The sequence below is a fragment of the Tinamus guttatus genome, unplaced genomic scaffold (assembly GCF_059628265.1).
Source record: "Tinamus guttatus ecotype Peru unplaced genomic scaffold, ASM5962826v1 Tinamus_guttatus_pri_ptg000269l, whole genome shotgun sequence".
Taxonomy (NCBI): domain Eukaryota; kingdom Metazoa; phylum Chordata; class Aves; order Tinamiformes; family Tinamidae; genus Tinamus; species Tinamus guttatus.
The window spans coordinates 164,888-236,976 of record NW_028288803.1 but is presented as its reverse complement, the minus strand read 5'-3'; the positions used below and the strand labels follow the sequence as shown (position 1 = coordinate 236,976).

The following is a 72,089-nucleotide window of genomic DNA, read 5'->3' as shown; positions in this document are numbered from 1 at the left end:
AATTCTTTCTTTAATGGAGATCAATCTGTACAGATCAATGACTTAGATTTATCTGGTATCTGGATGCACCTGGATGTAAACTGTAGGCTGTGAGTGCTTGTCAGTGAATTCCCGCTCTATCCTGTAGCCTGTGCTGTCCGGCTCTTCTAATCCTCCCAGTGATCTGTCCTGTCTTGGAATAAGATCTCCCTCCATCCTGGATTAAAATTAATGGGACATGCTGTTGAACAGGAAGCTATCAATTGTAGAGACAGTCATGTGCATGCTGATCACACATCCATGCTTTTATTTTTATTAATTGAACCACTGCCTGTTTCCTGCCAAAAGCTCCAAAGATATGCTATGCTAATCATTTTATCTCATAAACAATGATCCTGTATGTGCCATGGGCTTCTCTGAAATTTGCTTTAGCTTCCAAGTCCATTTGCCAGATTTACTGGTCTGGCAAAAGCGAATGTATTTGTGCACGGCATGAAAATGGATTTGAGAGGAAGCCATATCCATCTTTTAGAGAAAACAGGGAAAAAGACATCCCGAAAGGGCTGGGTACAGAAAGTACAGATTATGACCCTCATATATGATAGGGTAGTAACTTCTATATTTTATTTCTTCTCTTTATACCTTCCACCAACTTTTCAGGATAAGGATAAAGTATACTACACCATTTAAACTCTGTGAGCAAGATACAGATTATGTGGTGAGCTACCAAAAGGTAGCTCTGAGATTCCTAGGTTTTCTTACTACATTGGCAAAAGCTAGTTTTGTACTAAAAGTGAAGTAAAAGTAGTTTGTACACTTTGACAAGTGAGGGACTATGCAAGCTGAGGTATCAGGATATTAGCCATCAGGAATTGCTATATTGTATGGGAAAATGCAGTTTGTGCATGTGCTCACGTACGTATGTACACAAATAAAATCTCTTCTGTATGCATCCTGTGTGCTGATTGCTGAGAGCAACTCAAACAATCAAGCACAAACTTCTGTTTTAAATGGACAGATAAGGGATACAGCTGGTTTTTGAAGCTAGGATATTCGACTCATTGTCTGCTTTTCCTGGGGATCATAAACCTTCTCTTTCTTGGTTTCTATCATGCATGGGACTAGCAGTTGCTGTTTCTGTGTTACAACAGTAATGAACCAGAGTCTTGCTGTTTGTTTAGGACAGACTCAAAGTAGAGCAGCCACCTTATCTACCAGACCTCTTTGGCATCAGGGATATGTGGTGTCCAGCTGGTGAAACAGCAGCTACTCAGATCTCTCCTGTAATTAACACAACCAAACAAAAACACATCTGTGCACAAGGAAGTTTTAGTTCCTGAATCAAACATTTTCTAGAAGGATAGAGTACATGTAGTGATTTTAAAAACTGTGCAAAAAGCACAGTGCAAGTCGAGTGATCAGCAGCATCAGATGAGTGTGTGGCTACCTTGGGGGAATTCCCACCCCCTAATGTCATGGGGCATGAAGGCACCAAACAATTTCCCACAACTGCTCATTTTTCTGGCTTGCAGCAATTTAGGCAGAGCTGTCCAAAACTGCTGCAATTTCAGTTGATTTGGATATTTGTCCACTGAACACTGTATGTCAATGACAACTTCAGTATAAGTCTTTCATATTCTGCAATTAATCTAAATCCCTTTCATAGCTTGGCCCTAAAGTCTGTTTTCTATAATGAAGATTATACTGCAAAACATACCAGTGCCTAGGTTGTGTTTTACTTGTTGGGCCATTTTTGCATTCAGAGACTGAGCTTTTTCTATCTCTGGGGAATTCAGCGCTGTTTGAGTAAGCAGCTGGTACTAGATACTGCTACTGGAAATCAACAGTGAGCCACAGGAAGCTATTTTAAGGAAATATGTACCAGTAGATTAAGCTCCTTTAATCCTCCTCACCTCTGTGATTTTTCCCTCAGAGCAACTGTGTTTCAGAGGAATTTTAATACCCTTTCATGAAGGCCAGAGAAGGCATCAAGGGTAGAAGCTTGTCCAAATTTAGAAGTCACCACAGTTTGTGTTTACATACTACTTAAATCTAAATAAAATCTCAACTGTGGCCAAATAGACAAGGATTTCTTGGATTCCTCAAAAATGCTTTGAAATGTAAGATCAAGATCTTTATCCAGTATTGCTAATTAGCATTCTCCCAGAAAAGAAAGGAAAAGAAAAGGGGAGAGGGAGAGGGAGAGGGAGAGGGAGAGGGAGAGGGAGAGGGAGAGGGAGAGGGAGAGGGAGAGGGATGGGAGGGGAGGACTATGAGGGCAAATTGCTTTTGCTTTTAATGGCAAGCAGGGCATGCAGCCTCACCAGCTTTTCTGAGATATGCCTGAGCCTGGGTGTCAAGCAACTTCTGATGTATCTTAATTGCATCTTTGGCCACAGATGTGCTGCGATATTGCAAAAGATGTCAACTTGTATGACTGCTCCAGACTCCTGTTATTTAAACAGTAGAGAAGGAAGGAAAAAAAAAGTTGGAAGGAGAGAAAGTAACAAGGCTGAGATGTAAAGATTTGATAACGAATTTAAATGCTGTGATGAGACAAAGATGTGGTAGGCATTTAAATCTAATGTTTTCTGAGGTTGACTGTTGTTTGTAAGGGTGTCTCTCAAAAAATCAAATGATAAAGGCCAGTAGATCTAGGTAGCAGTTGTTGCAGTCTGGCCTTTTGCACCATTCTTTTTGCATCTCCGTGACATTGTGGATCCCCTAAAAGGTGTAATGATTGTTGGGTTTTATCCACAAGTTAGGAATAATTTCTGGTACAGCAGTTTTGGCCCACAGATCTGTTTTCCCACATTCTTCCTGCTTAGTATGTATGATCTAGTAACATAGTTCCTCTATGTATTTGCTTGGCTTAAATCAGTGTTTCTGAGAGTAAACTTTGCTAATTCTAATACACATTTTTATTTGTCCTGCTGAGCTGGAATTTGGGCAACTAGAAATTCAGATCTTTGCATAACAGTGCTGAAAGATACAGTATAGCCTGTGCTTGGAAAACCTGTTCAGCCTGAGGAGGGTCCTTTTCTCCTTTCTCCCCAACAAAAAGAGGAATTTTAAGTCACCCTGGCTTTCTGTCCTCAATTTGTAATTCTGTTGCTAAGTGGCAACAAAAGAAGATTATCGGATCATAGATTAGCAGAAACCTCTCTTCGGTTCTCTTGTGTAATTATGCATTTCATTTATTTATTTGAGAACAGCTTTTTACTTGCTCCAGTTCTACTCCTCCTTTACCCTCCATAAATCTGTTATCCTTGGAGACTCCTTAGTGCCCTAAACAATGGACCCTCCTGCTGCCCTTGCTTCACATGGATAGCAAGACTCCGCGCCCGGCTGCAGCTCTGCCTAGCAAAGGGACGTGGCAGCTCTGTGCTCTTAGGGGATCTTGGGAATTAAAATACTGCTTAGCTTCGGGCCTTCTGGATGGTTTATTTCAGGAGAAAGCAGAAATAATAGAATAAAATAGTTTACATGATAGTTCAGACTTCTCAGAGGATTCCCATGTACTTCCTCCATCATTTCTATTTCTCATTTCCCAGCTCATGCAGCTGCACCCTATCAAGCAACAGAAGTGGACAAGCAGTTTCAGAGAGTGGAGGAAAACCCAGGTGCCCAAGATGAAATTGCCTACAGCGAATATTGAGAGAGAACCTGTAAAATGGACATGAAAAAAAAAAAAAAAAAAAAAAAAAAAAGGAAACAGCACAACCAGCAGATATCGGGGCTGAGAACAGAAAGGGTGCCTGTGAAGGAGATTTAGTTGTCAGGTGTGAGGGGTGGAGGGTCACGCACAGAGTGTGCCTTCACAGATGCACAAAGAATTAAGGCTATCTGTTGTAGGAGAGCATTCAGAATTTACTAAAATTCTAAATTTTCATAAATTTTCATAGTTTTTCATAAATTGGTTTTGACTATTTTAGGTAAAAATGTTGCACTGAGGAAAACCATGATAGGAAGGGAGACAAATAAAGTGCAGAGCTGTGCTGAGACCCACCCTTGAGAATTAGCGTATTTGAATGTGAGCATTCAATAGGATACAGTAAGGGGAGGAGGAGACTGACTTGGATAATTTGAAAGTAAAAGATGGAATTTGTATGGAGGAATATTAGGAAAAAAATGGAAAAGCAACCACAGGGAAGGGCAAAAATGCCCGGCATGGGCACCCTGGTTACGAATAACACAGAAAAAGCAGAGTTGCTCAATGCCTGCTTTGCTTCAGTGTTTACCAAGGGCAGCCCTTTAGAGTCCCAGGCCGCAGGGACAAGAGAAGAAGCCTGGAGAGAGGAAGACTTGCCCTGGGTAGAGGAAGATTGGGTCAGAGAGCACCTAAGGAAACTCGATACCCACAAATCCATGGGCCCTGATGGGATGCAGCCCAGAGTGCTGCAGGAGCTGGCGGATGTCATAGCTAAGCCGCTCTCCATCATCTTTGAAAGATCCTGGAGAACAGGGGAGGTGCCAGAGGACTGGAGGAAAGCCAGTGTCACGCCAGTCTTCAAAAAAGGCAAGAAGGAGGAGGCAGGCAACTACAGGCCAGTCAGCCTCACCTCTGTCCCCGGAAAAGTGATGGAACGGCTCATACTGGCCGCTGTCTCTGGGCACATGGAGGACAAGAAGGTGCTCAAGAGTAGTCAGCATGGATTCACCAAGGGGAAATCTTGCTTGACTAACCTGATACCCTTCTATGATGGAATGACAAGCTGGATAGATGAGGGGGGAGCGGTGGATGTCGTCTATCTTGACTTCACCAAGGCTTTTGACACCGTCCCTCACAACATCCTCCTGGGCAAGCTCCAGAAGTGTGGGATAGATGAGTGGACAGTGAGGTGGATTAGGAACTGGCTGGATGGCAGAGCTCAGAGGGTGGTGATCAGCAGTGCAGAGTCTAGTTGGAGGCCTGTAGCTAGCAGGGTCCCCCAGGGGTCAGTCCTTCCTCCAGTCCTGTTCCATTTATTCATCAATGACCTGGATGAAGGCACAGAGTGCTCCCTCAGCAAGTTTGCTGATGATACCAAACTGAGAGGAGTAGCTGATACCCCAGAGGGCTGCGCTACCATCCAGAGGGACCTGGACAGACTGGACAACTGGGCGGTGAAAAACCTTGTGAAATTCAACAAGGTCAAGTGCACGGTCCTGCACCTGGGGAGGTATAATCCCAGACACCAGTACAGGATGGGGACTGACCTTCTGGAGAGCAGCCCTGCAGAGAAGGGCCTGGGCATCATGGTAGACGACAAGTTGACCATGAAGGAGCAGTGTGCCCTCATGGCCAAGAAGGCCAATGGGATCCTGGGGTGCATTAAGAAGAGCATCTCCAGCAGGTCGAGGGAGGTGATCCTGCCCCTCTACTCAGCACTGGTGAGGCCACATCTGGAGTATTGTGTCCAGTTCTGGGCTCCACAGTATAGGAGGGATGTGGAGCTGCTGGAGAGAGTCCAGCGCAGGGCCACAAGGATGATTAGGGGCCTGGAACATCTGCCCTGTGAGGAGAGGCTGAGGGAGCTGGGCCTGTTCATCCTGGAGAAGAGAAGGCTGAGAGGGGATCTAATCAGTGTCTATAAGTACCTCACGGGAGGCAGTGAGGAAGATGGTGCTGCCCTCTTTACAGTGGTGGCCACCAAGAGAACTAGAGGTAATGGCCACAAACTGAAGCACCAAAAGTTCCACAGGAACTTAAGGAAAAATTTCTTAGCAGTGAGGGTGACAGAGCACTGGAACAGGCTGCCCAGAGAGGTTGTGGAGTCTCCTTCTCTGGAGATCTTCAAAACCTGCCTTGACGCAGTCCTGTGCCACGTGCTCTAGGTGACCCTTCATGTGCAGGGGGGTTGGTCTAGATGATTTCTAGAGGTACTTTCCAACCTCAAGCATTCTATGATTCTATGAAAAATGAAACTGTTAAAATCAGTGTGGAAAGAGAATGGTAAATAAAATGGTAAGCTTTCCATGTTTTATGGACCTACTACTTCAAGGAGCACTTACGAAAGGAAGCATCAGCCTGCTTGAATAAATGTTAGAATAAATAAATAGACTCAGTCTTTTCTTCTGAGCATTTCATTATTTTCTTGTCACCCCACTTTGCCTTAGTTCTGCATGTAATTTCCTTTGGAAGCAACTCTGTGATAATTTCAAACAAGACTCTGTATTAACTAACATTGGTTTCTGCTAATCAGCCACCACCATTTGTCAGAGTAGCTGGTGGCGAGTGGAGAGGGATGAAAAATGGCAATCCCTCTTCCTACAACATGCTGATTCAGCTAATCAAACATACGTTTTGCTATTCCTACCCCAGAACAAACTTATTCACAGGCATGTTATATCTCTGTCAGACCCAATGTAGAGATTTGGGTTCAATTTCTCTTCTTCCTTAGCTGAGAGAGGTGTTTGCTGCCCTAGGTTTTTTCTTGTCTTGGTGGAGCTCCTGAGTGACAGCAAGTAGATCACTTTCCTTCCTGCCTTTGGATCTTCAGCTTCCAGACCCAGTTTTGGGAGCGATTTCGGTTTGAACAGGTGGAACTCACTTCAGCCTGGCAGTGTCTAGGGATTGCTTCAAAAGCGCAAGGTCTGGGACCACTTGCAACATGGAGGTGCTGGAAAGAGGAGAAGACAGCAGGGTGAGGGGCCAGTGTGTGTCCAGTGGTCATACAGAACAGGTCCTAATTTCCTTACCTGTACCATGGCCTGCTTTTGAAAAAAGCAAAGGAAAAAAAAAAAAGATTTTGTAAAAAAGGGTCAGGGTTGGGTTTGCAAACCCAGGGTCAGGAAGGGCATTTCTGATAAACCTATTTTGGAGGAAAACAAAAACAAAAACAAACAAACAAACCTTCAGAAAGGTTCAAAGAATAAAGAACTTCCCCCCCTCCTCTGGTAAGTATATCATCCTACTGTCTTTGTGGCTAGTCATCTGCAAGCTATATTCTATCTTTGGCCATAAGTCAAAATCTAAATTCCTAAAGCTAAAGGACCATTACAGCCTGTCAGAAACTGCAGTTATGACAGAGTGACTAATTTGACCCTAAGCTCATAATTACGTACATTACCCCATATGTTTGCTGTGATTAAACAAAGACAAGCAATTCTGATTAGACTGAGAGTCACCCTTCATCCCAGTCTGAGCTCAGCTCAGAAAGAACAGGAATTGCTAGGCCCTCTCTTGGTGCCCTTGCCTAGATACTGAGGGAAACAGCGAGTAGCCATGAAGCAAACATAGTAATACACTTTCAGGCTAATGCTTTCAGGCTAGTTAATCTGTCATGAATCTTCCAGTATTAATAGAATGGAAAGAAAAGCCTGTGAAAGAGAAGCATCAAGAAAAATAACTTACGTGAAAAACCTACTAAATAAAGGAGAGAGAAAGGAGTGAAAAATGTACTGCATTGCATGATACATAACAAGACTGTCAGAATGTCATTAGCCATTCGAGCCGCATTTCTATTAATCAGATTGGCTTTTGTTTTTCATTATATTGATTCTAAAAACTTTTGTAAGAAGCATGCCATAAGTGCTTCTAAGGGAATTGTCCATTGAGAACAGCAAAGCATTGGTATGTTGCCAGGAACATCTTATTTCAGAGATTAATGATAATACTGGGAAATCAGTATTATTTGGAAGGGATTTATTATCAACATGAAATGAAACACTCTAGGAAAGATATGCCACTTAGCAACCCTAGACCGAGTTCTCTATTCCTGCATTCTTTACTGAGAACAGCTTTCTTTTCTTTTTTAAAACAACTTCTTAATGACAACAAAGATTTCTGTTTTAACTGAGCTTAAAATCTTTCTTGATACAGCTACCATGAAAAAGTTTGCCTACTCATCTTTGTTGTTCATCTCTTCATATTGTTGATTGCAAACACATTTTTGGTGGCTTCTCTGCTGTTGATCCCTTGCAGGTACTTTTGTAACAAAGTGTTTTCTGATGTCACCATGTGTCCTGGACTACTACAGGTTTGGCTGATCCCCAGCGGGACTTTCTAATGTCGCCAAATATTTTTGAGTGCATAATGGGATAGCGACGTGCGGGCGCCACCTGGTGATGTTAGTGAGCTACTTACCTCCCGTTCCGACTGGGTTTTGACTGCATGAAATGACTTTTCTGCACATTTTCATCTCTGTTGATGTGGATCAGGGCTGGCAAATCTGAAGGGCCATTCGTGCCAAGATGTGGCTCTGAAGGGCTGGCTGGCTCTGGCCAAACACACATCCCCAACTAGACCTCAAAACATGGCAGTGGGCCAGAGGAAGGTAAGTAATTGTCCCTTTTCACCTTGCTCTGAAATACCTAATAAAGGGGGTCTTAGTGCCTTTGAGGCCAGCAACATACAGGAAACAACAACATAAATACTCTCTATAATACTCTGTACTGTAATTTTACTGGAGTGAACATGGAGCCTGGCTTTCATCACAGCAGACCCCAGAGAACTACTGAGAGGAGTTGCTCATTTTTTCCCCCATACAGATGGATTTGCATAGTGAAAATACATTTTAAAGTATCAAAATGGGTTTCAGTTTCTTGCTTTGCCAAACAGAAAGAAAGATTTTTTTTGTTTTGTTTCAAGAAATGCATTAATTTGGTGACTTTTGTGGCTATAGCAAAATAGCTGGTCATCTGTTGGTAACAAATATAATAATCCAATTCAATTTTCAATACCACCAGGGAAAATGCATGCCGTTCTTCTATTATTGTGACTCAAAAGCTTATCTCTTGTGTCAGGGTGAGCCAGGCATACAACAGCAACAACAAAACGCTTTTCCAATCCCATCAATAGCCTGTATTTTTTTTCTAATGCTCCACAAAGATCAAATTGACAAACTCTAATTTATGAAGTCTTGAAAACAGACAGAAAAAGAAGATTTAGCAATGTACGACAGCAAGAGTTTATGGTGATGGTTGCCTTTTACCTCTAATCAAGTTGTTAGGGTAATTTTCCTAAGACAGAAGAGCCATGTTCAGTTTCATTCCTACCTTCTCTTTCTAAAAAGAGATTGGCCTAAAAGCTTCAAGGATGCTGTAAGCTAGGCAGAATGCAGGGAGACGAAGTGGCCCCTCTCTGGTTTACCAGAAACATTCAAATAAATTAAAAATCAGTATCGATCTGTAATTCAGCTCTCCCACCTCTTGCTTATAGGAACCACGAGGCAGGTGAAAAATAGCCTCCTTTAATTGTCTTTCTTACTCTATTGGCAGGACTGGTCTCGGGCCAGATTCAAAAGGTGTGTGAGAAGTTTTCTGCACGTCTTTTGTTGTTGCAAAAGTCAGGCTTACAGGAGCTGTTACATGTTGGGTGCCTCACCGATGATAAATGGCAAAACAGAGTGTCCTTGCACACAGAGCAAATCTCTCCCTGCCAGTATTAGCTGTGTTTGTCAGATGTGAGTTACATCAGGTGCAATGTATCATCTGGGAGACGTGATTTGGCTCTGTCTAAAAGCTAACGCCCTAAGCACATAATTCCTTCTACTTGGAAGCTCTGCTTTAAGTTTTCTTTTCAAGAAAGAATGAAAAAAAAAAAGAGAGAGAGAGAGAAAGAAAAAAAAAAGGCTTACTTTTGAGAGGCAATAAAGAGAGTTTTTCAGGATTGGGAAAAAAAAAAAAAGTGAAGTTAGTAAGGCAACAGTTTGGCCTGTGTGGGCATCAGGAGAGGGTCATGATGGCAACCAGGAAGGCTGGAAACAAGTTCGGCTGCAGTCACAGCAGGTGTTGCAGGCCCCTGGGGCCCCTGGTTAGAGTTACAGCAGGTATTGCAGATCCCAGCTCCCACCACCTTCCCTTCAGGGCATCGCTTCGCCTTAGAAGCCTCGTTTTGCCCAGAGCCGTGTCAGCGCCACCGAACTACTTCCAGCAGCTGTCCTGCCTTGAAGGTCCCCCCGCCAGGCTGTGCCATGTAGCTACTCCCAGGTACCTCCTCAGATAAGGGAAGTTGTTTCCTTCACGGGGCCAAACTGAGGGCCTGACAGCTGGTATGGGCACTATCCTCCAAAACTCCTATACTCCACAAGGGTTTAAACTTCAGCCACACTCCAAAGATCTCAGATAATCATTAGCCAAAGAATCAATCTGTTTCATTGCTTAATCACCAGGAGGTGATATCTCATCTCTAGGTTTTATTTGCTAGAGATAACACTTCTAAAAGAAAGAACCTGATGAAACATTTGAATCGTAGGTTAGAAGCCAGACTGGAGAAGAAGTGGGAGAGATTATAAAATCCTCCCGAGCATGCTGCAGAACAACTGTTTGCCATGCTTTTCAGTTGTTGTTTTTTGTTTATTTCTCTTTTTATATATATATATATCATTCACAGCACTTTCTGGAGACATTCCCACAGTTCATCTAAGGGTAGTTTCTGTTGTATGTGTCAAGGAAGTGTTTTCCAAAGGAACTCTAAGATGTGTGATGTCACTCTTCACAAGTATTTCAGTAACCAAAAGAAAACCACAGAATAACTAAAGGAAATGTCTGCAGCATGCAAACCTCTCTCTCCATTGGTTTTCCCCCAGCATTTGGCAAGACAAAAACTCTTATTATTGTTAAATAAAAATTCAGATTTCAACTGTGCACCCTATCCTTATGACCCTTTCCTTAAAGCCTTTCAGTGGCTTCTTTAAAGAGGAGTTTTAAAAATGAGGATAAACTCCCCACATGCCACCTCCACGCAGTGCTGGAATAGGTATCCAGCCCTGCCTCAAAACTACACTTGCAGTCTCATCTACTGTAGTATTGGATGTACCTTGGATGCGGTGGTGTTTTATGCCTGTTTTGGGAGCAGCTTTAGCACCTATATTTCTGCATACATTGTAACTCCAACTGTCCCCCTCCCAAGGTGGAGGCTGCCAATTAAGATTTTCACTTGCCAGCCTGCTGAGCAGTACGACACGCCAGGGAAGAGTGAGCTGTCTGAAGAGCATTTGAGCCAATGCAGACACCAGTCTCAAAGGTGATGCCACCTGCTGAAACTGGGAGTTTGCCTTTGAATCCACTGCCTGTTCCCTGGTGCTTCGAGTAGTGTAAGAGATGGTAGCATCTACCACCAGCTGATCACCAACAACAATGTCCAGGTGTTTTTTGGCACAGGGATACTCCTGGGATGATTGGAGCACCAGGCATGTAGTATTTGGCAGGCAGGTCCCTATCCCTGCTTTTTTTTTCTTTCTTTTCTATTCAATGTTTGCTCTTTCTGGAGAGAACCTCCTTGTTTCTTCTCATCCAGTAGCTTCCTTAACCTGCTATCCCAGTGACTCAGGTTCCTGCTGTTTAGTTTCTGCTGCAGACTGAGCCTCTACTGGATTATGTCAATAGTCCTTCCAGGCCAGTGCCCCACCTTGAGCATGAAACCCATGAAGGAGGTTCTTCCCATGAAGACTTCCTCAGTTACCAGCTATATCTAGCAGAGGGATTTCCTGAACTGGCCATAGTTTCTGTAATATTCAGTAACCTTCAATGGCTTTCTTTTTTCCATGTGCTTGCCCAGTGGTCCTGTAAAGTCAAGTAAACTTTAATATCCACAGTAGTTCTTATTACAAGCCATGCGCTTCAGCTTTAGTTACAGGTGTGGACTGCCACAGAGTGTACATTTAGCACCCGAGTGTGGGAGAGCAGTGGCTTCTCAAGGCAGTCTCCCCAAAATTGTGATTCCTCCACCATACTTGTAACGCCCTGTTTTGTTAACAAACAGGCTTGGCCTCCTCCCCAGGCCCCAGCTGGCCTCAACACAGGCAGAGCAAACACGGCCTGCAAGCTGAGAGCATTTGAGTGCCCTACTACGCAGCACGCATGCCAAATCCTTGGTGCAAGCGAGGTATTTTGCTCAACAAAAGGCTCAGGTCTCTCTCTGAGCTTGCCCTGGATGCTGCTAGGGGCAACAGCGACTCTGCCATGCCAGGTAGAGCTCCTGCCTTAAGGTCAAATGGTCCAAATTTCCCAGCCTTCAAGATGAGCTCAAAAACTGCACTCAAACAGCACCCTGAGCTCTTAAACAGTACAGGCTCTTATCTCTACACACAGAAATCTGATATTGATTTTTTCCCCCGTTAACTTTTCAGAAAAGGCATTTCACTTGGAGGAGCGTATTTGAAAGTCTGAGACAGTGGCAGGCATAGGACAGGTTTTATTGTCAAGAAAGCTGGAAAAATAAATTTTTGTGACTGCACTCTGAATGCACTGAAAGCACAAAAGCCACAGGAAGGAAGGGTCAGGGAGCAAACCAGCCAGAAGCTGTAGCTCATCCATCACAGTAAAAACAGATAGGGATGGACAGATTTTTTGGATTCTTGGAGGCCATAAACACTTACCACCAGTGTCAGGTTCCTGGGAAAGAGCAGCTGATTTATATTAACTCTTTCTGAACTGATTTATTGCTGATAAGGCCCGGGGTTTAATTTGAGAGAGGGGTAGATGATCAAATGCTCAGAAAATATCCGAGGTTGGAAGAAACTGTCGAGTCTAGCCTCACTCTGACTACACCTTGAAGTATTACACCGTACTATACTTTTTCATAGTCTCCACTTGCTTTCCACCGCCCTTGTGCTAAAGGAGGGCAGCAACCTTGCTGCAGCATGTTGATTCTTACTTGTGACGCCTGACAGCCTCAGTGAGGAGGAACAGGATATATAAATCACCAGCCATTTGGATACAGGCCCTGTCACTGTGGTATTTCAGCACAAAGGTAACCATGTTCTGTTATTTTTAGATTAGACAACTTTAGACCACAGCAATCCCAAGGAACAGGGTTATCTATGGTTGAATGCTAACCATATGTTTGCATAACTGTAAACATTCATTTATAAAAATGGCTCTAGTGGAAGCAATGTGTTAATCAGATGAATGTACTGCTAGCACCAGCACATGCTGATACCATTTGAAACATAAGTATAACATTTAGTATATATAACATAAATATATTTATACTAACATTTATATATATGTTCTCTTTTCCCCCTCAGAAGGCAGCAGATGGACAACTGATGCCCCTAGGCACTGTACTCATGCTGATGTCAGAAAAGACTCTTTGATTTCATTTTACAAAATGAAATCAAGACATGTGGATGAAGTGGTGGACAGTAGTGCTTAGAAAAAAAATAATAAAGCAAAAAAAAAAAAGGACACTTCACTATTTGATATTCATTTATAACCAGTCTTGCTATACTAATAACTGTGTTGATTACTGGCTAGCTCCAATAAAAGCTGTAAATAAAACATGCAGAGTTTTGACTTTTTTCAGAATCTCAAAGTTAGCAGGACACCAACATTTATTACTCTGCCTTTAATATTAAAGTCCTTTAGAGTGTTTTATTTGCAGCAATTAGGTGTAGGATTTCCAAGGATTTTGAATTAGGATTTGTTTTAACCTTGAATAAGTAAGTCATGACAAAAATTGTTGTAGATTTTTTTTTTTATTTAAGATTGCATAAAAATTCAGAACTAATCAATTAAAAAGTTTGAAATATATTCAGGTCACGCCCTCTAACTGCAGGAAAAAAAAGTGTTCACCACTTAAAACTGCATGATTCTTAAAAGTAAATACACACACTTTAAAACCAGAGTATAAGAGATAAATAACTAACAGGACCAAACAAGTGAGCAGTTCTCTTCCACTTAAAGAAACAGCCTGTGCTTACATTCACCTTGCTGAACATACCCATACCCTTCTTATGTTTACGAATAAACTTTTATCTTCTTCTCCCTCAAATAAAATACACTGAAAGCATTTCTAGTCACAGGCAAAGCATATCAATGAAAAGCATAATGCTGCAGCTGCCTGAAGTCAGACAGCTGTAAACTCCTGCAGGTGCATGGGCTTTGACTAACTTACTGATATTACAGGTAACATTTACTGTGCTAAAACAATCTAAAATATTTTTTTTTCTACTCTGGCAAACCATGAGGAGCGTATTACAGTGGTTTACATTTTCTTTTTTTAATATAAAAAAAGCTCATCTTAAATGTTTAAAACTGCATACAAATAAATATTTACATGTGCATATATACATAGTACCAAATATTACAAAATTCTTTTCACCTTTGACCACATAAGTTTCAAGAGCAAAAGTGTTTCAGAATTATAGTACGATTCCTATTGTCAGAGCTACCAGAGACTACCATTACATAGTACTACAAAGGCCACAGGAACTGAAAAACATGTTAGGCTGCACTGTCATTTCTGTGCTTGAGAGTTCACAGATGCAATAAAAAAAATCACTTAATTGCACTTGTAAACCACACTAAACTGATGTCATAAACTTTGCTAACAGAAGCCACTAAACTTCTGACTCTGAAGTTGAAATAAGTTTTGGCTGTTTCTCATACATTATTAAATGATTAATTAGAAGTCAGTGAAAAACTATAACAGAAATGCTTATTTTTCCATGAATTGTCTGTCTAGATCCAGGCCAAGTAATTTTTATGTTGAGAGGTACTGAACATTTTCAGTTCTTTCCGTTTTTACTCTTCACTCAACTCATGTGCCAGCATGCAACTGATGACTCAGAAGGCAAAACTGCTTATAACCTGAAGTTGCAACATCCCTCCAGAAGACGATCACACTGTCACCCTGAAGACACAATGACTGAGGACTGACCTTCTCAGGAAGGAGGGATTTCACTGTGAATTAGATGAAGCTTAGTGCTCTGGAGCTACAGCTTTGGGAAAGCTGCCCTGGCCCAGAAGTGGAAAAAATGGTAATCACAGGATGAATCTCTCCCCGTCTTTGGGGGAGGTCTTATCAGACAAAATGACAGTTCAGAAACTTAACATAAACTTTGTGCCCTACCATCCATTGCAAGATTTCCGATTTTTTTTCTGCTTTTCTATGATTGTGTAGCTGTAGTTATGTGTCAGTATACTGTCTGAATAAAAACAATTACAAACCTAGCAAACAAGGAAAAAAAAAAATTACGTTCACCTTTCCACTTTGAAAGCACAGCTGCAAGTGCTACATAACAACATCAGATTTCCTTTTTTAGCCTCTTGGTCATAACCGTTATCTATAGGACCTACCACCAGATAGTCCATGAAATTTTTAAGCTCCAAAAAGAAGTAGAGAGCTCAAGAAAGAGCCCGAAAGCAACATGTGCACTGAAATAAAGGAAACACAGATGTCTGGGAGAGACCCCAATTATGAGCGAGTATACTGTACAGTGCTGTATTTTGTGACTCGTGAAGACTTGCTCAGGGTGGACCCAGATGGGAGAACCCCCTCTGAGGCCAGACTTGGCTGACTGAGCAGGGAGTCTGTGATTAATACGTGCTCCTGCTTGCCAGGTCCAGCATCTGCTGCCAGCTCACTTCTGCTCTGCATCCCTGGGAGCTGGGCTGGTGTGACCACCCGCTCGGTCACCACCATGCTCTGCCCTTCAGACAAACTGGGCAAGCTGAGCGAGCCCTGATCAGAAGTGGGCACAAGCACCCGCTCCCGCTCTCTCACAAGGACATACTGTGAATCTGGGAGATCTGGAGCTGTTAAGATCCCTGGCCTGGCACCCTCTGCCTTAATCGTCCTTTCTGTGACCACCACATTACTTCCATTTGGCAAACTGGGGACTTCTACCATGTCCTGCAAGGTTGAAGCAGGTGCAAACACTCTCTCTGTCACCACTACATTCTCCTTAAACTGGGGATCTAAGAAAACAGAGGCAGCGGGGGCAGCAGAGTAGGAGGTTTCTGTCACAGTGACATTGCTCTCAGAAAATGGTTTAGGAACAGGCCTGGCTTCATGCTGGCCAGATCTCGACACAAAGGTTGTTTCCGTGACTACCTCCTGAGACACAGTGTCTGCTCCTCCCCTGTGCTCCCTGGCTGCTGCCTGGGCTGGCTGTGGGCGGGTGCCCGAGGCAAAGGCTTGCTTGGAAATGAAAGTACTTTGCTGATCTAGGAACCCCGACTTTGTGTCTTTAGAACCGAAACTCGATTCATTCCTGGCGTCTTTCATGTCTATATGCCTACCCATGCATATTTCCGCTAGAGTCTTAAATTTATCCCCTAAATCGTCAAGAAAGTGGTCATCAAGATCACTCTCAATAAAGCTGCAGCAGCCAACGGACCCATGGGGAGAGCTTGACTCTCCCTGAGAATAAACCAGGAGACAATCCTTTGCAGCTTGGGCTTCATCTTCATCCACAAAAGAGACAACTTTCTAAAGAGAGAAAACAAGAGATTGTTAATGGCAGTTCCAGACATTATCAACTTTGAAGATCAGGAATGTTTTATTAAAAAAAAAAAAAAGTTTAATGGAAACTACAAAAACAAAACAAACAAACCAGAGTACTACTTTTCACCTGTTTAAAAAAAAAAAAAAAAGAATTTGACATTGCACTAAGTGACAGAAAGGATACTACACTCTGGGAGTAAACTACAAGCCTCAAGTACTAACCCCATCTGCTGTTAAAACTGCCAGATATCCATTTTATGATACTACGCTATCCTCACAGACAGACCAAGAATGCTTTTATTTTGCATTTTGTTATGAATGAGCTTCATATGTAACTAAGCCTCCATGGAAGAGTTTCAAAACCACACCTGACAATTTCCTAATATATAAACAGGCACTTAATGAATACATGCTGACATGTTTTCAGCTGCATGGCCCTGTTCACCAGCATAGCCTGCAGAATCTGGCCAAAAGAGTGAACAAATTGCAAAGTTAAGTGTCTATGTTTCCATAGGTTTTAAGCTCCAACGTGCAAGTTGGAGCTACGCAGGCCATTTTGGAAGAAGCAGGAAGCAGCCTCTACAACAAAATTAGCTTCTGGCACTAGCTTGAATATCCTTGCATATGCTTTCACCAGCTTTAATTCCAGGACCAAAGACAGTATCCTCAGCCTGCTGAACCAGCTTCACCTAATATGCTTGCTGGCTTGTGTTCAGAGCCACTCTCTTGCCATGGTCAAGGTTTTGGAGTGCAAATTAGCTTAGGCACCTGGACAACATGGTATATACCCAAATCCAAACCGCCTCCATGTGTTGATCTATATTTGATCCTGGAAGTGGGTACATTCCCAGAGATGTTTCTACAAAAATCAACACACATCCAAAACAATGTGGTTTGGTTATTTGTGTCTGTTTTTTTTTTCTCCCTATAATCTGAAATACCTCTCAAATAACCTCCCCGAAGTTGTGAAGCTGACTGTAGTCACTCCACTAAGCTGTCCTGCAGCTCATTATGCTCAGATTATGCACAACGCTACAAAGAACAATGTTCAGAGAAAAAGCAAGCTGTTGAGCAAAAAGACAACACCAGCACCACTTCATCAGTTTCAAATAAACAAACCTCACCCTCTACCCTTTGCCATCTATAGCCTTTCTATAGTCTTTCAAGCACTTCCTCCGTGAGGTTCTTAGTTGTGATTCATGAAGAGTCATGAAAATGCCTCCCTACAGACCAGGATAAGGTGCTTAAGTGCTTGAGTTTTATATCACATGATCTCCCACACAGATTTTCTTTGTGAATAAGGCCCTCCCTGTTTCCTACCGAATATTTAGGATTCCATTCCCTAGCCTTCCTGAGGAGGCTCTTATCAGTCTCATAGCACCTAAACAGAGTGCTGTGAGACTGAGCATTGTCATGCTTCAGGTCCCACATAAACCAGAAGCCATAAGCCTGGACCCATAACCTGTCCCCATGAGAGATACACAAAGCACAGAATCTGAGTCAAGATCTATGCTTGCAATAACGTAAGTGCCATTTCACAACTCACTTTCCCAAGAATCACATACTAGCATCTCTAAGCATCAATATTGGGTACTCAGGGCATATGCTTACATCACTGAAGTAGTCTCTTAAGAATTCTTCATTCATGGCTCCTCCAGTTCCCATCATCGCACCTCCTCCAGCCACCACTGTCTTGCCTTCTCCAGTTATCACACCTTCACCCCGTCCAGCTGCCATGGCTCCATAACTGGCATCTGAGAAGAGAGGCCTTTGCTCTTCCCATCTTTCACTGGTTCTGATCACAGTGTTGCCGTGCTCTCTCACATGAGATGCATAACTGCTGCCTTCTGTTGCGCTCATTGCTGCTCCTGCTGTTCCTGCTGCTGCAGCTGCCGCCGCCGCTCCAGCCACTGCGCCCGCCGCTCCGGCCGCTGCACTCGTCTTCCCCGCTACAGTGGGTGTGATGAGGTTTAGCATGGACTACATAAAACAACACAAATTAGGATGCAACATGAAGCTGTGTTGTCAGGCACGCAGAACTCACCAAACCAGCAGCAAGGCTGGGTGGAACCTGGGAGGGTGCTGTTTGATGACTTGTTCGAATTTGTGCTTAAAACATGTTGCTGCAAAGAGTAAAGTGCCTCATGAAAGAGGGTGCAGTTTCCATGACTGTGTTCTCAAGAGAGCTAGATTAATTGTTTCTTAAAACTCAGAAGGTTGGGAATCAAAGAGGGGAAGAAGAAAAGAAAAAACAAAACAAAAAGAAAACAAAACCCTTGCAAAATTCTAGGGAGCTCAACTGTTTCAAGAAAGTTTTGGTAGTCCCTTCAGGCAGGGAGACAAGGCCAGCTTTCCCCAAGCGAAAGAGTGGAGAGTGTATCCTGCCTGTTGTTTCCTCCATAGTGCTATATGGACCTTTCCTTTTCCCTACAAGTTCAGCTTCCCTGTTAACTTCACTGTCTTCTGCCAAAAACTAGTGTGAGTATTGGCCCTAAATGAAGGTTTATTACCTTACTCCTGTTTCTTTGATAGCATCCAAAAGTGTGCCAATGTCATACTCCTTTTTTGACAATTGAAAATTTTGTTTAAGGCAACAAGAAAGGGAGAATTTCCCTTGAAGTCACTGTTCTTCTTTCCCTCTGCCTATTTTAGTTACTCCTGCTATTTTTTTTAATTTTATTTTTAGATTTTCCTCTAAGAAGCCAATTAAAATGAAACCTGAAGCTTTAAATTAGTGATTGGAAGCTAAGTTTTATAATTCCTTTTTTTTTTTTTTTTTTTTAAAAACACATACTCCCAAATGGGCACACAGCCCTCAACTTGCAAATGTAAATACTTTGCTCTTTGCAGCATCAGTGCTTTTCCCACACTCCTATCTCTGTTCGGATGCTATCAGCACTTGCTTGATTACTTTCCCTTTGCTTTGGAATTTAAACACCACAGTTGGTATTTCCAGACTGCTGATGGAATTCATCTTCCACGTCTTCTGCTGAGCCTGACAACAGTTAATTTCAATTAATGTTCATGTGTGGTTAAAAACTGCTCTACAGCTTTGAAACACCAATGTGGAAGAGATTGCCAAGTGCAAAACTGAAACACTTGGATGAAAATCAAAGCAAAATATTATTAGGTAAACATGCCTTCTCTTCAGGAGCTGCTCCCTCGCTGTTCCAGTTACGTAACATCGCCTCACTGCCGTCCGGTATGGCAGCAAATCCTTTCGCTCTCGATCGACATGGACACAACAGCAGTAACAGTGGAATAACTGCAAGGAAATACAGTTTGCCTTCAATTATGTGATGGCTGGGGCCAAGGCATGGTAAGTGCAAACACCGAAGCCCGGGCAGCTCCCATACAGCAATGCATCTTTAATGAGTTAGTGGTCAGCATAAGGACTGATAAGGATTTCAGAAAAGTTCCTTAATATTCAATAATTTTCTAGTCATATAAGCCAGAATGGTTTCCCGGAGAGTAAACTGCCCATTAACCTGTGTCAAGACCTCAGTCCTACAAATGGTCATGTATGTGTTCAGCTGAACTTCTGCTAAAGATACCATCTTGCAGAATTTTCAGTCCTAAATAATCATGTACAACCTTAGAAATGTTTAAGTTCTTCTTTTGCTACTAGGCAAATAAATGGCTAGACAAATAAATAGCTTTATATAGATTCCGCCTCACTGCTCCTATGATATGTTCACAGTGTTACCTGCGGAACTGAAAACACTTTTGCTTCAAGAACAGAACATAGGTGCCTGGAATGAACTCTATTTTGCTATAGCTAGATTATACTTTGATAAGCAATAAGCTTTCGCTAGTTTAAAACATTGGCATATGCCGTCGTAATCAACTCAAAGTGCTGTTTTTGTTCTTCAGCAAGATAAAAGTGGAAGCTCAGAAGACACTGTGCTATTTAGAATAAGTAACCATGTTCGAGCTGTCAGTGAGGGAGAAGAGTGTGGAGAGCAATCACGGCATTGTGGCCTGAGGAAGAAGAGTCAAGGTTTACATGGGGAAATTGTGGAAAACACTGAGCTTTCTTACTCCTTATCCATGTGGTATTTATGGCATGGTAAATAAAAATTTAAGTCTGACATACTAATTCTAAAATGGAAAGCTTGAAATCTTTTGAGGATGAAATGCTGACATTACCAGAATTAGCTGAAAATGTGCCATGATGCCATACAGACTAGGAAATTACTCAAAACGTAAATAAAGACGATAAACCCCTCAGAGCAGAAACTGCTTCTTCTCAGGTGCCTTGCAGACCATATTCCTAGGACTTCTGAGATAATCAAAACATTTACTTACGCAGCAAAAGTAGAATTGCCAAGATGATTAGTGCAATTGCTCCAGGTCCCAGACCTGCTGACTGACGCTCGGCGGCACATACAGGTATAGAGCTGTCACGTGGACATGTGCAAACACTCAGCTGTAGAGACTGTTTCTGCGTACAGCTGAATCCTTGGTGATCTTGTATTAAGATTGGAACTTCAGTTTTGCCGGTTTTCAGGTTTTGTGGGATCAGCTGTATACTGGTGTCTGAGGTAGAAGGGTGAGGTTAAAGAAAAATAAAGCAATCAAGAAATAAGTTCCTGTAAACTAAGGTCTTACCAACCTCCCACCAGGCCCCTGGTTAAGTCATGTCAATGCAATGGAATTAACTTTAATTAGCTGCTACTACAGCTTGTACACTGTTACTTTTAATCAAATCATTCACCCTGGTTACAACACGATTACCTTCACTTGCAGTCTTAGATAATTGTGGAAGAGTTTCAAACTAGCAAAAACTATTACACGATACAGCTTGACCACCTGCCTAGTGCTAATCTCTATTGCATCCAAATAAATAAAGACTGAATAGAAGAAAATAATTTCAGTTTTTCGGATAATCTGTTATAGGCCACAGGCAGAAACCAGGCAAGTAAAAACACTCATTTCTGTGGCCATGTGATGTCAAGGACGCAATTAGGTGAGAAATGCCTGGATGATCCCAGCTTCCCAGGTAGGGAACACCACCCTGAAGCACTCATTCAACTGATTCAAGAAGACGGCTGCAGGCACAGAGGCCAGCAGTTGGTAGCGCTAGAGAAAAGACAGTCTTGGACAGGTTGCATAGCATTTCCCTTCCCCAAGGCCCACACTACAAGGACATTTTTTTTCTATTTAAATCAAAGACTAAAGTATCTGCGGCCCAGTAACGCAGTCATATCTCCAAACTTAGTTCTAATGAAGTTCGTCTAGTTATCACTTTGCTTGCTTTCTTTGGGGAGATGTAGTGTAGTTTAATCCCAGGATCATCCATGAACTTTTGGACGCCACAGTGAGTGATCAAGCTAGACAAAGATGGTCCAACTACGGGAAGGGATTATGTCCCAGAATATATAACTGGGTTTTTACATCCACTAGAGAGAAGAGAGTAGGACACAAATGATGTCTCCATGCACATATGTGGATTTTGTTTTTTTTCGGTCTTTTGGCCAAAATACCAGCATGACCAGAATTAAAGTGAAACACCTTTGTAAAACTTAAAAGAGCCGAAAGCAAGTTGGAATATATTTTCTTACCATTTCTGGATCCAATCATCCATTTGTTTGCAGTCTTTTCTTGCTCAATAAGAGTAAAACTGAAGGGAGCACTATTAGGGTAGCTATCCGGATCAGCAGCTGTAACATCAATTGATTTTGTATCTGAACACACAGTCCGCACAGGGTCCACAATAGTTGGACAGTTATCATTCACATCTTCAATTTGAAGGAGGACTGTGCCGGTAACTGTTTTCTTAGGATAATCTATGAATATAAAATATAACAAATTATGAATATAAAATATAACAAATTATATTGATTTGATATGTAGAAAAATCTTACCTTAAAAACTTCATACTTTTTAAAATAAATATTTCAGAAAATGCTGCTGTCATTGAAGCTTATGGGAGCAATATTTCATACCTAACCTTTATAAGCATATTGAGAAAGTTCTTTTGAAGAAAAGTTCTTTTTTACTAGTTTAAAAGGCATTTCCTGTGTACAATTGTACAATACCATGCAGGCTACAAAGAGAGAATTCTAATTATATGCACCAGAAGTTATGAGCATATCTCTTGATTCAAAAAAAAAAAAAAAAAAAAAAAAAAAAGGGGGGGGGCTCTTAAATCTGGTGATTACAGAGAGATTGACACTAGACATTCTTATCCATCTGCACAAAATGTTATAATGTTATGTAATTTAGTTTGAGTAGGCAATGCCCCCGCAGCAAAATTGATTTAGCATGAAGGAAGCATGTAAACTGAACAGATTACCTCTTGTCACTGAAATGTCTCAGTAAGAGTGTACAATTCTAAACAACTTCAGTGCCAAGACAATTAGGGATGTCTAGAGAGCCAAAGAAGCCCTCCTCCCTCACTGAAAAGAGGAAGACATGCTGCATTTAGCAAACTTTATATACTTGTAAGGGCTACTAAAAGTAGCATCCGGAAAATATCCAGGTGTGTTTGCAGAAGGCAGTGAGAGATTGCTAGAGTCTAATAAGGCACTATAGAAAGCCTCTCTACTTCCAGAAATACCGGAGCTGGTTCTCAGTTACCTGCTTAGTTGAACCTTTGCACTAGGTTTGTTGGCAGTGTCCCATGAGAAGTGCCTGTCACCTGACCTTTGGCTATTTCTGTTAGGGTGCATTAACTTTACCACCTGAATGTTACACACATCTTAACCATATGTTTAACCTCTGTGCAGTCAAAGAAGACAGAAAGGTATCTTGGGAACCTATTTCCAAGGGCCACCCGTCTTCAAGGAGATGCCCATTTCTCTCCTCTAAACAGAGTCTACTTGAAACTGTACTGCACACCCAACTGTCAGGTGGTTAAAGATAGGGAGATTAACCCTTATACAAACAGGAAATTTGCAACAAAGTAAGTTTGACCAAACAGTGTGAAAATGAAACACTTCAGACTTACCTTTAGTTACGCCCATCACGGTGATAGCGTAGGTACCATTTACTACATGCGCTGATTCATAATCGAGGTCTTTTGTAATTTTGATTTCAGCTGTATTTGGATCTATTGTGATCCAATTTGCCAAATCTCTTCCTTTGATGTATCTGATTAAAAGTGCATATAAAAGTGTACATATTTATAATGAGCAAAATCATGAATAGGAAAGGCAGCTTCCTCCCTTTTTCAAGCTGCTACAAGATGCCCAGGTATGAGGTTTGACTCTCCTGCTGTTATGACTGGCTTAAACTGTAAATCTAAGATTATAAACATACCATGAACATTAACATTTTCTTCTCTAGAGCCAGCATTATAAAATGAGACGTAGGTTGAGGGCAAAAAATGAATAGGAGAGGGAGCTCTGCTGCTGGCCCCACTTCTTCCGCTTCACTCCTACTGTCCCTCAAATCTGGGCAGCAGCTGCAGCCTTGTCACCTGAGTGGGTGACAGGGTTCCACAGACACGTGGAATCCAGATGGTTGCAGCTGGATCTATGAATGTCATGGTGACAATTCAGTCAAATTTTGGCTGGAAAAAAAGCAACTCAAAAATCTAAATGCAGTCGCATATATGCACATGCAAACTTACTACCTCTGACACCCTTTTTGTCTAATTTCCACGTATTTCTGTAAAATACCTCCTTATATTTCCACAGACAAAGTCAAGTGAGTAAGTTTACTCTAAAAAAATGTAAGGGCACGAAAAACAGCAGGCAAGCACAGAGAGTTTCAGCAGTAACACTCATGTCTTGCCACGTGTATCAAGGACTTTTAAGGCAATAATTTGCTATATAAGTTTTTTGATTATTATGATCTTTTAGTTTCATGTCTCAGTTATCCATAGAAGCAAAGAGATTGCTTTTCAAGCTATTTCAGGTGAATATATACTTATTTTTAACTCAGATTTGACTTAATATATAAAATACAATCTTTGAGATGGGTATAAAAAGAAGATTCTTACGTAATACGCTCTGCTGCTTTTCCAGTGTCTTCATCAATGGCTTGATATTGTCCAATAATCTGGTTTTTCCGCATGGTCTCACTTGTTTTAATGATTTTTGTGCCACCTGGGAATTTAGGGCCTTCTTGGACATTAATCACATTAATTTTGATTGGAATTGCTTGTGCTTTATAGCTCTTTCTAATTGACTCATGGAATTCTGCTTTGTTTGTGACAACAATGCCCAAGTTTAGGGTTTGCATTTCTTCATAATTTAGTTCCTAAAGCAATCACAGAAAAAGAGATCACTCAAAAATTGATATCTAGACAACAGTCGTACCATTAGTATTTAAATGATGTTGGTGAAAAGATGCTACAGGGTGAAGAACTCTCAGTTAACATGTTACTCTCAATATGTAATGCTTTACCTCTTTAAGAGTGTGTAGCAAAGATTTTCCGTCTCTCTCTCTTTTTTGTTTTTAATTTTTATTTTATTTTTTCATGCATGGCATCATAGTTCTATCTTTTATATGGTTGAATTTAAACTAATTTAAGGGTAGGTACTTAACCATATATTCTGTTGCTACTTTAAATGCATCAGTACTCCATATTACTTGTCCCTTTAATTATTTCTTATCAATTCATTAATGTTATCAAAATGTACAATTATTTAAGGAAACAAACAAACAAAAAAACCCTAATACCACCACCAAAAAATCCCACAGTTCTTTCCTAGGGTACTATCCATCTAATTAAAAGGGAGCAGAAGATTATCTAGAAGTTTACAAAATGGCCTGTAACTTATGGCTCATGGAGTAAGTGTTGCCTGCAAAGTTATCTTTGGCCATAGGAAATAAAAATTAAACTGTGACCAGCAAAGAGAGAAAAAAATAAAGTGAAGGTTACTGTGTATATGTTTGTGCTGCTTACAAATAGAAAAGTTTGGGAATTTCTGCCCCCACAGATGCATTGAGGTCACACAGAATGCAAATGGAAAGGCTAGACAAAATTATTTTTTATGAAATTATTTTATATATCAAGGAACAGGGAAAAGGAGGAACGTTTACCTCAAATTATTTACAGCTTACATACTGACTGAATATAAATGATCTATATTTCAACTTATACCAAAAAGATCCATTATTCCGATATTTAAAGAAGATTCTGTAAAGCGGATACTAACCTTCACAAGAGTCAAAATTCCTTCATTTGTTTTGGCATCTGTTTCTATATGAAAATAGCCACCTTCATTACCAGAAGCAAACGCAAATTTTGCCAGCCAGTTATCAGAAAACTCTTCATCTCTATCAGATACTTTTATTCGCATAATTTCCACATTTGCTTTGTTTTCTTCAATGCTTCCTTCAAGCTGCAGTTAAACAAAACTCTTTAAAAAGGATGCAGCAGCTTACCTCACTTTCTCAGTAAATCCTGCATAAAAAAGTTTGCAAGCAATGTGATACTAGAAAGTGTGAAAACACAAATATTGTTAAGTGTACTTACTGTCCGACTTTCGACAATGGGAAAATTGTCATTGACATCTAAAATCTTGATGTCTAAAGAGCACTTCGCGGCATTCCCATCTGAAGCACCACCTCTGTCTTTTGCTTCCACCACCAAAGAATATCTGCTGTGTGTCTGCCAGAATATAAAAATTGTTTAAAAGCAAAGAATAGCTTTATAGTGTAGATTATTGTCCTTACTATACTTCTGTTACTCCCTGTCATGGAAAGGCTAGTTTTAACACCCTATCTCTCTAAATAGTATTAGATCTTACACACAACTATCTTGACTGCCTCTGCTGGAGTCCTGGACTTAAGAAAATATTTGGAAGTTTTACATCTACCCACTGAATAAGAATGGGAAAGGTCAGTGGACATGAGTAGGGACATGCTAGGGCCCAGACAGATGCAGAGATGCTGCTCTTGGATATAGTGAGACAACCAGCATCACCATCTGCTGGCCAGCAAAAATACATGCAAGCAGAGGAAAGCTGCTGATCACACATAGCTTTCAACACTGCTTCATAGCAGTAGGCGTCCTAACACTTTGCACCCTGTTTTGCATAGCAAGCTATGAAAAGTCAAGGCACAGCCAGCAGCTCTGCAGAGCGCAGCCTGGGCCCTCCTTCCCGTTTGCTCAGCAGCAGCAGGGCGAATCGACCCCTCTCTCCACGATTGCTGCTTGGGCTGCAGCAAGCTGGTGGCAAAGACCTGGCAACTTGTGGACACAACCATCCTGTTGCTGCTCAACCCTACAGGCCCTGAAAAACATGCATCAAGACAAGGGATTTTCTTTAATCCCCAGAAGGGGCAAAGGAAGAGGAGAGGACCAGGTCTCTGCCTGGGCAGGCAGTGCCAAAGCAAGAAGATGCTGTTATGAGACATCAACGGGAGTTATTTTACCTCTCTGTCAAGGTTTATTGCTTCTACTTGAACCTCGCCAGTATCATTCTTTATACGGAACGCAGAACTAGGATTTTGGGAAATGATCCTGAAAGCAATTTTGGAATTTAGATTGTTTGGTTCATCTGCATCTGTTGCATTTATCCTCATTACAATTGTACCTGAGAAAGCAAACAAAACATAGTATCGGTTTACACCATCATGCACTGGCAGGTATTTTTTTCTGTGACATTCTAGACAAGGGAGTGTGTCAGACCCACTGAACAATTTTCTGTTGCTCCTGCCTTTGCTTATTTAATGAATAGAGATGAAGAGGTGTCCTTGAAAGCCAGGTAATACTTGTTATAAGTATATCCTTCAGTAAAGAAAAACATTTTCAACACACATTTCCAATTTGCAGAATTCAGTGCACCAGAATTATTCAACAGATCAAATAATTTAAAAACTCTGAAAAAAAATCTGATAGGAATTGCAGATAAAAAAAAAAAAAAGACGGAAAGTTAGTGTACACAACAGCTATATTTCCCTGTCACATTATACTTAAGGGAGCAATTCTAGCTTTTCTATCTGAACATTAACAAAACAATTGCTTTTTGCAGTGTCTTCCAACAGCTTCACTCAAAAAAATACGACAGACCGCACAGTGCAATGCTCTTGTTAGATCATAAGACATAGGACATCCTGTCCTCTCAGAAAGAGCATACCTCAGTTTCAAGCACCTATACTGATCTTACACATTAGCTGAGATGCAGGCAGGGTGGGAGGGTAAGTACCGTATGGTTCCTATTGACTTCAGAGAAGATGGAGGAAACTTAATACCTTACAGAACTGGATGTTCAGTACTTTATTTCTTCAGATTATTGTGGCATTAAAACAAATACCATGAAGGATTTATTGGCTTATTTTACCCTAACTTTCCTTTTTTTACATCCTGGGATATAATGTGTTGCCCCAAATTCTGATCAAATGACTCTAGCGAATTGCCCCCTGTTAACATGAAAGCTGCTGCTAACTTCTCTATTGTGGTTTGAATCAGGACCAAATGCTCTGACAAGTGCTGCAGTACCCACAGATAAATCGGGACTTTTCACAGGCACTACAAAGAGCAATCAACTTCCCAAAACACTGCCATTGCTAGCCCAGAAAGAGGACTGCATTTTCATGCAAGTTCCTGCTTAAGGAGTCTGGTCTCTGGATTTGTGGTAGATTTGACACTAAACCAAGCTAGCATACTAGAAAGTACAGCTTTAGTATGATGATTCTATATGGATGGATCCTTTTTCTTCATTACATCACACAGCTTAGCCTCAGATGGAAAACTTGCATGCAAACACAAATAACATCCATGCAAGAGAACACATCCTTGTTATTGCAAATATATTAAAGCAAAGATTATGTTCATTTGCACCCTAGCATGGGTTGGGAAAAGACAAGTGGAAAAAAAAATTAAAATAGTGTTACCTGCTTGACTTAATTCTTCAACTGAACCAACAAAAACTTCATGTGAAAAAACTGGGAAGTTGTCATTTATATCTATGATTTTAATTGGCAGATCTATTGGCTCTTCCAGTTTTGCTCCATTTTTATCCAGAGCGTGACCTCGGACCTGAAAGAATACAGAGGGAAAAAAAAAAAAAAATCAACAAATGACTTTAATATATATGGCTCTATCTAACTTTGTCATGGAGAAATGCCCAGAAACAAACATAATTGAAGTCAATGCATCTGAACAATAAATAAATTTAAAAACATACACACATATTATATGTATATATACACACAAACTATACGTATTTCTTACATAAACACACACATATATCTCTAAATAGAAGCACTCTCGCAGTAAATAAACAAAAAAACCATAGCTATTCAACTTACAAGCAGCATTGGAGTTTTTTCTCTGTCAACTCTTCCTGTTATATTCAGGTCTCCAGTCTTTCCATTGATAACGAATAATCCATAAGGGGGTTCTGTTACTCCTTGACCAGATATAGTGTAAGTTACCACTATCCCGGTCTCTTCAAGATCAGAATGTATCTAGCATGAATACAACAGATTGTTAATAAAAACTGCATTAAGAACACAGAGAAAAAAATAATGAATAAACAAACAAACAGAAATGAACAATGTTTTCCCGTGCTTGTTTGGGTATGGAGACGTTAAAGAGCTTGCAAGAAGCATCACATGCTCGTTCGAAGATGCAATGCAGGCAGAAAGGAACATGATGGGACAGTGCAGCAGCTGCGATGGTGACACAGGCCTCAAAACCAGAAGGGAGAGGTCTATGCAAGAAGAAGGTTGAAACTGCTTGGAAAAGGAGTGCAATAGGATGGAAGCGCAAGCAGGAGTTTGACTGGAAGGTCTGCCAAAGCAGTGAGATAAGATGCAAAGTTGGAATGAGGGAAGAAGGTAACCAGCAGCTCAAATGGGGACAAATAAGACAGAAGAGAAAGACAAGGCAGGGAAGAGAGAGAGAGAGAGAGAGAGAGAGAGAGAGAGAGAACAATATCTGGAACAATGAATGGAGCAGAGAAGACTAAAACTACTCAAGGAAAACCTGGAACTAAGATGTAGCATCTTTTTAAACTACGGACTAGACCTAGGCTAGCAAGGGGGACCATGAATGAAGAGGAAGTAAAATGGAAAAAAAAAAAAAAAAGGCCAGACCGGGATGAACAGGTAGAAGAGATTTCTGCTATATGCAGATCTATCATTCATGACAGGATAACACCTCAGTTATTTTCAGCCAGTTTCCTAAAAATAAATAGGCATTCATAAGCATGGTAGCTTCCAGGTAGACCTTGCTATCCAATCACTGCTTGCTAAATTCAATTATTTCTGAGTTGGGGGTGGGGGGGGGGGGAGGGAAAAGGGCAGGGAGCCTCAAATGTGTTGCAGTCCCACAAGTTTTATGAAAACTGGTGGCTAGAAAAAGATGAGCCCCCCAATTCAGGCTGCGAGAGTAACTCAGCAGAAGGCAAGTGTGTCAATCTTTTACTGACATCTGATAAATCTTTAAAATTCGAGAAACACTTGTGCATGTGTTTAAGGCAGCCACATTCTTATTTTATATTTTCATCTTTCTATTCTTAAGCATATCCTATATTTATCTTTTTCCTGCTTACTTTAGCAATTGGATTCCTGTAAGAGTTGTCTTCCTCCTCTCGTATGAGAGCAGGAGGGACTGTCCATTCGCGCTTCTGTCTGACAAGACTGTGAGGATGATTCAACACACCAGTCTTGGGCTTTACATTGTAAGTCTGTGGAGGGGAAAAAAAAAATAAATCTCAACATTACATTTGACCGTTTCAGATAAGTGTTCTATTGCTACTGTAGCACAAACTGCATGCTGATCTCACCACTCAATTTCTTCTGACTTTTAGAACCTAACAACTTAGAAACCATTCACCAGCATTAGCTTTCTGAGTCTTAATCTGAGCTGCATGTTCATCGAAAGTTGTTTGAGGAGGAAGGCAACACTGATCTCTATCAGTACAGAAATATGCGAGACAGTACATAAACACATGAGGAAGTTATCCATGACCAGGGACAGGTGAAAGTCAACCAGAATAGCTTTATTTAAGTGATTGTCATCAGATGAGGGAAGAAATTTTTCATTACATGCTGTTTGTTAAACCTTCATTTCTGCTTTGTTATCCTGTTTACTCACTCCTCAATATTCCCTATACTCGGTCTTCTCTATAGTAGAGATCCTGCTCATGAAATGAAAGATCTCTATCTAATCCACCTCAGCTATCCCTGCTCAACTACATGACCCCACCTTGCCTTCCCTTCTGCCCAGTCTATTCCTCACTGTGGGTCTAGATTTCCAGACACATAATTAATGCCTTTTAGAAAATTACAGCCTACTTCACTTGTTCAAAGTAGACAGCAACAAATTTAATGTTTTAGGGAAGATTTCCTGAAGTACAACATGACTCATTTTGATGGATATAGCATTTATCTGATTCACTTCTGTTTGCTTACACTTCATAGCTTTCAAGTTCCAGAAAATGGTGCAACTCAAGCTGAAGGAAGGCCATGCTTCTTCAGCCACCGATAAAGAAAATCAATTTTCCATAATTTCCTACCTGAAAATAGAGTCCATCTCCATAATTCAAGAAGATCTGTAAAATAAATTATATGATGACTTATTAATTCTTCGTCACTCAAGCAGCATTAAAACTAAACTTGCATAACTTCCCACATAAAAACTGCAAAATCATGCAGAAGGAATCTGCCATATATAAATTAACATTTACTATTTCCCATTTAATATTGCCTGATGAATAATTTACCTGAACTCGCATTAAAAATATATTATAATTGTAAAATGCAGTATAAGTTAAGGTTTTACACTACTTTTTCCTAGAAGGGCAAAAAGCAGTTAAGACCTTTTCTCAGTAAATGCTGACTTTACGGTCATTTTTAAATGTTCACGTTTGTTGTGCCATATAATTCCTCTGCATTCCAAAAAGATGGGAAATTGTCATTAATACAAATAGGTGTTAACTGCCATCAGCACCCTGGAGCAGCTCATTCTCTTTTGGACGAATCATGGATTATGCATGTTACAATGGCTTTCTGAACACATGAGAACAGGAGGTTTTAACTAATGTCCAAAAGCAAATATACACCAAAAAAGTATTGCAGCACATTTGTGCAACTGCATTGAAACAGCTAGAGCAATGACTGCTTTATTCCCTGTTGCACTTACTGATTGCCTTAGAGTACACCGAGAAAAAGAGCATTTCTGCAGCCTGTGAGCAAAAGCTGAATCCTCACCACCCGTTCTGCATTCTTTCTTTTCACATCTGACAGCAGATTGTTTTTCTAGTGATAACTACCCTAACAGACTGTGGTCTGGATTCATCCCACTTATCTTTAACCATCTAATTTAGGAGGAAAAATGACATATCTCCATTCCTCACAAAAACAAGGCAGAGAAACATAGGGGATAAGAGAATACTTTCATTGTTCCCAACACTTCTACATCTTCTTACATGTTGCACCTTACATGATTTTTACTCATATTAATGCCTAAAACAAACCAAGCTCAGACGAAGAGATTTCCAGCTGAAATAGTTGACAATTCCTTACATTCCCTTTGGCTTTTATCTAGGCTGTGGTCTGGGCTCTCCCTGTTCACTCCTTCTGACTCAACCTGAATTGCTCCATCTGCGATAGTCTATGGTAGTTTCTTTTCCTCCTTACAGAAGACCTTATCTCTCCTACACAATGTAGTGAATAGTGTTGGGAAATGTAGCAGACTGTTTCAACTTGCATAACAAAACCTCATTTTCCAAATGGCAATTTTCCCAATATATGAATCTTGAAGAAAAAAAACAATGATCAGTAAGTTCTAAGAGCTACATGTTCTTAACTGCGTATCAGGCTGTTTTCATAAACATATGTATAATATCATTGTTTGTGCTAGTTTAATGGATTTTTAATTTTAATAAAAATATACATTGTAGCAATAAGACTTTGATGAATGCATGAGATAAGTAACATAAGAATTGTTTCATAGTAACCTTTTTTTCTACAGGAGTTGCAATACACTTTTGGAAAGCATATAGGAGCAAAGAATTCCTATTGAACTTTTTTTTTTTTTTTTTTTTTTTGGTCCTTATTGGTAAACAGAAGGGAAATTGTTTTCTGTCAATCTTTAATGGAGATGAGAGGAATAAAGCATTCAGTTTCCTGGAACCACAGGACAAACAAAAGTATCTGCAATCTGTGAATGGGCAAGTCTTCCACTGAGATGAACATTAAAGAAGAGGACATCAAGAAAGCTGAGATTAGTAGTTATAAATAATAAAATATCATATTTCAATTTCTAAGGTAGACAAATTGATGTGAGTTGTTTACTAATAAAATAACCTCAAAACTTACTGTTTTATTACTAAGATAATAAAAAAGCACTGCCGCTTCTGCACTTTTCAATCTATATTCCATGGTTTGCAGGGAATAATAGAAGGAGCTTCTAAGAGATCTACAAAAAGTGCTTAATAACAGCAATTTTATTTATAATATGCATAAATACACGTGGAAGAAATATATAAAAGGCTCCTGCATCTTTTAAGCTTTTGAAAAATACACCATTTTAAATATATGAGAAAGCACTCTTCAATTAAACTTCTTTTTTTAAGCAAGTGGGAGAATTCACATATCTAACAAGTCTTTAATTCTGAATTTCCTTTTTTATATATAATATGGACTACTACTTTTTATTAAATAGCTCAGCAAGAGCTACCTATCACAGAACACAGATTAAAGCCTTGGCATACCAAATAAATAAATAAATAAATAAATAAATAACGCCAATACCAATGATACCTACTAATGACTCAAAACTGAGAGCCATTGTCAAAAGACACCCAGTTGTTACAGGAATGAGCTGGAAAACCTGAGGCTTGAGCGAAATACTTCATGAAGACGGCCAACGTAGGTGAGAGCAGGAGAAAAGGGAGTGACGTACAGGGGCAACCAGCAATTCGAGCACAAATGAGAGTTGGTGCGATAATCAGGAAGTGACTAAAGGGAACGGCTTTGAGCACACGGCTCAGTTTTACACTGTAAAGATGCAGGCTGAGTAAGAGGGTGTGTGTCTGTTTGCCTTGCTTCGTTATGAAGCAAGAAGCCCTAAAAATGTGCTCCTTTCATATACGTTGTGTGTAAAAGACATTCAGATCTTGCACATCCTGCCAGTTAGTTTGGCAGGGTTAGACTCTGGGTAGGTGGAGATCTTGCACACTTAGAAAAAGAGGCTGAAGAGACTGGCAAAGGTTATCTGGAAGTCCATCTCCCTGCCCTGGGGTAGCATCTATACTTGAATGCTTGCTAACAACAGTTTAACCTGTTCATAAAACTAGTGATGGAGATGTCACAACCTCTCTATCTGATCTGTGGCAATGCATAGCTACCCTTTCAAACTGAACATTTTTCTCAACTTTTAACCTAATTCATCCTTTTGCAAGTTGATTGTATTGCTTTGTGGCTGAGCTTTAATTTCAGATTAAAACACCAAATCTTCTATGCCTACGTGAACACTGTTTCTAAACTTGCTGCTGAGAACCGGCACTGCACACACTTGATTTCTACTTCAGACTAGAAAAAGTTTGATCCCGTTGGCCAGACACCCATGAGTGAATGGATGCACCAATTTGGTTTGGAGTCAGATTCACGCACGCTAGAGATTTGCTTCAAAAACCTAATTTAATCCAAATTAAAACACTAGCATAGGTGACCTCTGTATCAGCTCTGTATCAGCTACCTTTCCATTCTTCATAATAGAAGCTCAAACGCTTAATTTTAGGTATCCTTAACAGTCTGTCATGCAAATACACTCAGGAAACAGTATAACCCCCGTTTCTTCACAATTACCTTTTATTTATCTGAAAGCTGTTATCATGTGCCTTAACTACTTTCTTTTCTCGAGACTAAAGAATCCAGGCTTTCTGGGAATCTCTAGACTTGCTTCAAGAATCCCAGAACATGATTCTTAAACTCAGAATTAGGAAGTCTGATTCAGATTCAGGATTTTTTTTCCCCGTCTCTTGCTTTTAAGTATCATTGAGTTGAGTAAAATGGATAAAACAGGCTTCATGTATTTCACACTTTCACATTTGAGTTTTTAATTCCAAAAACCTAAAAAAAAAAAAAAAAAAAAAAAAAAACTGAATCACTGTATAGATGCTTGCAAATTTTTGCCATGTTTCAGCATGCTATTGGGAACATAAAGTGGGAGCTTACAATTTCCTCACCTTTTCTCTTTTTAAAGCTAAGTATTATGTTTGTTTCCCTCCCCCTTCCCAAATTTTTATGTATTTTAAAAGGTAATCACTACTAGCTCTGAGATTACAGTAGTAATCTGATGTATTCTTGACTGAATTTTACCACACCTAGCATTATCAGAGTTAAAATTCATCAGTATCGAGGAAGTACAATCTGAGATGATCAAAGAAAAACAAAATTTTGCTACCTGAAGAGTAAAATTCATACACCTCTATCAGCTCATCTTTGACCCAACCAATAGTGTTTCCAAGATTTTTTTTTTTTTTCCTAAGCATCTGTGTAAGAAATTGCAAGAAAATTCCCTAGGCTCTCCTCCATCTCAGGAGCTGTTCCTGCACTGCAGGACCACGGCTCTGGGCGTGCACCCTGGACGTGCACCAGGTCAGGACCGCACCTACATGAGCACCTTATCACCCTGCAGGCGCCCATGGCTTTCAGGAAGAGCTGGAGGCAGCAACGCAGCCACAAGTAGAGCTCTGGGGGCTCTAAGAGGACCCACGCCACAGACCAGCATGCAAACCACCAGCAGATACTTCCAGGAAAAAAAAAAAAAAAAAAAAAAAAAAAAAAAAAAAAAAAAACAGTTCTTTAACTGAACTGAATTTGATACTGAATATCAACTGAATTTGATATTCGTGATGCTTCTATGGTAAAACACAAGTCTTTTCATTTTGACTGCTTTTTTCTTCCAGTAGTTTCTTCCTGCTTTTGAAGTCTTCCAGTGCCTTCTCTGCATGTCATAAAATACAAATAACCCTTGTCTGATATTCTTAAATAAGCTATTAGACTTCCACTCACATTAAATACTTTGTCCATAGTAGTAGAAAAAAAAGCTAAAAACAATATTGCCACTCTTTCTTCACAACAGCCCACTAAAGTACCTCCATTTGCTAGCATATTCCATGTAGAGTGTATACTAAGGTATTAAAAAACAAAACTTTGCTCAATTTTGGTATCTTCCATCCTGCATAGACTTTAAACGAAAGGACTGAGTAAATCATTTTCCTCTACAGACAAAGCCAATGGGACCCTGTCCATTCAAATAGACAGCAATTACATAAAGAATTAGTGAAAAAATGTACCAGTTGCAAATTTCCCATTGTGCATTTGGAAAAAAAAATGCAATCAAAGCACAACTCTCACCTTGATTCTAGGAACAGAGTTAACTGTTACTGACTGACTCTTAGCCAACTAAATCTACATTAAAGTTTTCAAACAAGTTTGCAGCTAAGAAAGATGATTTTGCTGAACCTCAAGTTCAGGAAGTAGAGCTGCTGCCTGCAACTCCTGATCCCAGCAGTCCTGCAAGCTCTTTGGTTCTCCCTGATATTTCCTTCCCCGCTCGAGTTTGCCAGGTTAGCTGCTGCCCAACTTCCGCAGGCATTTTGCCAGGCTGGGCAGGTGGACAGCCAAAGAACAAGGTGTTAAATGGGAGGGAGAGCTTCCTGGGTAGCTACAGAATGCCTGACCAACTCAAACACATCTAAAACTTCTTATTTTATTTATTTATTTTTGTCACAGTTCTTTAGGAAACCCTGCTTTAAGACTAAAAAATACATACATAGCATGAACGATCTAAAGGCTGATAAACTAACAGTGAGGGTGGGGGGGGAAAAAAAAAGACACACAAAAATGTGAAGTATTTCAGATTTTTAAGAAACCTGCTATACAAGGCAATAAAGATTCCCACTAAACTTTTATTATCCATTCTCCCTCCCGACACAACTCCTTGAAAAATCCCATGAACGGAACGCATTTCAAATCAAAAAGCGACAACGTTCTTTTCCACATTCCTGTTCCTAACACAGTCTCAGAGGAAAAACAAACCCCCGGCGCTCATCTTTATCAACTTTCCTTCCTGCTTCCACACCGCAGGCGGGTGTTACTTCTCCGGGCTTCCCAACCGCGAGGACAAGAGCCCGCGCCTGTTCCGCGCCCGCCCCGCAGCCCCCGCGGGCCTGGGCGCTGGCCGCGCCGCTCGCCCGCCTGCGGGGCGGTTTTTCTTTCTTCTTGTCTTTCCCCGCCGCCCTCCTCCCAGACTGGGGCGGGGGAGGGCAGCCCTCTTCTCGTTCTCGCACCCCGTTCCCGGAGGGACGCCCCAGGACTCACCAGCATCGCCAGCAGCCGCGCCACCGCGGAGCCCCGCGCCATGTCCGCTGCCAGCCCCGCCGAGACACTGCGCCCGCGGCGTGGGGGCCGCACAAGAAGGCGCGGGTGGGTGGAGTGTCCCGGCGCACTGGGAGGCGCGGTGGCAGCGGGCAGGTGGGACCCGCCTCCCACGAGCCCGGGGCGGCCGCACGGCGGGGTCCGGCCCGGCCCGGGACAGCCCGGTACGGCCCGGCCCGGCCGCGCCCGCGGCGTCGGGGCGGCCGCGCCCTCGGACACGCGCGCGGGGCCGCTCCGCTGGGTCGCGCCCGCTGCGCTCCTCGGTGGCCGCTTGTTTTTTTAGAGTGGGGGGAATCCTCTGCCTCCCCCCCGTCAAAAAAAAAAAAAAAAAAAAAAAAAAAAGAGCGAGTCGGGGCACGTCAGAGGTGTGCGAAGTAACTGTAAGAACAAACGGTAAATTAATGAGTAACTTAGACGGAGGAAACGCCGTCTCGTGGGAAAATAAATTTGAGCACACCTTCCTTTCTCATAAGCCACTTTTTAGTGTTCTTCGACGTGTATCCTTCCCGCTGACACCAAGCAGAGATCTTTCCTGGCTGCACCTGATTAATGGCTGCTGTCAAGGGCACAGCATCTTCCTGCCTCTTGACAAAACCATGAGAGGTAGCTCCTGTCCGCACTCTGTTTTCCTGGCTACTCTTCATGAGGTCACACTCAACTGCTGCGATTTCTAAAGCAACCAGTTATGATATGTGTTATTCTGTTAGGGCCCAATGAGAGAACCAACCTACTTGGCCTAACATTGCATAGTGCTAAATTTCACATTCTTTCACTTCATTTGCTATGACCATCATTTACATGATGATTACTGTATGGATAGGGAAGCAGCTTTAATTCACAATTATTCTGCGATTATATGTCTGATGTTTGTTAAATGTTTGCTGATACCCTTGTGTACATTGTCTTCTTCATTTAAAGAAATGAAGAATCACACTGGTCAATATTCATGCTAGGTATAATGTCTCTATAATCTTTCTTGGTTCTGTCACTGCACCAGGCATATCTCTTTGTAACTAAACATAACGCTCTCAGATTCTCTGATCTTCTTCAAGATGTCAAGGGGAGGGATGCAGTTTTGTATAATGTAGTATCAAATGCAGCTAGTACCATTAGTAAAAGCACTGCAAAATTCTCTTTTAGTAATAATTTTTGGAGATAAATGAGGTACAACATGTCTTGGAGAGCCTTAGTGTAGCAGCACTTTTAATATGGTCATTTATAAGTAGATTGTAATTCTAGCTGTTATATTTGCTAACCTAATGATTTTCAGCTTTTTTCTTGATGTGGAAATTAGCTCCACGGAATTATGATACAGTATTTCATTGCTTATCCAATGAGGTGTTAATGAGATGTTAGTAAAACATGTATTTACATTTTTTTTGCTGAAGTTTTTTATGTTGATATAATATGATATAGTAAAGGGTGATTTAATTTCCTTAAAAAAATCAGCACTGATTTCCCTTTGAGCTTGCTTATGCATCTGCAAAATAAGTGGAATAAGTGGAATCATCTTCTCTTCACAGCGCTAGCCACAGAGTCACAGAGACTAGAAGCTCTTCTGCAAATTAGTGTGCTGGAACTTGGAAGATCTGTTCCCGTGATGCTTGTAACTTTCACATGGGCCAACTACATGTTCTGCAGAGTCAACATAAAAAAGTTTTGACTTTTTTTTTTTTTTTTGGACTCCTGGCTTGACATTTGTGTTGGCTTTGAGTGACATTCATAGTATGAATAATTTAAAAATTATGATAGTTTCCATATATGGAAAAATACTATAGTTCTTATTTTACAGAACTAATGTGCCTGCATTTAGAAAATAATTCTGTTATAAATAGCATCAGTTTATTCCTAAAGTAGCTTCTAGGTATCCGCTGAAATCTACTTTTTTTCTGCCTTTTTTCCATTTTAAGCTGACAACTGGTAAACGCTCCTCCTCCTTCCATGGCCCATGTGCAGTTCTAACCCTAAAATCCGTTTACACAGGAGGATCGAGAGAGTTTTAGGTCTTTGTTTTCCCTCTGGAGATAGCAGCGGTTCAAAGTTCACCAGCACCACAGAACAAAAGGAAGTTCATCTTTGTTTTTGATTTTTTAAAAGCATTTTAAAAGCAGCCCTTCTTCAGTGCCTGGTGGGGAAGGAGCTTTTGAAAGCTTGCAGCATGTGTCAGATTGCTTTTATTTTTCGAAGAACAAACATCTGTCTAAGCTCCCATGGTGAGCATAAGAAAACGAGCTTCTAAAATGTCACAACTATAGTATTTATTCTAGTGTGTTAAGATGCCTCATTGAAGCCTTTCACTGAGGGGCCCTTATTTGGCCCATGATACCTGCTGTGAAGGGACACTGTATCCCTTGGGGAGTTCACCAACCCTCATGGTACTCAGCAAGGCAAGAGCCATGAACTGGGGGACAGAGAGCAGGGCACGTTTTTGTGCTGGGCGACAGGTTCCAGATTGGTCCTTGCAAAACCAAAGATAACTTCAGCAGAATTGGGTGTGCCTTTTCCTTCCTTCCTTCCTTCCTTCCTTCCTTCCTTCCTTCCTTCCTTCCTTCCTTCCTTCCTTCCTTCCTTCCTTCCTTCCTTCCTTCCTTCCTTCCTTCCTTCCTTCCTTCCTTCCTCCCTCCTTCCTTCCTTCCTTCCTTCCTTCCCTCCTTCCTTCCTTCCTTCCTTCCTTCCTTCCTTCCTTCCTTCCTTCCTTCCTTCCTTCCTTCCTTCCTTCCTTCCTTCCTTCCTTCCTTCCTTCCTTCCTTCCTTCCTTCCCTCCTTCCTTCCTTCCCTCCTTCCTTCCTTCCTTCCTTCCTTCCTTCCTTCCTTCCTTCCTTCCTTCCTTCCTTCCTTCCTTCCTTCCTTCCTTCCTTCCTTCCTTCCTTCCTTCCTTCCTTCCTTCCTTCCTTCCTTCCTTCCTTCCTTCCTCCCTCCTTCCTTCCTTCCTTCCTTCCTTCCCTCCTTCCTTCCTTCCTTCCTTCCTTCCTTCCTTCCTTCCTTCCTTCCTTCCTTCCTTCCTTCCTTCCTTCCTTCCTTCCTTCCTTCCTTCCTTCCTTCCTTCCTTCCTTCCTTCCTTCCTTCCTTCCTTCCTTCCTTCCTTCCCTCCTTCCTTCCCTCCTTCCTTCCCTCCTTCCTTCCTTCCTTCCTTCCTTCCTTCCTTCCTTCCTTCCTTCCTTCCTTCCTTCCTTCCTTCCTTCCTTCCTTCCTTCCTTCCTTCCTTCCTTCCTTCCTTCCTTCCTTCCTTCCTTCCTTCCTTCCTTCCTTCCTTCCTTCCTTCCTTCCTTCCCTCCTTCCTTCCTTCCCTCCTTCCTTCCTTCCCTCCTTCCTTCCTTCCCTCCTTCCTTCCTTCCCCCCTTCCTTCCTTCCCCCCTTCCTTCCTTCCCCCCTTCCTTCCCTCCTTCCTTCCTTCCCTCCTTCCTTCCTTCCTTCCTTCCTTCCTTCCTTCCTTCCTTCCTTCCTTCCTTCCTTCCTTCCTTCTAGAAAAATACTGTTTCTTTATTTTGTCAAGTGATTCAATCGGATGAGGCTTTTAGCAAATGGTGTAAAGATGGAAAACATATATATTCTTTTTAATGAAATAATGAAATGCTGGAACCTCATCATGATTCATATTAGGCTGCAATGCAAATATTTTTCACTCTTTGAAATTTATTAACCTCTTCCACTTTGTTTCAAGCTTCATAAGAAGTGCAGTAGCCCCTACTATCATTCATCTCTTTGCAAAGAGCAATTAAAGGGTCTTGCAGAGATGCCAGAGCTTTGCACAGGAGTATGTTCTCAACTTCCTGCATATATATGATTCAGAATACAGGAATGCTGTGCTTAAACATGTTATCCTACATGCATCATGAAAGCAACAGTATCAACCTCCATTTTACTTCAAGAATAATGGTAAAAAGTGGGATATCCTAGCTACACAGAGATTAATTAGAGTTGTATTTAGATACTCAAAATATGTAATTGATACTGTAAATCCTGTAAAAAAATACAAATTACAGACCAGGTTCCCAAAGCCACGGACACCTCTTAGCAGATAAGTAGTTCCATTAGTTACAGTTATCTGCTTTTAAGTGCTTACATGACTGGGGCCCTTGAGAAAGAAGGCAGTGCCTGAGACTGGAAATTTATTTGTAGCAGGGGTTTCTGCATGGAGTGTGTGGTTTGTGTTCTTCAAGTAAGTATCTTTTTCCTACATGGATCAGCTATTTTTGTTTTGTGATGTTTTTCTTTTTTTGTTTCCCCATACCCTCTATCAGGGACTTTAATAAAATTGAAGCTGATTATTCCCTTTTAGCCAGGAATAATTCTTTTTTTTATTTTGTTTTGTTTTATCTCTTTTTGTCACTCATTCACTTTTGCCTTTCTCCACTCTCCCATTCTCTGCCTCCCTGCTGCTTATTCCCCTTTGCAGTAAAGCTGTTTAACTTTCTAGGTACGAGTCCCAGCTGAAGCAATGAGTGAGTGTGTTGAACTGGGAGCGGTTTGATTAGCAGAACTGGAGGAGCCAGGAGGCCAGATTCTTGCCTTTAACACTGGCGTTTTGTTACTGTCTGACAGCATGAAATACAAAGTCTTTTACGTGTGCGAAACAAGGAGTGGCAGAACAGTCCTGTTGTTGTTTCCAGCTGCGTAGCAACCACGGCTGCTCTGAAGCAGCCTGGAAATGGGCGTTTTCGAGGGAGCCTAGCTATCTGTCTGGACAAAACTTAGCTAGTAGAGTGAGTTCAGGTAGGCAAAATCTCTTGCTCAAGTCCTTCAGTACCACTGGTGGGAATAATAGCTTTTTTTTTCATGAATTTTCTTTAATGTTGTAAGATCGTTTTGCAAAGTTACAGCCTAGTCTTATGAGAGCAATCTCCACTGTTCTTACTGTAATGCACTGTCCACTGTCAGGTGCAGTGCTACAGTGCAGTACAAGTTATTAAGGACCCTAGATACAGGAATGTGGAATTCCTTGTCCCAGGAAAAGAAAAAAAAATGAGTATATTCAGTATTTTTTTTCTGCCATGTTTCAGGTACATGAGCTGGTACATCAGGTGCATACAAGAATAGTGTATACCTTAATATTATACCAAGTCAGCAGGTAAACTCAGAAGTGGCTGACTTAGCAAAAAATCAGGATTTTTTTTTGCCCCCCCCCCTTTTTTTTAAGGACAAATTTTTAAAGTAAAGAAAACAGAAGTACAAGACCAAATATAAATTCATCGAAAGTTTAAAGTACAAGACTAAATATAAATTCACTGGAAGTTTAGGCTTGAAATTAGAACAACAGTGCACAGTCAAAATAGAAAAGCTTGGGGTGACTTTCAGCTGGATGAAGAATTTAGAAAACAAGAACATGTTGATTTTTGCACAGAGTTTTGCCAGTTTAGAAAAGTGATTCTGTTATGTGGTTGCCTGTTACCAGAGGCATGATTTGATAACGGAGGTACTTCTTTTGTATTTTGCTTCTTAAAGGCAAAGTTATGTTGCTGTGTAACAGTTAAATCAGAATGCTAGCTAAAACTTTACCCAAGATTGTTTTATCTCAGGGTACTTTGTACAAATATCTGCTTTGCAAGTGTTTCTGGCTTTCTGGAGACTACATGTCTGTCAAATTCATAAGCTTGGCAACTGGTTGATCCCTTGTTATGTTTTCACTACACTGAATTTAGGTCTTAGCTGAGAGTCATCACATTATCCAACTATGTATGAAAACTCCTCATTAAAACATGTTAATGATGATATAATGGAGACGATATCTTTGACCTCTGGCTCTGCTTTTATTTTACCTGGCAATTTGTCTACATTGCATTAAAACACTAATTTTTTCAGTGCCAGGGGTCTTCCAATTCCTATCCTAACTTTGAGACATGAGTCCACAAGTGACCGTGCAGCTCCCCAACAAAAAAGAAAAAAAGAAAAGGAAAAAAAAAAAGAAGTAAAAAAAGAAGAGGAAAAGAAAGTCATTCAACCACTCAGATCAAAACTGCTGCAAAGAGCTGTCTAAGATCACCCGAAAAGTTTTGCAACAAAAATATTTACTCTTACTTTATATAGGGACATTAATTCACATATATCCATGGTGGTGGTGCCCAAAGTTAATTTGGTGTTATATTTGCTGAAGTGTTTTCCAATGGAGATGAAGAAGTACTGGAGCTTGCGCCCATGAACTAGCTGTTCTTCACGGTAAGAACTGTCTTTAAGGTCATAGAATGTACCTTTCATTTTTATGTTCCTGTTTTAAGACAGTTCTTAAATAACACAATCTTCTACTCTTTAGATGAATACAGTTTGAAGAGAAGAAAGGAGAATGAACTTGATCTTTTATCTCTCTCTCTTTTTTTTTTTTTTTCCTATCTATATGTTTGCATTGCTTGGCAATATGGAAACAGCTGAAATTTCACTGATGAGAAATAAATTACAGGGTTGTTTCATACCAGAATGTTAAATATAAAATTATATCAATAAAAGTAATTCCAGAATTATTTTGGGAATCACTGATCGTGATAGATCATAATAGTGTCTAGTTCTGGTGATAGTTCTGTCTGTCAGAGCTTGCCTTGGAAATTTGTATTTCTGCATGGAGTAGTTAGAGGATGTGTATCCCATAGGATGTATCCCATCAATGTGATACCACTGATACTCTGTTGGCTCAAAATACATTTTGATTTTTTTGGCAAGAAGGAAAAGTCAAGATAACTCCAAGAACTTTTTTTTTCATAGTGATTGCACATCTTACATTGAAAGGAAGAAAGTGCAAGCTGTATTAGTTAGCATCAGTGTTATGACTGACAGCTTTGTATGGAGAGATGTTCCCTACAGATGTTTTCATGCATCATTTCTTTACAAGAAAAGCAAATCCCAAATGATTTCTAGGCACAGAGACCAGCCAACTTTTCAAATGTGATGAAAACTCTCTGCAATCTCTGGCAGCACTCCTACTCAATTTTTGGATTAGACACTGCCTGTAAGCCTAATAAAATCTATGGCACCAGCTGTGTGACAGAGGAGTGTAACTCATAAGGGCTTACAAAATAAATGGATATATTTCTGTGATTGTGTGCTCTCCCCTCACCTGCTCTTTTAATTCCTAACTTTGCTCAAGATCAGACTTCGCTTTTTATTCTCCAGCCCCACTCAGGTGGTAACCATCAGTGGTGATCATGACGGGTGGCTCGGAACAGATTCTAGGGAAACAGGCAAGAGTGCAATAACCAAGGGATAGTTGGTTGACATGCATTAACAAAAATATATCTGGTAAGCAAATATGACTATGTGTCAATCATCTTACTCCGTAAAGAGAGGGCAGTCCAAGAACTCTTTCAGCAATCCTGCATGGCCCTGGGCTGCATGCCAAGATCTCGCCTTGAGTAGGAACGTCTCTCAACATATCCCTTACCCACTCCAGATCCTTAGTAAGTGACTAATAGCATGCTGTAACTTTGCTAAATTGTATCTCTGATTAGTTGTGCACATAATCCCGCAGACATAAACTGTTGACCAAGTCTGAGACTAGGATTGGATCTGACCACAGCCAGGCTCCCCTGAGAAGTTTGGAAAGAAAGGTGTCACTCCTCTGCAAGTATTTCTTGGTATCACAGTTATTACTGTAAGATCATCAGCAAATCCCTGCTTAGTTAGACAGGCATTCCATTACCCTGTTATTCTGTCTCTGGCAATGCCGGCAGGAGATGTTCTTCAGAAAGCACATGCGGTCGTGTCTGCTTATTGCCTTGCACAGACAGATCCAGCTAAGAGAGAGGGTCCAGTGTCTGCTAAAACTTGCTGTACTCTCTACTGGATTGTAAATATGGTCAAGGAAAGCAAACTGGCCCTGTTTGGGTATTGCCTCCGATCAGCATTATAGCACAGACTACCAGATAACTGCTCATTTAGCTCAGGATAATGGGTGGAAAGGTTGTCAAAATATTAAGTCCAAATAAAATGATAAAATAGACTTAAAATGAAACTTAAACAAGCAAAACTAAGAACAGTATTATACTGAGTTCAAATAAATCCTTTTGAAAAATCTCTGTATAAAATTCATTATATCATGAATAGGGGCTTGGGAACTTAGGTAAAAAAATAATTCAGATTTGGAGATGTCAAATTATACTTCTTTTATTTTTAGAAATAAAGTACATTTCCTTGAATCAACTCAACAGTGCACTGCATGTACTTGGGATTTTAACACTGCCCAGATTGTTATTCAACTGTCTCTTTGGATTCTGCTCCTGGGCTAAACTACCGCTATTTCACAGTATAAGGACAGAAGTCCTTCATAGAAAGGTCAGTCTAGTGAGGGAGAACAATACAGAGAAGAATGATAAATTGAAGAAATGGTATTATAACTCTCACAAGATCTGACATATATTATTGCTATGTTAAGCTGCAGCTATGTAACTGAGTATGCAGCTATGTATCTGACACATGAAGTAATTTCAGCCTGGGATGCCTTGACTTTTTAAATCAACACATTTTATTTCAATTTATTTTTCTCCCACCCAAATAACAGAAACAAAACTGAGATCTTAATTTTAAGGAAACTACATTTCCACTGATGAAAACAAACAAACAAACAAAAACACTGAGCCATTCTACTCATAACATGATGATCCAAATTGTCATTTATTGTATTGTTTCAATACTATTCAGGAATTATTACAACTGAAACTCTAATATCTCTATTTAGGAAAACTCATGTAAAACTGTAGTATTAATTATGTTTTAAATATAACAAAAATGATTAATTTTTTCCTCGGTAGAGAGGACCATTCAAATTGTGCAGCTATGTAAATTCAAGCAAAACCATAGATTCTTCTGGATTTTTGCTTAAATTGTGGGGTCTATTCATATTGCAGGTAGTAGGTCCTTCTCACAATAGTTAAAACTCTATTTATTACATGTTTATTACCACAGAGTCAAAGCAGAATAAAAGAATAAAAGACTGCAGTCCAAATTAGATGCTGTTCCCAAGATAATAAGAGATCCTCAATCTGTGGCACTTATTGCTTCATTGGCAATATACTGCTTATGTCACAAAGATCTTGATAAGCCTGTGTAGAACTGTAGGATCCTGCTCTACAAAACCCAGATAAAACAAGAAATCCATAGACTTGATGTTGCAAGCTGTCCACACTCTAATATGAATTTTTTGCTTGAATGGTTATGGCGAAATTGATATCACTATTCATATATTCCTATATGATATCACTTCATTATTCAACAACATAATTTAAGCTGGACAGCAAATAGTCTTCTAAATAACAAATGAAGAAATAGAAACTAAACTAGTATCAGTTAGTTACAATTAAACTATATGCTACTTTTTGATAATAAAACTAGAAAAAGAATTTGCACAGAATTTGTAATGAACTATTTGTTCACATCTTCAAAACGTTTTTGTTCTGCAATTTGTAGTAACATAAAAATGTACTTATCTCACTAACAAAATACTTTTAAGAAGCTTTATATCCGTTACAAAACAATTGAAATTATTATTCACAAATGCACTGGAAAGGCATTGGGAGATAATATTGTGATTCCTGTTTGACAAGTGAGAAACCAATATTAAAAAAATTTAGAAATCTTTCAAGATATTTTATTAAATAACAAGCAATTGTTATTTAAAAAGAGTTAGTAAAAGTCTTAAAAAAGCAATAACCCTGCATAGCAAAAGTAGTTCGAAAGTAGTTCTATTTTTATTTATTTATTCCCCTTTCTATTTCTAGACATGCAAGGAAACAGAGTTAATTCGAACACTCATGCACCACATAACATTCTTGTTCAACAGGGTAACAGCAAATTCGTCATGTGCCCCTGAAGCCTACTTTTATAACCTAGGAGCACAATAAGGAAAAATATTCCAGATCTGCAAAAGATGATTATGTATATATTTACATAAAACCTCATTTTATTTTTTTTTTTTACATTAAGGACCACCTCTAAGTGCCTTGGCTATATTTCAGAGGCTTTCTAAATGTACAGTAAACTATAAATATTTCAGATATTAACTTTTTTTGTGTAGATAGGTAGTTAGTGAAATAAAAGGGAGCTTGTCAGCATTTTACCAAATTCCAGCCCAATTACCCTGACTTAAAAGAATTTACCTTTGTATATTAGTACCCATATTCCTCCTTAAAAGAATGTTTCCAGAAAGCATACTTACAGTTGAATACAGCATATAGAACATAATTCCACTGAAATAAATGAAATTTAAGTGATACTTAAGATAATCAAGGCTACAGGATGAAGCAGAAAAAAAGGACCCTTTCTTGAGGTAACCTTGGATTTCATAATGACTTTTAGGGAGCACTGGTGTCAATGGCTATAATATTGACTCAAAAGGCACCAAGGATTGTCTTTGACAGCAAATCTAGTGACATTTATGGAAGCCTTTTTTTTTTTTTTTTTTTCCTTAAGGAAAAAAAAGCAGTCCTTTCCTGGCATTGGACTTCAAAACTTGACATCCTGTTCTTCTGAAATGAGTTAGTCTGGATATAGAGCTAGAAGTTTCTTCTCCATTTTTGTCAGGTGGCAAGTTCACAAACAACTTGCATTGTGATGGAAAAGTAGTACTGATTTTGTGATCTAGCAAAATAAGGCAATCCCTCTGTATACTTCTATTTTATTTACACTGCAGCATTGTTTGTATATTATACATATAGTACAGAAATAAAAGGCAACATATACTATATTTCAGTATTTTGTTCCTTCAGGTAGTATTCTAAAGCATGTTAAAGTATTACAAGAATAACAGAGTCCAGCAGAGCTGTTGTTTGTGGGATAATTAACACCAGATTTAATTAAGATTATAGAATCATAATGACTTTTTCAATTTACACATTAAAATAATTATTCAGAATATCAATGCAAAATACATTGGCATGTGAAATAATAATTCCCTTGCACTGTGTATGAGTAATTTTTTATTGTATCATTGCCAAGTACTTTTTTTCTTTTCATGAAGGCTTGCAGCTACCTGTATCACTATTGTATTTGCTATTGCCTCTCCACAGCACAAAGCTTCTAAGGCATTATCATCTTGCCACTACTAGAGAATAAAATCAATATGGTATATTATACTCCTTATAATATACCCACACATTTTAAACTTGAACAATAATCATAGTTCGACAAAAAAATAAGAAATAATCAAAGAAAAAAAAAACCCTGTTTTTCACTGCAGTCCTTTTAGATTTAGTTATGGTAGTAACAGTAATGGAGAAAGGATGAAGCAAACAGCCTCACAGGTAACAGGGTCAATTTTGCAGCACCACCTGCAGTGAATTACTAGTTAAACTTCACTGTGGTGGCAACAACATGACAGTTCTGATATACTTGTTTTACTGAGAACATTTTGCTGAGAAAACTATGAAAATGTATCACATTTCTGATTGCTATTTATAACTATTGCTGGTAGTAGCAGGAATCATCTAAAGTAAGATTTTGTAAAGCACTTTTAATTACATTCAATGGAAAAGGATGCATCAGAAAGTGCTTAATTAATCATGTGTTAACTAATTATTAACCATACTCCTTTCCTGTGTTGTCAGGAAATCAGATTCTCTTGGAAGATCACTCACCAATGCAGCATTTTAACACTGTTTCATGCAGTGTTGGCTCAGGCCAACCCAGACATGTGCCCATTGGTCCCCTCTCCCTGCTTGGTCCGATAATCAGTGCTTTCACCAAAAAAACACAATTATCAGTTTGCACATTTTTAACTGTTACCAGAAGAGAGAGAGAGAAAGAGAGCGGAAAAAAAAAAAAAAAAAAGATATTTTAAACTAACCTGAACTTTACCCTCCCTGGCCAAGTTCCGCATTTGCCTTTGAAACCAGGTACCCTCATGAGAATCCTCCTCAAAGAAGACTCCCCAAAACTGTAGCTGTTGTTTATCAAATTTTACTTAACAACACTGCCCAGGGTGGCAGTCAGTGAGGACTGGCAGCCCTATAGGGGCTGGCTCACTGGCTGGAGTACTGCACGGTGCTGTACTTGGTTACCCGGCGCCGCGAGGTACCGGGGGAGGCTGTGCCCAGGGACTGACCCAGGTGGCACTCAGCAGCGTTCAACATCTGGGATGCTTCCCTCATACCACCCATGCTGGTTCCACTCATGCTGGTCATGCCCATGCTGGCCCCAGCCATACCAGCTCCACCCATACCACCCATCGCAGCCCCCGACATCACTCTCTCCGTGACCACCACATTGTGGGCGTTGGACAGCTCGGCAGGGATGTTGATCAAGCTGCCAGGCATCCCAGACGCCGGCCTGATCACCCTTTCCGTCACCACCACGTTGGACCCATCGACAAGGTCAGGGATGCTCAAGGAGGTCGGAAGTCGGGAGTTAGGTGCGATCACTCTTTCTGTGACGATGACGTTGGACCCCTCGGCGAGGTCAGGGATATCTAGCATGCCACGCAGATCGGAGGCAGAGGCTGGCCCCACCACCCTTTCAGTGACGACGACGTTTGATGCACGTAGAGGATCGACACTAAGGGAGGGTGGGCCAGAGGTGTAGGTCTCAGTCACCATCACATTGCCATGGAGCAAAGGATCGGACATTGGCCTGGAGGGCTGCAAGGTGGACCCGGTGTAGGTGTTTTCAGTAACAATTGTTGTAGTACCAACTGGGGGAGGCATTGGAGCACCTCCGTTGACAATGATGGTGGTTCCAGGTGGCGGAAGGTTTATTTCACTTTCAGGGTTGGGAAAGGTAGCATTACCAGGTGGCCATGGCAGGTTAACTTCGGAAAAAGTTTCAATTTCTTTGCCCAGACAGATCTCTGCCAGGGTTTTAAATTTTGGTCCTAATGTATCCAAATACGTTTCATCTGTATCTTCTCCAATAAAACTGCAGCAACCCACAGAGCCAACAGGAGTGCCTACTCCTTCATGATCGTATATCAGTAGACAGTCATTAGCTGGACGACCTTCATCTTCATCTGCATACACAAATGCTTTCTGTAGTTTGGAAAAGCAAACAAACAAAAAATAGAAGAGAATTACTTTTCTTTAGATTTTCAGCTTTATCCCTAGTGAGATTGGGATCTTGAAATAGACTTGAGAAGCAAGACCAACCAATAGGATTAAAAAATAGCAACAGTGACCTTGAAGTAAGTCCTATTTCTGATCTTTTATTTTTTCTTTTGCAAACACTTAGCAGCTGAAATTTTGTTTAAAAGAAGCACTACAAAAAAACTTGGGGTTTTGCTTAACATTTGGGCAGTAATTTTCATAGAAATGTCCTACTTTTCTGCCTTCAACCTCTCTAAATGATAAAATGAAACCTTTTTTCAGGTACAGAAATTGTCATCAGAGCAGGATCTTGGAGAGAGAACCTGGGGGCATCATGAGCACAGCCATCCAAGGCAGCCAAGGAATAGCACAGTACCTGGCTGTCAACAGTAGGCTATGGGTTGAAGAGCGAATGCAATCCTTGGGCAACAGTACCCGGACATAGAGATAGGAAGAGGAGCAAAGCAGGGAGGTGAGGGAACTGCTGGGGGCCCTGCATGGTAAAGATGGGTCTAAGGGTTGGGTACAGTAGGGCATGTTTGGCAAAGCCAAAAGGATCATTCATTTGCGATTGGTGGATTTTTGCAGGTGATCACATAGTATTCCCAGCCCAGGCAGAGAGATCCCAATCTGGAAGAAATCTATTTCAGGACTGCTCTACTCCCTCCACCACTACACCTTTTTTTTTTTTTTTTTTTTTTTTTTCATATTTTGAAATATAGTAGTCCTTAAATATTAATTGATATTTTGATGACATATGAAATTATAATATTTATGCCTTATGGTTCTTGCTAAGCAAGAAAACTTATCCGTTAATCATGCAAATACCAGAGCACCTTTTCTGTCTTACAAGTAAAAGTCTGAAAATTACAGAACTGAATAGCTGTGTCATTTGCAGTTTTCATCTATTTTTCTAGACAGAAAGAGCAATGAATAAAACAGAAGAAAGGGCATATATATTCACAATTCCTTGAAAGTTAAAGTCCCTCTTTAAGTAATCTCTAGGCAGTTCAATTTGCAAACAGTTTCAAGTAAGGAATATTTTCAATGTTATTATCCATTTATACAGTGCAAAAGGTGATAATTTTGATGGTCATTTATTAAGCTGGGATAATTTAAGAACTTGCTACTAATTTTGCTTATCAAATATATTATGCCAACATCTGAAAAGCAGTATTTTATGAATACATTCAATATTACTATTAATATTTTTTTCAGATTAGTACAGTCTGTCTGTCTCTCATACCCATTTCAGAGGAGTTATTTTGAATTTTGTAACCTGGAAAGGAGAATCTACCAGTAGACTCAAGAGCACAAAGAAATTAGGCTAGTTACCTCAGAGAAGTAGTTGTCTAGGAAGGCCATATTCACCCCTCCTTCTCGATACTCTTTTATTGTTCCTCCACATGATCCTTTTGCTTCCCCTGTTCCAGAAATTCCTCCAGCTGTTCCATAGCCAGTACCAGTACCATAACCAACTGCTGTAGTGTCTTCAACACCAGATGCTACTACTCCTCCTCCCCCATATGTGTTTGTATATATTTCTGAAAATGAAAAAAAAAGTCATCCTTCCTATATTCTGTGATTGTTACAAAGAATTTTCTAGTTGTTTTTATCAATAATGTAATGATCCCACTAAGCTTCTGAAGGTATTTTAGAGTAATTTTCACAACAGATTCACACACATGTGTTAAAAGTTGAAACCACAACAAGTGAGGTGCATACTTATAGGGGAGTTCATTTATTTTACGCATGAGGTGAGGCATGCATTTGCACATATCCTTTAGAAAATCAACAATTCACTTGTGTAATTGGCTGGAGAAATTCCTCTATCTGGTTGTATGCTGTCATGAGATTTGTATTAGAACAGCAGTAAAAGCTTATCGATACTTATGAAAACATAGAAATTCACGTTTATGATCACACTGGGGTTAAAAGAGTTGCCTAAACTTTTCAGTAAAAGAAACAGCCTTGTAGTCACTTTCACATTTCCCAGTTGTTATAAAGCCAGGGGATTTGTGGGAACAGCAGCTGATCACAATAGCTGCCAGTGTTTATAATACCAAATGAAATTATTCTTTACAAAAATATGAAATCATATCACAGGATTTTATCTTATGCAGAATTTTTCATATTTGATAATAAAGAATAAGTTGTCTTAAATATCAATGTATAATATATTAAATTAATTGAATTCAGTAGTTTTGAAAATGATTGTATTAAGAACTATTGGCCACATTCTATCATCTTTTCTCATTTAACCTTACTAGTATCAGCTAATCTAATTTTAACCAGAGGCTCTTGTTGTAGCAGTAGAGATAAAAATGGAAATAAAGTAAATAATAGAGTGAATTACAAATATCAGTCATAAACTTTGCAGTTTGCCATGCTTGCATAACTTCCCTGGCAACAAATATTCTTAATTCACATTTATGCCTCAAGTGTTTTGTTATCTTTGTTTCATTTTAAGGATAAAGATATTTGTGCCAATACAAAATTCATTGGAGAAATTGTCTTGCCATCCACCATTTCTTCATGTGAACTCGGTGAGAATGGATTCTGAGTCAACTGGAGACTTAGTCTCCAGTGAGAATGGATTCCTGTTGTGGTGTAATATATGAGGAAAAGAGAAAGCGGTACCGTCACCATTTCTATGGCATTGAATTTCTGGGACCTTATATCCGGAGCATAAATTTATTGCAGTGTATGTCAACTCTCTGTCTAGGGTGGTGCAGGGAGTAATTGCCTGGCTCCCTGTTCTCCTTTGAGTTAAGCAGAACTTGGAAACTGGGAAGAACTGAAACTTTCATTACTGAGTTATGAAAGAAAAGTTTTGTTCTCCTGGCCTTGAGATTGATTTCTGCTTAAACTGATGTGTTGGAAGAACCTAAATTCACTGTCTGGAACTGTCAAGTAAAATTGCCTGAGATTTGAAAGCCCTGGCAAATATTTCAAAATAAATGCAGTTTGCAGAGATGAATCTGTCCATATTCCAGGTTCAAACCTCAGACACATACTGGGAAGCCCAGCTAAAATGAGTTTGACTATCTACACAAGTAATATTGGAAGGGATGCATTCTAGCTTGGAAACTGAAATACTTTATGAGCCAGATCATTAAGTGCTGAAAGATAGCTTTGTTATAGTGAACAAACAAAATCTTAGGATCTGCTTACCAGAGGGTTCACCAAATTCACCTCCAGCAGCCGTTGTTGGAGCAAGAATGTGTGAGACATCCTGGAAAACAATAGTTTGACTCCTTGAATAATGAACTTTGAAATTCTCACACGAAAACCAAAAACTGTTAAGGAATTACCACTAAATCACTAACTACTGCTCTGGGCAGTTGTTGATGACCACCTCTGTAAGGAGACTCCATCCAAGTCTGTTTCATTGTCAAGTGATCAGTGAGGATGGTTTGCATTATCTTGTCATATCTTGCATTGAAAAAGTTTGCTAGTTACTGTGTCTCAGCTCAGGGAGCGGTAAATGCCAAAGTGTTGGGCCAAACTGAGCATAGCAACTCAAAACATATCTTCAAATGTTAATTAAGAATCACCTTTCATACCTTCTTGGCAATGCTAGACAATGCCAGGCTTCTTTTAGAAATGGCACCGTGTTACAATCATCTTGCTTCTAGTCAAGATGCATCCTATACTGTAAATATAAATGATCGTGGGCTTTAGAAACATGAGATGTACTGACCCTGTCTTCAGGCTGTGCACCTTCTATTCCCCATGGATGAATTGCCCCTTCTGTGCATTCAGGTACAGGTTCAAATCCAGTCCCAACTCCACCTGCAGCTCCAGGTCCACAGCCACAACAGTCACTCATTGACATCAAAATTGGAATCACTTAGTAGGAAAGAAACAGGAAGCAGGTATTTAGGCCATCTCTTCTTCACAGGAATAGCTCTTTTTTTTTGCAGAGAGTAGGCACTTAAGAATTTTTAAAAATATGTCTTAAAATGTTTCAAAACAAGTAGCCTAGAAGTCTTGTTTTCAGAATCATTGGTTGCTTTTGAAAAAAAAAATACATATATTTATATATTTATATATATAAAAATATTTGGATAATTGGAATATTTTCTGCCCTTAGTTACAGTAGAGCAGAAGTGGGGTGGAGAAGATCTGTTACTATAAATGTATGCCTATACACCTGGGAACAGACTTTGATCTATCTCAGCTGGATGAATTTAAGTTGCAGATATATGCAAATGAAACAAACAGAACCAGTCCTGCTATATACAGCATCCAGTAATATTTTTTCTTGATATATCAGCATGATTTTTTTTTCTTTTCTTACTGTAAAATGCATTTTAATGATAGTAAACTTATGAGAATGGAAGGAAAGATTTTCATTTGACTAAGGTGATTTTTTGCTTAGGCTCCATGCATTTTTCACATCACATATAGTCAATGTGAAAAACAACAGTGCCAGATACTAAACCACAGTTTTAACAAATGATTAAATAAAATAAGTTAGGTTTCCTAATGTGCTATATTATGCTTAGTTCTCTCAGTAATAATAGTGCTTGGAATTGCTGAGTACTTTAAGTACATCAAATATACTTAAAATTCATCAAATTCAAATGATATCAAATTCATTTTAGGAAGAAACTGAGATATTAATTCTGGCAGGCTTTATACAGCCTAGACAGCTAATTTAGTAGCCTGCTATTATTGCAGATTGTGGAAAGACAGTTGCCTACAAGAGCCTGTAAGATAGTACCACCAGAGCATAGTGGACTGCAGAGGAAAGAGGAAGCTATAAAGTCTACAAAGTGCTTCCTCACACTGGGAAACTAAGAACATATTTACTCTAGAAGCTACTGTTGGGAGAAGAGACTTCCAAAGTCCAAAAGATGATTTGTAACATTCACTGAACTGAGAAGAAGAAACAAAACAGCTTGAAAATTTGCAGCTTCATTTTTTTTTTACTGCAGCTTCAAAATCTTATCTTTGCTGTTCCGCATAAATCAAAGACCAAATAAAACAAAATCAAACAAAACAAAGTTAGTAGAGAACACACATTCCTCTGGTTGTTGTGGTCAGTATTCCTGTATTGGGCAGACATTCTTTTCTCTGAAATTATTATTTCTTGATAAATAATAGGACAAGAGAATGAATGATCTGTTCTGATCCTGTTATCACAAGCTCTACTTATATTTAATTGAAGTCAGGGTTGACAGAAGGTTCTAAAAGATTTAAAATCTAAAAAGCTTTATTTTTGTACAGCAGAAATTTGGCTTTGTCTTCAAAGTAATCTTGCTCTTTTTGTTTCTTTTGTACCCAACTTAAAGCTTGTAGCAATGTAACAGAAGTACAGCAAACATGTAGGTTCTACCATCAATAGTGACAACTCTTGCTCAGTCTCTTCTGAGTCTTTTATTAAACTTTCGATCCTGAATGAATTAGTATTGATTCTTATGAGAACTGGATAAAGCTTTAGGAAAAACTCTAAATCTTAGGAAGGAAATAATTGTTTCTGAATGAAGTGTGTGTAATATCACACACATTACATACATATAATATATGTTATATATATATAATGCTATATATGTTATGTATGTGGGTATATTTTAATACAGATACGCAAGTAAAAAATATATACTATACAAATATGTATGTATATTCTTTTAAAATACAGAAAAAAAATCATTTAAAAAAAATTCCTACTCTGCAAAGTGCCCCTGAGAGTCCCAGTTTAACAACCCAACAGGTATATTTATTTTAAAAGAATAAAATACATATTAATATTTTAGAATTTTGTTAAAATAGTTTTCCTAATTTTATACTTACAAACAAATATTAATCCACCGAGGAACATCAGGCCAATAGCAGTACCGCTAAGTGTGGTAGAGGATTGAGCGTCTCTGCCATAGCCTCCTTCATAACCTTGACCAGTCCCTCCATTATATCCTTCTTCATAAGTTTCGCTGTATCCACCATTGTAATTGTCCCCATCTTCACTTCCACCACCCCCAACGTAACCTCCTTCATCACCACTCTCACCAGCATTGCCCTGTTGGCCTGTTCCTTGATCTGTTTGACCTCCCTGGCTTCCTCCACTAACACCACCACCGCCAGCACCGCCACCACCAGCACCGCCACCGCCAGCACCTCCAGCACCGCCACCGCCAGCACCGCCACCGCCAGCACCGCCAGCACCACCACCGCCACCAATGATAATTATTTTTGTGGCCCCACTGGTGCAGTAATTGCGACTATCACACCGACAAGCTTGCAGAGGAATTATATGTGGTCGTGGGCAGCTTCGGCCTTGGTTATCTTTAATATTGACATAGATCTTATAGAAGAAAAAGTCAATGTTCTGACCCACTAGTTCTGCAGAGGAAGCTTTGGGAGAAAACAGAAAAGATGATTTAGGTTAAGGTGCTAACTTTAAATACTGTACAAGTCTATAGTTTTTGTGGATAATGGTCATAGTGTAGAATGACGAGTAAGTTTTCTCATTTCAAGATCTTCAATTACTAAATAGAATTTTCAACTATAAAGCTGAAATCTACTGTCTGTGGTGCTTTCTTGTTTTCCTGTTTGTTTCTTTGTTTTAGAAAGCTTGAGCCAGATAAGTTTAGCCATCTTTTTAGTCATCATGTTTTATACCTGAGAAATATAAAGGGGCAAATGCACCTTTTTTAATCTGTTACAACATATCCTGATTTATATTTCCACAGAGGAGTACATAGATATTGCATGTTATTTCCTTACATTTCTTTTTCTCTCACAGGGAGGTTACATGATAGCTATGTTTGCTATATGATTACATGCATATGAATTTTTTCAAAAGTTTTTTTTATAGTGTAAAAATATTTAAAGTTATATATTTACATCTGTTTAGAAAGGATGGGACTTGCAAAAGTAATTAAAATTGAAATATTTAACATGTAATTGTCTACTGTGCATACAGTAAGTTATGCAACTTCTGACACTTAGTAACGTATGAGATTTGATTATTTCATTCAGTTAATTAAGTCTTATCAAAATGAATGAGAAAAGCTCCACTAGACGAAGGCTAAACCTTTTTTTTTTTCTTATAATTACAAGCAAATACATAAATTAGAAATACTGTAATCTTTATTTGACATTTTTATATTCTTCTTTCTTAAAAGGAAGCTCTTCAGACTAGGAATTGATGACATTTTTACTCTAATTAATAGATCAGAGTATCTTCTCACATGCTCTGATTTTTTTAGTATATAATACAGAAAGAAAACAAAAATCTAATTACTCCTTTTGAATTACCTCATTAGCTTTAGACCAAGGCTTATTAGAGTTATACTCTAGTAAAATCTTGGCTGCTCTATCTTTACCAGCATATTTTCATTTTCCTTAAAAAATAAGAACTAGAACAAATACATTTAATGATTTTAGTATGATTAATATATAAATATAAATCCAAAACAATTCCATTTTATTCCTTGGATACTTATGAGTGCAAAATCATATTTAAGTAAGGTTAGTTTAGATCCTAGTAACTGCTTTTTTGATATTTGTATTATTATTTTAGATAATCCTTAATTGCTTATCTTAGATAACAGTTCGTTTCTGTGATTTACTCTGTTATAAAACTTAGTTTAATTTACCGTTTATTGATCTGATAATCCATGTAGTTTGAGGTTCACCATGTATGCTGAATGTAAAGGGAGGGCCATACTGCTCACTATCCATATCCTTGGCAGTGATAACCACTGATGGAGAATGCATACATACTTTCTTTATTTCTGTATTAGTAGTCGGACAATTATCATTGACATCTTGTACTGAAAGCACAATGGTACCAGTAGCAGTGTGTCGAGGAAAACCTGTAAAAAGAAGGTTCTTGTAATTAGGAGGCAAAAACATAATATAAACAATGCTACTTAGGTGGGAAAATTGGAAAAAAAAAAGAAAAAGGAAAAAATAGAGAAGTATGAAATAAGAGAGCTTTGTTCTGGAAAAAGTTGGTACTTTTCTTACCTTTTACCTAAGAAATAACTTTCTTACCTTTGCTAACAGCCCAGACTTCTGCTCTGTATTCTCCATTGACTACATAGGAGGATTCCCGATCAATAACTTTGTTCAGTGTGATTTCACCAGTGTTTGGATTGATCCTGAACCACGCACCTGGATCACGTCCTATACTATATCTGTATTTGGTGAAAAAATGTTCAGAATTATTAATATGAAACAGCTGAAATCATACAGACTCAGTTATTTGGATGGAATAAATTAGTCCAGTTAACATTGACATTATATGCTATAGTGTTCTACTACCTACTAATTTTGTAAGTAATAATTGCTATTTTGGAACATTTTTCTTACTCTGCACTAAGTTCCATTGCATTTTTCTTATTCAAACAAAATTCCTGGAGACTTCAGAAGATGTACATCAGAATAACAATTTAAAAAGCAGCTGTATAGAACAATATTTTACAAGTGATATCATAGTGTAAAAGTAACATAGGCCTGACACTTTTTTATTTGTTTTGTATATAAAAATAATTGTTTTTATATAAAATAAAAAATGCATATGTAAAATACAAAAATAATTGCCAAATCATTTTTATTAAGTACAGATTGAGGTGGTAGTGATTTTATCTATGTGTATTACACAAAATTGCCCACTATGGGGGTTTTCTGTTTGCTTCTTTTAAGTTGCTAATAAGTTCACTTGTAAAAAAAAAAATCAAATTTTGTGAAAAAACATGAGAAATATTTTATTCTGATTTACTTATCATGTGCCCAATCCTAAGAAAAATATGGTAAGACAAGTAATCATTTTATGCCATTATCATGGCATAAAATTATACAGAAGACTATTTTCTATTGCTTATTTATTAGCAATTTTTTTTCTTTTTTTAATGTATCCTCCATAAACTCATATTCTGCTTCCTTGGCTGGAATAGAGAGTGCCTTCTCTTCTGACTGAAATCTCAGTTATAAAAATTATTACATCTGGGGAGTTAAGTAGAGAAAACATTACATTAAAGCCTTACATGACATTTGATGCCATAGTCCCAGTGTCCTCATCAAAGGCTGTGTATGTTCCGACAACATGACTCTCTCTTGCACTTTCTGATAAAAGAAAACTGATTGTAGATGGATTAAATCTTATTGGTTCCATCACATTTTTTACTTCTACTATGAGAGGTGTTCCTACAACTTGGTACTGAGATGCAATAGAATGGTGGAAGGGAGCTCGGTTTCTGACGCCAATACTCAGTGTGTGACTTTGGATGTGTTCATAATTCAGTTCCTGAAAGATTAAACACAGACAAATAAAAAATACTAAATAAAGCTACTGGACTTAAATTTTATTAAATATGATTTGTTAAATGGTTGAGCCTTGATACTTCTGTTGACCCATTTAAAAATTGTTTTTAATTATTTAAATTATTTTAAGCTGATTAATTAAATGGCTGAATAACAATATTTATTCATACCTTAATTACTCTAAGGATTCCTTGATTTGTGGTTGGATCTGTAACAATTTCAAAGCAGTTATCTTCATTACCAGATATAAAGAAAAACTCTGCTAGCCAGTTATCTGTAAACTCTTCATCAGCATCCAGAGCTTGTATTCGCAGTAGTTCTGAACTAAGTGAATTTTCTGAAATACTTGCTGAAAACTGAAATGACAGAAGAATACATCTTAGTGAGTAGTAGAATATAAAAGATAAGAAAACATAGTTGAATGCAAGGACTCTTTTGAATGGCATCCTCTTCACAGCCAATACCAATTTAAGAATAACTCTACTCTGTGAAAATTGTGGTTCTGGTTGTAGATTTGAAGAGCTGTTTTACCTCATGTATTTGTTGACACAGCTTAGAGGAATTATTTGGGTTTTTAGTAAGAAAAAAATGAATAAAGATGATGGGTTTTGAGGATACATGAATAACACTATTTGAGTTCTCTGAATGTAAAAATAATTGGAGTTTTTTTTTAATCAAAATTGTGTGCGCAAACTATAGATATGATTCTGAGCACATTTCAAGGAAACAATCCCTTTAATTCAGTGGAACATTTAAATGAGAATTTATTGTACTAGGTTAGTAAGGACTTTGTTATTTACTGGATTTTTGGGCAGGGTTTTAAAACAGTGATGTCCATTTTAAAATTAAATACTTACAGAGCTTTGAGCAAGAGTTGGGAAGTTGTCGTTGACATCAATAACTTTAACATTACAGCTACAAAGAGATGAAATTCCATCTGCAGCTCCATCCCGGTCTGATGCCTTCACAACAAGAGTGTAGCTACCATGTTGCTAACACAGAAAGATAAATTAGTGTCCTACAGTGATCTATATGTCTTAGAAATTGTTAATAGTTATATCTTACTGTTATTTACAAGCTAATTCATTTAAAAAAACCCACTTTTTTAAAAAAAGGGAAAAAAGAGAAATACTCCCTTCTTTCTATTTTATTTTTGTCCAAAAAATGTTATTTTATTTTAAAAAAAGGAAATTTTACCTCTCTGTCAAGATAATTTGCTAGATGAAGTTCTCCACTATATTTATTCATAATGAACATCGGTGGACTTGAAGGTTCCTGACTCTCTATCTTGAAGGCAATTTTAGAATTCAAGTGATTAGGTTCGTCTGCATCTGTTGCAATTATTTTCATCACCAATGTGTCTAAGAATAATAATAGCAAAAGAAAATCAGAAATTTTTTTGTTCCTGTAAACGACTCACCAAGAAAACAATAAATTCCTGGCACATGAAAACAACAGGGTTCTATCTTTTCAGTAATTGCAAGAAAAAAAAAAAAAAACAGTTTATGTTCGTAATGATTATTATGACTGAACTTTAATGACTTCAAAATGCATTACAATCAAGCTCAGGTGTAGTAATGAGGATTTTTCCTGACCCTTTTTAAGTCACGATAGGGCTATACAGAACATTATGTTCTGCATCTGTAGCTACTCACATAAATGTTTGCAGTACTAGATGGGGATTTTGGCAAGGCAGAGGTGTCGGGGGACCACCTGTTTTTGTGTGTGTACATGGCAGGATGAGTTTGCAGCAGTACGTCAGAGCAGTTCCCTGTCTTTCCATTCGGGACATAAATAGAAACCTCCCATCTTCTAACAGACCTCAGTGTTACACACCTAGTGCAGATTGCAACGCTTCTGCTGGTAAGAACCATTTTAGTGGTTTAAGTAAGAGTTTATTTAGTAATAATCTACTGCAACCACAGCTTTCAGGTTGCAAATGCAAATATTTAAATTAAGAAAAATGGGGAAAAGCATATTTTATATATTATCACAGGAAAAAAAGTTGTTTTTTTAAGTAGAAGACATGAACCAATTTATTTTCTCACATTTAAAAGAATTTGCATGATGATGCAAACATTCATTTGTGGGAGAAAAGGTGAAAATGTATCACCACCTAATTTTAGACGGCAAGCCTGCTCCAATGGCACTGAGAATCATCTCTTTCCTCCTGCAGTGGCTCTGGGAAACATATGTCCTTGTCTAAGAGGAAGTAGAAGAAACACCCCAGGTTTATACTAACTGTTCTGGCAACCCTGCTTACCATACTACACTCTAAAAGGCATAAAATAATTACTTACTGTCCATACTACATTCTTCAATAGATCCAGTAAATACAGATTGTGAAAATATAGGAGGGTTATCATTTATATCGAGAACTCTGACTCGAAGTTCAAGAGGTGGTTCCAAATCTAAACCCGTCACTGAGTGCTTAGCAAAGCAACGTATCTGGATAAAGAAATTTACTCATTTTAAAACCAAAAAAAAATGAAGGAAACAAGGCAACAGTTTGAAGCAAATGAATTAGAGCATTTGTCTAATTCTGCTCCCATGCCCTGCCCTGCTTCTTGCAGTCATAATTATAAAGGAAAAAAATATATATATAATACTTACGACAAATACTGGGGTCACTTCCCTGTCCACTATAGATGTTATATTAATTTCTCCTGTTCTTGGGTTAACAACAAATATTCCATATGGCGCTTGATCTATTCCAACTCCAGAAATGCTATATGTGATTGGATTATTTTCTTCACAGTCTGACCGGATCTACAAAAATAGATAACAATATTTTATGCCAGGTCACTTGGAACATCTGCATTTTTTTTTCTCTCTCTCTCTTTTTTTTTTTTTCTTATTCTTACTGCCCTTAAGGAATTCTACATAATTTTCGGTTTCTCTTCCAACTGTTTATCACAAGGTTATCAGCAGAACCAACCGAAGGCAGTGCCACAAACCATAGATTTATTGCAATATCCCCTCTGAATATTTCTCTCAAGTCTTCTGTCAATGAAGCGGAGCTGTTGTGGAAGAGAAACTTGTAAGAATCTTACACTGTGACAGGGCCTTTGTAAGGATCAAGAGAAAGGGTAGGAGAACACCCTGGGTGTGCCATCTCCCCACATGTCCGCACATAACCAGAGTAAGTGTTGCATGTTCCCAGATCTGAAGAGTTTAGGGAGCCTTTGGTCACTCCTCAGCCACTGCACATGTTCATCAGTGTCTCAGCTGGACTGGAAATACGGTACCTTTTATTTTAACCTTCTACATTCCTTATTTGACTACTCTAAGCAAATATACTCTGAAATTTCTCTGGTTTTATCAGCCTATCTTTACAAAATGCCTCCTTGTTGGCAAGCAACAGTTCTACTTTGCTTTCTACTTACTCTGGCAATTGGATTCCTCTTAGAATTATCTTCTCCTTCTCTGCAAGCTGCAGCAAATTTGATCCATTCACGTTTTTGTCTTCTGAAGGTTTTCCATCTTGCCGCTCCATTTTCATCCCATTCTTTTACCTTTGACACAGAACGCCAGTGTCACTATAGCTAGTAATCTCAATATATTTTAAATATATACATTTAGATTTTCCAACAGTAAGAAATAGAAGAGATTTTTATAGACCATTTTTGTTTGTTTATTTGTTTTTATATGAGTCTCCGTCCCAAGCCCAAGATGATACATATATACTTTTAAATTATTCCTAAGCATAAGATATTTGTTGAGATATCTTTAGATATTTGTTGTAAAAGTTCTCCAGAATGTTTATTGAGAGGATGAGCAGATTATTACCTGCAAGTGTTTAATATTTAAACATGTTTTCAATCATCAAGTTAAAAAATATCTTTGACCACTATTTTCCAGTTCATACCTATATGATTACATTTCATTTTACCAGAAAATCAGTTTCCAAATATTTTATTACCTGTACATGAAATCCCGTGCTGAAATCCAAAAGTACCTGAAAGAAAAATAAGATAATGGTATACAAAAATGCAAGACAGAATGCATTGAGTTAAACCTAGCTGCCACACACTGCTATATTGGAAGACGGGAGTAGCATTTTTTTCCTCAAGTTCATTGCAACGGACTAACTAGTCTGTAGTTTAAGGACTTCCATAAATAATGTTGTGCTATTTTTTCCCTATGTCCATCACAGCTTAATTCCCTGAAAGTTAGTTCCTTCAAAATTAATTCTGTCTTTCAAGGCACCTTGATTTTGAGAGCCTGTGCAAACTTCATGTTATATCTGCACAAAATATGTCTTTACACAAATTTTTAGGTTCTAGAATCTCATCTGTTTCAGTAGCAGAGAGAAGTGACTGCAGGTTTTGTTAAAAGAAAGGCATGTCCAGGAAACTAAGCAAAAAGTATTGCTTTATTTTTTAGGCATTTGTGTAGAAAGTTACAGTAAAACCAGAGTATTTCAAAATACTTCAATAGATACTCTAAGCAAAAGGAATAAATCATTCTTTGTCCTGTAACTTCCCACTGAGGTTAAAGAAGTTAAATGTGTGATGGAAAGCCAACTGTAGCCAGTAGACATCTTTTCTTGAAGTTCTTGAAGTTTAGTGGTCTTTGTTTTGAGATCTAGCTGTACAAAAAAAAGCTCAGATGAAATAAATGTTGCAGGATCAGATGCAATGTGTAATGACCTTAAAATTAAAATAATGGAAAATCATGAATTTCTTGACCACTGTAATTTAAAAGAAAGTACAGTTTTGTTAACCTTATTTCTAAACAAGGTGTGAAGATGAATTCACTTGGTGAATGTATCATAACTTCATAACATCACTTTTGGATATATGATCTGCCTTTATCCACTTCAGACAATAAAGGGTGAAAAATATGGGATTTGCAGGACTCAACATTTGCTTCATTCATCACTGAAAGAAACAAAATGTTTAGATGACTCAGAAAGCCTTGCAGAGTATTTCCTTTCTCACTCATGGTGGCTAACAACTTTAGTTATCAGTTTTCCACAACCCTGTCATCCCTGTTTCCCAGTACTGCTCAGTGACTCACACTGATGATTTGTCTGACACATTTTATCTGATAGATTTTACATCAAATGTCCTATATGGATAAATTTTTTTGACAGTATATTTTCTGTGACAAGTTATCAGACCTTCCTCACTTCAAATTTTATTATGAAATTCTTATATCAATTTCTTATATCTTCTATTTCAGGTTAAAATGATCTCTTTCCATACAACAGATTAAGGAACGACAGCTTCAACTCTCCTTTTTTCTTAACGCCTTTCCCCCATTAAATTGCTTGTCATAAGATGTCCACTGTCTGCCATTTACAAAACCACTGATCTGTTCTTTCACCCCCCAAAATTCACTGAACTCCCAATCAGTAAATTCTGCTCTAATTAACTAGTGAATGAGGGAGTTTAGACTGTGGATCTAGTATCTTGACTGTAGGTAGTGAAAGGTATAGGACTATTCATCCAATAACTTCTTTTTTTGTTTGTTTGTTTCTTTGAGAAAGTTACTGACATAAAGACATAAATCATTAAGAAGAGTATTCCTCAGGAAAATCATTATCAACTCGAAGACTTAAGTCTTAGACAGAGAACAGATATGTTCAGGTTATGCTAAAAGCATCATTTTGGCTTTTAATCTGAGTGTATGTGTTGGTGACTATGTAAATCTTCAGCTGTAGAATGAGGTTTAAACTCATGTGCAGTTGTGATCTCTGCTATATCAGAGTCCATGTCAACTGGGGTGTTGTTTCACCTCAGTGGGACTTCAGGCCTCTCCTTTATGATCCACCTTGGAGAGAGGAGAAACACAGGAGAGTAAAATGTGCAGATTACTCTCTTGTCAGGAAGGTTAAGTGATGAAGCCAACCAAAAACTGCATTGATTCAGCATCTCTTATCAATTGATCCCAGTAGCAGAACCTCCTTGGGCAAGTACAATGAAATCCTCTCCACCCTTATAGCCCTTTGGGCATGCAAGCAATTGTGTTGACCCAGAAAAGAATGGTATACACCTCTTCATGCAATGTTAGTGAATCTTACATACTGTCTGCATCTTACATCCCTTTCTAATATTTAACAGTGAAACTAATAGCTCACTTCCTGACATGTCACTCTTAGAGTTAACATGCAGAGCAGAAATACTATACTGTGTTGGGGATATAGTAATACTCCTGTGAAATACCAATTACACCCATAAAGAATTCTTGACTTATGATAGGAATATTCATTAAAGAGCTTGATTTACTGATGACCAATTGGGAACTCTGCTTTCAAACAACGAAAAATATTAATTCTGTATTGACACCAGTAAGGGAAATGTTAGGCATTTGTTCTGCAGTGTTGCTGGGAATCATAAATTAAGGCCAAGTATTTACACCCTTGTCCTGTACCAGCTAAGGAAAAACCCTCCTGCTACCTGCTGCCGATGGAAGATCTTTAAAGAAATTCTGACGGTTTGTTCTCAGTGCTATTTATGATAGTAGTGGACAAAGTCCATCTGATGATTTTCATGACTGCAGTCATGTCAGTAGTCAGTAGGTCTATCTCAGTTACTGTTATATTATAGAAACTAAGGCAGACAAACACAAGAAGAGGCCACTGAGTTCGTTAGCTATACCTTAAGTACAATGAAGAGACATTAGTCTAACATGGCCAGGGATATAGTTTCCTTTACCATCCCAACTAACTCTTTCCAATTCTTCTCTAGCATCAGCAGAAAACAGTCTTCTCCTCTCCTTCCAGCTGTCAATTTCAAATATTTTACTACCCTGCAAACCTTGTATTTCTAGTGGCAATTCCAGTGGAGAAGAACATTTTAGCATCAATCTAGCAGCTAATTCTGGCACATTCGAAGATAATGTACAAATTTCCTTTCTAAACTAGTGCCTGAGCTAGTATTCTCCATAGAATCAGTGATTAAACATAATTAAAACAAAGCAGCTGAAAGTGCTGGATGTGTCCTGAGGATCCTGGGTTGGTTAGGAAGGCATCGAGACTAGCTGTTCTTGCTGTTCCAAAAAAAAAAAAAAAAAGGAGTCTGAGAGAAGCTAGTTGTGCACACTCTTTCTGGTAGCGTTTGGGAGAGGTACAGACAGAAAACATTTGTCATGACTGTCATTCTCACAGTAGTCTATCTGAAAGCTTGTATATTTTTGTAATGACGCAGATTCTGAATCCTATGGATGACACAAGATCTTGACGTCACACTGGAGTGACTCTGGATTTGTTCTGATGTAAGTGGTAACTGAATTAGGCCCATAAGATGTGTATGGTTCTTTGCATCTTCAAAGCAATTTGCAAGCAAGAATTAACTAATCATTAATTGACTGCCAAGCAGTATTATATGCAATTATGGAATCCTCCCTCCTCCACCTACTCATATCTAAATGACTGAACACGCCTTTAATATCTTCCCAGCATTATTCATATTGCATGATTCTTTTTCTTTGAAGTCAACAGCAGCATTGTTATTGACCTCGATGGGAGGAGGGCTGAGAACTCGCACATATTATATTAGTCATCCTGGTAGCTCTGGTTGTGTCAGCAGTTTGGGACCTACATGTCTTACTCAGCCAAAAGTCTTACTAGTAAAGAGTTGAAATAATGAGCCCTTCCCTTTTTGTATTCTGCACCTCATTAAAAATGATAAATTAGTGCATGTGAAATAATGAGAAGCAGGGCTGAAACACAAGAAACAAGCTCATATTTTAAAAAGAAGCCATTTTGTAACTTTTAAATTGAAATAACAATATATATTTTACCTATGCTTTTCATTTTCTTGTATTCCATTAACCAAAGAGTTTTTTCCAATTCTAAGACAAAATTATACAGAATGATTTTACTGGCTATTTATTTACTATCTCTGCAAGAGTTAGGTGTTTCTGGCTTCTCATATTAGCAACAGGAGTCAATATTTTATATTGTACCCAAGATGGAGAACCTATTGCTGTTTGAAATGAAAGATATGATGCTCATGCTGGTCAGAAGAATAAATTCCAAATTCCAGTTTTATCTATTTTAAAATATGTTTATTAAAATAACTGACCACTTTGGGAAAAGCTTTCTCTGCAATTGTTTCTGCTCTGCTGATCTAAATAATACAGGATGCTTTACACAGCTATAATGAATTTCAACGTAGTAATAGAGCTTAACCAATAGAAAAATGAACAAGAAAGTAATTTTAATATGTAAATCATTGTCACCCAAAAAGGACTGTGTCAAGTCAGTCATGCTAACTTGAGGACATGCTATGTCCTCTAAATTAATAATAATAATAATAATAGCAATAATAATAATAATAAGGTAGCATGTCTTAGAATGCTCTTGCTGCAACATTTGTTTAGGCCATTTTTTATCCAGGGATATAACTACAAACTTAACTTGATTTGAGGGGATAATGAATTGCCTTAATTTCTGTTCCTAAAGTTAAACTCTCCCTTTGCAGAAGACCATATAGTTTCCTGGCTACATGCTGGCAGAGGATTCGCATGCATATGCAAGGAGAGGATTTTTATTTTTATGCACAACAAAACTATGAGTAGGAGGTGTAACCATAGCCTAGCAAGGGGGAAAAAAAACAAAAGTGTAGATAACACATGGGAAAAAGTAGCCAGACAAAATGTATATAAGAGATGTGGTGAATTTAAAATTATTAACTGTCACATGATAGCTGGGAGGAGAAGAGTCATACCTGAACAAACAGGTTATTTCTATAAAACATGTCTGTGCAAGTACCACAAACAGAACTCTCTTACTCATGAGAATAACACCTTTGAATGCACGTGGGTGAGGGTTGCAGAATCGGTTTCACCAATGGTGAAATACACATAGAAAATTAATAGTTTTGAAGTGCAATCTGGTAGATTAAGACTTCATTTTTGGAAAGTGTACTAAAATACATAATTTCACAGCAATTTTGCTTCATACAGTTTATTGGCAAAATACTAAGAAGACACAGCAGGCAGATGATTTTTATGAAGGAACAGGTAAGCCTAAAATTAAGACTGTTCTGCAAAATGCAACATAATTTATAATGTATTTAATGCTTTGTTATCACCTTTTTATAAAGCGCTAAAACATATTATGAGACTGTACAAGCCACCATGAACACAGTTATGCAGAAAAAAAAGAAAACTTTAGAAGAAAAACAATTGATTCTTTTATCTAGTAAAAGATAAAAAAGGAGATATTCATCAAGATATAATTGCAGTTTTCAATACTTCTCTTTTTTTTTTCCTGACCAAACATGCCTTCTGAATCACTCACAATTGTAACAATAATAAACTGAATAAGAATTGCTCCAGTGTTGACAAGAGAAGATTAAGCTCTTAAATTCCCTTTGAACGGACAGATCTTAAATACAATACAAGCAGATTTATTCTGACTTTCAAAACATCAGGAGCATGCACCACCAGGTAACTGAATAAAACTAATAGCCAATAATGTTATATAAAAATCCAGTACTGTTAGCATGACACACAACATGCCAATCTCGGCGGAACCCAAAGCGTTGCATTAAACAAGCAGAAACTTATCCAAACTATACTCTGCTTTCGCCAGGTTTTATCATTATTTGTCTGGCAGACGCCCTATGTTGCTTAGTTCTGCTTTACTGGCAGCTAAACTGTGACCTAAATTCTTGCATTATTATTTGAAAATAAATCTCAGGATTTCACATGCTACGACAACAAACCCTTCTTCCCTGACTACAAACACTGATAGAGACAAGAAGTTAACAAACATTTATACCTACTAATATTCTGTGTAAATCAAAAGCTATAATATAAATTCTACTTTCAGTCTTCATAGCCTTAAACCTCCACATAATTTGAGAGGAGCAGCACAGATCAGTAAAAATAATTCGCGCATGAAACAGAATGCAATCGTAAAAGGGCCTTCCTAGTTCTTTTATGTCCCTTCTGGTAATTCCCCAGCATGGGTGAACACATTGCACAACTATCCTGCTTGACCATAGACAACTTCCTTTTTTAGAGTGAATAAAACAGACTCAAAGAATGACACTTTCATTTCAACATTTGAAATTTTACTTCCTTAATATACGGCAGCTCAGACACTAATGCACAATGAGATGAGAATCCTTTATAATAGGAAGCAATGTGGCAAGTCCCAGTTTTTACTCGGATGAAATCTTCACTAAATTTCATGTTTTTCTCTTAAGCCCAGTCAAAAATATTTGGTCAACCTAGAGACACTCTTACAAAAAACTTTTTAGAAAAATATATTTCATCTTCCTTATATTGAACAAAATAATAAAAACATAGAATCAAGTTATATCCAGTCATTTTTAGGTTTTTATAAATGATAACATTACTATTACTAAAATGACTCATTAAGTAAAACACACAGACAATATTTCCCTGAAAGCCAAATATTAAAGAGCCACGTCTTAAACCTATAAAGCCATATATCAAACATCAAAAGAGTTCGGAATATTGTAATTGAAAGAAACAATTGCCATCATTCAATGAAAACCTAAGTTATTTGTATGGAATCTTCAGAAATGTAATTGAATGTAAGCACAGCTGTACTTATGCATATTTTCACAGGGATTTGGGCAGGGCTGGTTTACACTAAAATATGGTGGTCTTCTGAGAAGGATTCAACTGACATAAACTCAGTAGAAATCAGCATTAAAATTGGACTTACCGATAAAAGGAACAGAACAGCAGTTGTTCGGTGAGGGAGCCAATCCATTGCATCTGATTTCTTAGATACAGGTCCAACTGAGTTCCGATTACAGTCTGTTCCTCGGCCCTCCCCCCACCCCCCAGCACGGGTGTTGATTTAAAAGAACTCTCAGTAGATGTCCTTATACTCAGCCTTTCAAGGTGTCTCTGTCTCCCTCTGAGAGATGAGGGAGATGCTGTATAACAGAGTGTCTTTCCCCACCCAAAAATCCTGGGCTGGTCTCACCTGAAGCGCTTGGCAACATCATTATTGCTCGCAGGTAAAAGCTGAGAGACACACCTTAATGCTTATTGCACTGAAACCCTTTGTGGGATACGAAGAGGACATTTTAAAAACAGAAGGCAAGCTTTGCTGGGAAGATCCCGAGTGCGTTATAAATTACTCACAACATAAGGAATCATTAAAATGGTAACTTATCATTGCTTGGAATTCAATTGCCAGTTTTCTCCTTACACCAAGTATAATAGAAGCGCCTAATGAATATTGTTGTAAAGAATATGGTCTTTAAGACATTATTAGTTGAAATGGAAATAACACGTCCATTTGTTTGCTTTCAGGCAAGAAGTCAAGTCTATGCACATTGTTCGCAGAGCTATCGTCCTCAGACCAGAGCACATTGCCATTGAAAAGGTAGCATTTTAACTTGGGAGAAAGGCAGGATTTTATTCATTAGGCCACATGAATATCAGAGGCAGAGGAAGGTGGGTTTTTGCTTTCATCAAACATGAAGTCTGCTAGTGGCGTTACTTTCTCCTTCCCATCTCTTTCCGTTTGCGACCCGTCGGAGAGGGAGTTGTGTGCAGCACATACCTGGGGCCACAGAAACCCCGCTGGGCTGCTCAGAGCTGCAGGTAGCAGCATGAAGAGCCGCACAGCTCACTTTTGGCCTAATTTTCGACTGCACAAGCACAAGTGTGGGAGAGACGGAAGAGTTGGAGTATGCTCGCGGCTCTGCTCAGCACCCAGCCCCTCCGTCCTGCAGCAGAAGCGCTGCACCTCCCTGCATCCTTGGGATGCACAAGCCGCGAGCGAGGCAAGGATGGGGAGTGCGCGCCGTGCCTCTGAGCCTGCGAGCACAGCGTGCTGCTCACCCCACAAAGTGCCACGCGGCCACCGCGCTCTTGCAGGGAGCCCACCCTGGTGCCAGGCATCTCCCACGGCTGACTGCAAGAAAAGTAGGAGTGCTCAGCACCGACGGGATTACTCAGCGCGCCTCACAGGTCAGGGCTCCGCGCTCCTGCTGGGTAAGCAGCGTCGCTGAGTGCCTCCCCGACGCTCTGCGCGGGCGCAGCGGGATGGGGACATGAGGGCGCTCAGGCTCCTGCAGCCGAGCAAGCACGGGGGGCTGTAACATGGACACTGCTAAGTGCATCAGGGCTTCCCCATGCCCCAGGAACCCGGGTCAATGTGAAATTTGCTTTTGGAGAGATATCAAAGTAGAGATAGGTATTTTCAGACCTGCCACTGAAGGAAAAATCTTCCAAAAGCTGCTGGTTTAAAACATTTTTATTATTTGGATTTTGCGTGCAGATTTTTGTGCCATTGTTTGGGGTTCTTGTTCCTTTTGTGGATTTTTAAACTTTTCTTTTTGTGTATTGTTTTTAACATTTCATAGCATGTTGATATTCTCAATATTGAAGTAAAACATAAAACGATTTGTATTGCTAATACACTAGCCAGGGATTGAAGGGGGCCAGTTTCCTGGCATTTCAGAGTTGGTTGTGTACTTTCTGTGTACTGTGTACTTTCAGTAGGCAGTTTTTGGAATATTCTTGAAAGAAGAATGATTTTATTTACTCCATCCAGAAATCCTTTTATGTTAAAGCTGTATATGTACATACTCTTTTACAGACCAAAGTGTTATCAATAGGAAAACTTCTCATATGCAATTTGAAATTTGGATTTCAAAACAATTTTTAAAACTTGCCAAAATATAATTTGCACATCATTATTAAAATAAATACTCTATGCCAAAAAAAAGTTTGAGCCAGTTTGAAGAAGAAATCTTAATCCACTGACCTTTGGGAATGCTATGGTAAATTTGGCAAAATTAGTAGCATCCACTCAGTTGCAGTTCGTTGTTTTGTCTTTCGTTTTGCATGAAGATTTTATGTTTTTTATCTTATCCTTTTTCGTTGCTATAGAATATCAGAGCAAAGGGACTTAGGTAACTCTGTAACCTGAGCTGTGTAATTTGAAATATAATTGACATATGATGCAGTAAATTAAAAAGAAATTATCGTCATGGAAAGGTTTCCAAACATATTTTGATGTCTAAAATTTATTCCATCAGTTAGCAATATTGCAAAACCAGTTCAAGGTCCAGTTCCTATTCGTTGTTGTTTGACAGAGGAAACCAATCTGTGTGCCTTAGAAAATCGCCAACAAGGATCCTTTGGACATTGTATTGGGCCCTGTACTTTTGAAAGCCTGTTCCTGAGCCTTTTTTGAAAATTGTCCTGAAGCTCTTAAATTGCTAAGACTGCATCATTGGCGCTAGGCCTGCAACACGATTCAAAGCTGCTTTACGTCTATTTGAAATGGACATGATTTGATGTCGTCTGCTCTCAAGAGCGGAAGAAGTTTGGTCCTGCACCCTCTTGGCACAGTCCCTGCTATGGCTGTGGGCCGCCTGCCCCTGTGATGGGGCTGCTCTGAGAGGATCCCTGCATGTCAGCCACTCCGCGCACTTGCTTAG

At 39.0% G+C, this 72,089-nt stretch overlaps 2 protein-coding genes across 3 annotated transcripts; both read right to left on the bottom strand.

Moving 5' to 3' along the window:
• Positions 1–14,952: 14,952 nt before the first annotated feature.
• DSG2 (desmoglein 2) lies at positions 14,953–36,415 on the bottom strand. The gene is made up of 14 exons (XM_088527229.1): positions 36,169–36,415; positions 29,593–29,753; positions 28,346–28,504; positions 27,929–28,073; positions 26,468–26,628; positions 25,566–25,700; positions 25,246–25,431; positions 24,084–24,343; positions 23,088–23,230; positions 21,700–21,924; positions 20,444–20,674; positions 19,276–19,400; positions 17,747–18,115; positions 14,953–16,120 (listed from the first exon to the last, which is right to left on the bottom strand). The coding sequence occupies exons 1-14, from the start codon at positions 36,413–36,415 to the stop codon at positions 15,104–15,106; spliced, it is 3,564 nt and encodes a 1,187-aa protein (XP_088383355.1). The 3' UTR covers positions 14,953–15,103.
• Positions 36,416–48,363: 11,948 nt separating this feature from the next.
• On the bottom strand, positions 48,364–69,397 carry LOC104567218 (desmoglein-4). 2 transcript variants are annotated; one of them, XM_088527236.1, is made up of 17 exons: positions 69,350–69,397; positions 62,618–62,653; positions 62,082–62,210; positions 61,309–61,464; positions 60,996–61,143; positions 59,893–60,056; positions 59,553–59,687; positions 58,866–59,051; positions 58,419–58,678; positions 57,427–57,569; positions 57,027–57,245; positions 55,222–55,779; positions 53,126–53,274; positions 52,597–52,657; positions 50,758–50,966; positions 48,516–49,368; positions 48,367–48,485 (listed from the first exon to the last, which is right to left on the bottom strand). In XM_088527236.1, exons 1-17 carry the CDS (start codon positions 69,395–69,397, stop codon positions 48,367–48,369), a joined length of 3,573 nt encoding a protein of 1,190 aa, XP_088383362.1. The 2 variants fall into 2 exon arrangements, with proteins under 2 accessions (XP_088383361.1, XP_088383362.1); XM_088527235.1 differs by having other exon boundaries at positions 48,364–49,368.
• Between the last annotated feature and the right edge of the window lie 2,692 nt (positions 69,398–72,089).

Excerpts from the sequence above, each read along its gene's own strand:
- DSG2 (XM_088527229.1), bottom strand. The coding sequence starts at position 36,415 with ATGGCGCGGGGCTCCGCGGTGGCGCGGCTGCTGGCGATGCTGGTGAGT. Across the intron at positions 18,116-19,275 it reads GAGCAGCTCCTGAAGAGAAG|TCCATGCTAAACCTCATCAC; the intron begins GCATGTTTACCT and ends TGTTTTATGTAG. Across the intron at positions 16,121-17,746 it reads TAAGAGACTACTTCAGTGAT|AAAGTTGTCTCTTTTGTGGA; the intron begins GTAAGCATATGC and ends TTCTCTCTTTAG.
- LOC104567218 (XM_088527235.1), bottom strand. The coding sequence starts at position 69,397 with ATGGATTGGCTCCCTCACCGAACAACTGCTGTTCTGTTCCTTTTATCG. Across the intron at positions 61,465-62,081 it reads AGAGGAATCCAATTGCCAGA|ATCCGGTCAGACTGTGAAGA; the intron begins GTAAGTAGAAAG and ends CTATTTTTGTAG. Across the intron at positions 59,052-59,552 it reads CAACTCTTGCTCAAAGCTCT|TTTTCAGCAAGTATTTCAGA; the intron begins GTAAGTATTTAA and ends CTGTCATTTCAG.